Source organism: Epinephelus fuscoguttatus, linkage group LG23, assembly GCF_011397635.1.
Source record: "Epinephelus fuscoguttatus linkage group LG23, E.fuscoguttatus.final_Chr_v1".
Taxonomy (NCBI): Eukaryota; Metazoa; Chordata; class Actinopteri; order Perciformes; family Serranidae; genus Epinephelus; species Epinephelus fuscoguttatus.
Window position 1 is genome coordinate 1,119,706 of NC_064774.1, and position 70,347 is coordinate 1,190,052.

The 70,347-nt window shown below is 41.7% G+C and overlaps 6 protein-coding genes across 8 annotated transcripts in view; 2 read left to right on the forward strand and 4 right to left on the reverse strand.

Annotated features, from left to right (window-relative positions):
- The first annotated feature begins 443 nt into the window (after positions 1-443).
- LOC125883912 (acidic leucine-rich nuclear phosphoprotein 32 family member D-like) lies at positions 444-12,382 on the forward strand. Its single transcript, XM_049568546.1, has 7 exons — positions 444-597; positions 3,970-4,119; positions 5,933-6,055; positions 6,691-6,883; positions 7,840-7,937; positions 8,361-8,430; positions 9,967-12,382. Exons 1-7 carry the CDS (start codon positions 544-546, stop codon positions 10,041-10,043), a joined length of 765 nt encoding a protein of 254 aa, XP_049424503.1. The 5' UTR covers positions 444-543; the 3' UTR covers positions 10,044-12,382.
- A 1,180-nt stretch (positions 12,383-13,562) lies between these two features.
- LOC125883915 (coronin-2B-like) lies at positions 13,563-28,380 on the reverse strand. Its single transcript, XM_049568551.1, has 13 exons — positions 28,180-28,380; positions 27,699-27,815; positions 27,420-27,569; positions 26,419-26,619; positions 26,234-26,350; positions 26,026-26,130; positions 25,703-25,799; positions 23,893-24,008; positions 23,707-23,797; positions 23,461-23,621; positions 14,856-15,023; positions 14,710-14,778; positions 13,563-14,583 (listed from the first exon to the last, which is right to left on the reverse strand). Exons 1-13 carry the CDS (start codon positions 28,378-28,380, stop codon positions 14,518-14,520), a joined length of 1,659 nt encoding a protein of 552 aa, XP_049424508.1. The 3' UTR covers positions 13,563-14,517.
- Positions 18,760-21,868, forward strand: LOC125883914 (butyrophilin subfamily 1 member A1-like). 2 transcript variants are annotated; one of them, XM_049568549.1, is made up of 5 exons: positions 18,760-18,992; positions 19,866-20,234; positions 20,323-20,403; positions 20,500-20,612; positions 20,703-21,868. In XM_049568549.1, the coding sequence occupies exons 1-5, from the start codon at positions 18,887-18,889 to the stop codon at positions 20,730-20,732; spliced, it is 699 nt and encodes a 232-aa protein (XP_049424506.1). In that variant the 5' UTR covers positions 18,760-18,886; the 3' UTR covers positions 20,733-21,868. The 2 variants fall into 2 exon arrangements, with proteins under 2 accessions (XP_049424506.1, XP_049424507.1); XM_049568550.1 differs by having other exon boundaries at positions 20,326-20,403.
- Positions 28,381-42,622: 14,242 nt separating the features above from the next.
- On the reverse strand, positions 42,623-59,740 carry LOC125883907 (protein-glutamine gamma-glutamyltransferase 2-like). Its single transcript, XM_049568534.1, has 15 exons — positions 59,686-59,740; positions 58,056-58,223; positions 57,573-57,824; positions 54,810-54,928; positions 54,464-54,592; positions 54,104-54,278; positions 53,852-53,987; positions 52,912-53,021; positions 52,515-52,630; positions 51,086-51,212; positions 50,114-50,229; positions 47,144-47,318; positions 46,836-46,999; positions 44,975-45,108; positions 42,623-43,170 (listed from the first exon to the last, which is right to left on the reverse strand). Coding segments are annotated over exons 1-15 (2,073 nt in total). The 5' UTR covers positions 59,687-59,740; the 3' UTR covers positions 42,623-43,019.
- A 2,429-nt stretch (positions 59,741-62,169) lies between these two features.
- On the reverse strand, positions 62,170-66,821 carry LOC125884251 (uncharacterized). The gene is made up of 4 exons (XM_049569145.1): positions 66,619-66,821; positions 64,509-64,844; positions 62,958-63,944; positions 62,170-62,925 (listed from the first exon to the last, which is right to left on the reverse strand). The coding sequence occupies exons 1-4, from the start codon at positions 66,646-66,648 to the stop codon at positions 62,170-62,172; spliced, it is 2,109 nt and encodes a 702-aa protein (XP_049425102.1). The 5' UTR covers positions 66,649-66,821.
- Positions 66,822-66,972: 151 nt separating this feature from the next.
- The window catches only part of tec (tec protein tyrosine kinase), a 20,935-nt gene continuing 17,560 nt past the window's right edge, over positions 66,973-70,347 (reverse strand). For both annotated transcript variants that reach the window (XM_049568542.1, XM_049568541.1), the window contains exons 15-18: positions 69,060-69,124; positions 68,856-68,974; positions 68,563-68,720; positions 66,973-67,731 (exon numbers count right to left, since the gene is read on the reverse strand). In XM_049568542.1, the coding sequence (XP_049424499.1) occupies positions 67,648-67,731; positions 68,563-68,720; positions 68,856-68,974; positions 69,060-69,124 (426 nt within the window). In that variant the 3' untranslated portion in view covers positions 66,973-67,647. The remainder of the gene's footprint in view (positions 67,732-68,562; positions 68,721-68,855; positions 68,975-69,059; positions 69,125-70,347) is intronic.

Below are 70,347 nucleotides of genomic sequence, written 5' to 3' on the forward strand. Positions count from 1 at the left end.
TTTGCTGTTAGAGAAGGGATTTTCCACAAGCGTACAAATAATAATAGTCAAAATGTAAGCTTTAGAACACGTTTGTGATACTTTATTCCTCTATGCTTCTCAGAATTCTGATAACTTCGCAGGCAGTGAAGTCGCACACGGCTTGACCCACTTTTCGCGCACGCCACTGGAACGTCGGCACCATCAAGCTCTACAAAAAAAGATAGCGACACACCGGAAGTGAAAAAGTGGGCCTTTAAAATAAATGACAAACTGAGCAACTCAATATATGCGTTATAGGCCACTAGACATCTCTAACAATTATCAGTTCCCTAATATGCGTTGAATTGCAGTTAAAAATACACTTTATTTCCAAAATATGCCTCATGGGCGCGTTCCGCTGAGCTCACGACGCTTTTATTTTGAAGTCGTACCCGGAAGTCGTACTTTTTACTCTAGCTAGCTTCACGCTGGTTCCGCGTGTTGATACTGAAGAGAGAGGACCGAGGAGAAACAAGTTTTTCGCACCGCAGAGATCCAAACTCAGGCAGAAACCAGAGGAAAATGGAGATGAAGAAGAGGGTTGGGTTAGAATTGAGGAACCGGTCGCCGACAGAGGTGAGTGGCCCGGTTTGTGTTGTTGTTTATCGGTTTGCGGTGTAAACTTCACCGGCCGGAGAAGGAGGGGTGGCGAGCACATGGCAGGGAGTCTGCAGGTCCCGAAAAGTGCCTTAATGTACATTTACTGCTTAAAGCGAAGCTGGTATAGAAAGTCTGGGAAACGATTTTATCAGCTTCCGTTAAGAACTTTAATTCGCATCCGGAGCTCGGCAGTTTAATGACGGGTAAACAACCGCGGTGCGCAGCTGTTTACCGCCTTGTTTTCATTTCTATGCTCACACTTAATATTAGCGCACGTAAATGGCTCCAAACTGCAGCGCACGTCGGTGAATTCATGGTTACAAGCTGCATGTGTGAAACTAAACTTGCACGCACCCCCTGTTACAGCAATGGAAGGCACCAATGTGCCTCCAGGGCCTGACTAATGTCTGGGGCCGTATTATTTCAAAGTTATGAGGCGGGTTATGTCTGCGTTGCATAACGCGGCACACGCTCTAAACACACAACCGCCTTTATTGTATTCTGTGATCAAACTAAATTGGCCATTGTAGTTACGCAACCGTGGAACAAGCTGAGATAACGTTAGCAGGCAAAAATGTCTCGTCACGACATCCGTTGTTACGCTCAGCAGACGCGGAAAGCAGGAAATGCGCGTTGTTTCTCGCTTCCAACACTTACACACATGTGAAATAACTACATATTTAATTTTATTTTAAACTCGAGTTCAGTCTGTTTTAACAATGCCCAGTTTATACATTTAAAAACTCAAACTGGCGTTGTTGATATTGTCGCCTCTCCAGAGATTAGTCGGCGCCCTTGCGTGCTAAGGGCGCGTAGCCAGCGGCGTGCTAGCGCTAGCTTGCTAAAGTGGCTACTAGTCCAATGCGCCCTTGTGCTTGTGTCGCCGTTATTTCTCCTCTAAACCCATATAAACCGTGTTATCTTCCGCCTGGCGCACTCTGGGGGCCATTACATGAGATAATCAGTGAGAGGACGAGTTAGCAGAGCGCTAGCAGGCGAGCTAACTTTGCAGCGTCACATGTGCTGGGAGTTTATAAACAGAGTGTCGGCCGGGATCCGTTCCAATATGAAACCGCACAGGAGTCCCGTGCACTCAGACACAGGCTGTAGCTCCTCCTCCGTGGTGCACTCGCGTCTGAGTGATATCCTGACAACTTAGTTTGTATTAAAGAGGCTGCAGCAGCTTTAGTGTTTCAGCTTAAATGCATTAAATTAACTGGTTCTCAGTCGTGAGTATTTCCTGGTTTTGCAGATTCATGTCGCATCATTGAGATTTGTTCCCTTGATGGGATAAAGTAATGTATTTTGAATATGACAATTTGGGCTTTTGTTGTGCTGTACTTATAAAAAAATTAAATCATTGTCTGTTGCAGCTCTAGTTATCTCATTAGGGCCGGATTTTGTTGTTTGATACATGTAAGGCTTTAAAGCTTCAAAGCTGCATTTGTTGCCACGGTAATCAGTGTCCAAACCAGTATTTGAATGCTCCATTTTTGTATCGGCCTTCCATTACCCTCAAAATACCAATTAGCTCACAAAGTAAGAAATATTAATCCAACATAATTCATTAATTATTTTAAGGAAAGGGTATTTAAAGAGATGGTTCAGATTTTTACATCAAGCAGTTCAGTACGATTTGTTCTGTCTCCACTGTAAAAAGTCGTGGATGGTACCAGTGGAATCGTTCCTTTAGCCTCCATTTTTTATTTTGGGGGGGGGGGCGTGGCACACATTTCTGGGCCGACTGCCGGCAACTTTTAAGGTGGAGCGTTTAGTTGTAATGTTACTCACTGCATGAGCTGACGAGGTGAATCCACCAGCACACCTTAAATTTCACTGTGACAACTCTGACCATCACTTTAGTTTTTATTGTCTCTTTTGGATGAAATACAGTTTTAGTAATGAGGGAATCTTCAAGCATTCAAAAATATATATTAATTTCGACTGGATTATGTGAACTGAACATATCTGGAGGGGGAAAGCGTCGTAGAGTGTTGTTCCTGTGGGCTACAGCAACACTAAACCCCTGAGCTTGCCTGAGAAGGACTCAATGCACAAAGCTGCTATTCTTAAATATCCCATGGAGAGAGACTCTCACTGCAGCCTGTTGTATTTTGTTCTGAAAATGTCGGGGTGCAGCCTCGTTCTGTGGACGATAAACAGGGTGCAGACTTCCATCTGTGTCACCACTGATAAGAAAATGCAGCGAGTGCTTGACGGAGCAGTGAGTGACAACAAGTCTGCCCACAATAAAACAGCTTTTGTTGCAGACCCCCGTCTTTAACTTCTGTGTCGGACTCCAGCCTCAGTGTGTAGTCAATGGATGAGTACCCCACACAATAAAATTGAACTATCCCTTTAAACTTAGTGACACACAATAAAAATAAAGAACATCAACACGTATCAGGACCAAATAAAACTGTGTAAAGCAAACAAGAAGGCTGAAACTGGTGGGCACACAGGCCAAAAAAATCTAGCAAAGCTGCAAACCTTTCTTTGGTATATCTAGCACTTTTTGGGTGTGCAACAGTATTCTGTTATTGTAGCTGGCCATTATGAACAAGGTTACTGCGACTAGCATGCTAACAAAGTGGCTAATCGTCACGTTATTTCAGGTGCATCGACTGAGATGTTTTCTCATCCACCCTCTCAAAAAATCTTTGATTGTCACATATTTCTCACTAAAGCTTCACTGCCTCAGAACTGGTGTTAGATACATATGAGGATACAATTATGAGTTTTAATATCCTAACAAAAATGATGCTTTTGCACTGCCACAAATTATCTCATTTTTAATTGAATGAAAGAAGCCAACAAGTAAAAATGTGTCCAGTAGCTGCGAAGGACCTTTCTGTAAATTAAAGTCTTATCATTTTAATTTAATTCAGTGAATATCTGAGAAAAGAATATGTAATTAAGATTTTTAAAAATTCTGTATGGGCTTTTGGTTCTTGACTGTTTATGATACATCCCGTCACCTCTAAATAAATTCTAGTAAAAGGTTGTAAGTGTAGTGGAAACGGTTTTGCGCTCTTGTCTCTGTGACTCATTTTCACTTTTGATCACAAAGCAGCTCGTAGGTGTAAAAATGACTACGTGATTTAGTCATACCGACACCACAGCGGGCAGAACAAGAACATACAGTCAGTTTGAAACAGATTTCTGTGTAGCGGTGCTGCATGTGCCAGCAGTTGTTAAAGAAAGAGATTAGTTTCAGCTTTGATTTGATTATTAAGAAAGTAACTTTCACTGTCAGTTGTTTTAGTGTGAATGAATCAGCAGTGTAGATGGATCGTTTCTAAAGTCTGCCTTCGACCCACGCTGACTAACTCCTCTCCTCATCTTCAGGTCCAGGAGCTGGTTCTGGACAACTGTCGCTCTGGTGAAGGGAAGATCGAAGGAATCACAGATGAGTTCTCAAATCTGGAGCTGCTCAGCCTCATCAATGTCGGCCTGACCAGCGTAGCAGACATCCCCAAACTGGACAAACTCAAAAAGGTAAGGGAAGCAAACATACCCAGCCTGGACAGTGTCAGAAAGATTCATGTTCATGTTGTTGTATGTCATGTTATTAATATAAATGTTTTATGAGCATGTGGCTGTTTGCTCTGCGTGGTCGTCCTTATATCTAGTTCCTTCATGTGTTAAGATGTCCAAAGTAGTCGAGCTAAAAAAAAATCGAATCAACTAAAACTTAATCTGGAACTTTTTTTTGATTAAATTGCCAAGCAAATATTCCAAATATTCTCCGGCTCCAACGTTTCGAATGTGAGTTTGATTCCTGTCCATTCTTTTGTTCGTCCGATTCATGTGAACGCGATCTCTCAAGAACACCTTGAGGGAATTTCTTCAAATGTGGCACAAACGTCTACCTGGACTCAACAAGATCAGAGGAGCCGCTGAATGAAGCCTGATTTATGGTCGTCGTGAACCCTTCGAACTTCTCCGTCACTCCATTTCGTCGCGGTGCAATTCACCGCCAGAGTGGTAGGGGTCTGCGTTCCTTTCCTGAATGGTTATCGTCGTCTCTAGTTGATTCTTTGTTTAGCTTCCGGCTTTTCCGTCAGAGTGAACGAGAGAGAGAGAGAGAGAGAGAGAGAGAGAGTCTTGTTGGAGTTGATGGATGTCGAAGAAAGTATGTTAATACTGCAACATCTACATAGCAACAGAAGATGTTTAAAGATGGCGGGGATGGCGCAATCTGGAAATACGAAACCGGAAATGCGTTGCTACGAAGCAAACCAATCACAGCCCTCTCGGTCTGCGCTGGGTCTGTGTCGCCTCGACGTGTAGTTACATTTTTTGCGAGGTGCACGTCAGGCTACGCCGGGGGCGACGCCGAGCCTCCTGCGTAGCTACGTACCCTACGACGTAGGTACGTCGTTGATTTAACGCAGGACCATAAATCAGACTTGAGTTTGAGAAAGACTCCGAGAAGTCCGGAGCTGCTCATAAAACATTCAGGACGCCACAGTTTACTCCAAACTACTGAAGCTGCTCCCCTTTTTGAAGCCACCGCGGAGTTGCTAATAATTTTGCTTTCAGCCATGCTTGTTGTTGCCGTGGGTAACAGTGTGACGTCATATGTCAACAAGCCGAAATATCGCGAGTATCATGATATGAATTTTTTTTCTATCAAATTGAAAAATATAGTAATATTATCGCGATGGAGATGATATGACACAGCTCTATGAGGGGGTTTCTAAAATTTGGCACAAACGTCCACTTGCACTCAGGAAAGAACTGATTACAATTTGTGGGTTGAAGGTCAAAGGTCAGGGTGACACATTTTTGGCTATAACTTAAGAATACATACGCTAGCTATGATAAAATTTCACGCAAACGTCCAACAAGATAAAATGATAAAGTGATGACATCTTATATCCAATTTCAGTGTAACATTGGACTCTGGGATTTGATACAGCAGTATCGCGATAATTTTGGGTGATTAAAAAAACGAATCGCCACACAGTGCCAAGTATCGCGCTTTTTTTTTCTTTTTTTTTTTTAAGATCATGTTGTGGATCCTCTGGTGATTACCACCCCTATTTACCACCACTGCTTATTGACATTTTGTAGCCAAAACAATTAATTGAAAAAATAATGACAAACATTTTGATCCCCAAACAGGTGGTGGTATGTGAACTTCTCTGTGTAGCAAAGTAGTCGTGATCATTGTTGTTGACTCAAACAGCTTTAAATTAGAAATGTTGCTCCAACAAGGCAGCAGCTAATGATCGTTTTGACGACTGTTCATTCACTCATTGTTTCAGCACCAGAAAATAACCTTTGTTCTTCTCCCTCTGTGCAGTTGGAGTTGAGTGACAACAGGATATCAGGCGGTCTGGAGGTGCTGGCAGAGCGGCTGGTGAACCTAACGCACCTAAACCTCAGTGGGAACAAGTTCAAAGACATCAGCACCCTGGAGCCTCTGGTGGGTGGAGGCAGAGTCTGCAACACACCTTCACCTGAGACCTCGTGACCCTAAATATTATCAGCTGCTGAAATTTTAAAACGTGTTTGTGACCTCATATGAGGACATCACATTTTGGGTTTACTGGACCTTATACTTCATTCTGCTTAACCTCAACCTGTTGTCCTCGTTCGTGGACACTTTTGTTGTGCCACCTAGTGGTAGTAAGAGCACAGTACACTAATCCATGTAAAAACAAGATGGCAGCCATCTCTGCCAAGTCAATCTGCAGCCGATCCCGACACAAAAGTGGACATGGTCCAAAACCTGAAAACATTTTATGGCTGAAGCTTGTTTAGTTATCATTAATAATGCTTGTAGTTGGATATGGCAACAAATTTGACCAAAAATTAGCAACAGTAACAAAGTAAAATGCTGTTCAATAGGTAGTACTCGTTTGAGGACATTGGGACTTTATTGTTGTCTCGTTTGAGGACTTTCAGGAAAAAGTCAAACGAAAGATTCTTTCTTCATCTGTAGAGATGAAATATGTTCAGATGAATTTTGTATCCCAAACAGTGTGTTGGCACGAAAGTGTTAATAATCCACAGCATTACCTTCAGCTTTAATCACGTCTGTGTCTATTTGCCCTCCAGAAAAAGTTGCCCCAGCTGAAGAGTCTCGACCTGTTTAACTGCGAGGTGACCAACCTGGGCGACTACAGGGAGTCCATCTTCAAGCTCCTCCCCCAGCTCACCTACCTGGACGGCTATGACATCGACGACTGTGAGGCGTCTGACTCTGACGGAGAGGGTGACGGAGTCGATGATGAGGACGAGGAGGGCTTGGGTAAAAGCAACACATAAACATTTAACAGGGTTCCTACGCAAGTATGGAAAAGTATGGAAATAAATTTGATCAATTTCCAGGTATTAAAAAGTATGGAAAATGAAAAATAAAGTATGGAAAAATATTTATGGTTCCAGACTATTACCACTGTTCTAAAATACTGTTTTCTAAAATAGAAAATCAGGTATTTCCAAAAATAATGTAATCAATCCGGATCGTGTTTTATGCCAGGCCAAGCACAGTTTGTGTGAGAGCAAACGTCTCAGAAAACATACCGTCCCTTTTACCTGATTGACAAGTGGTATGTCCAGTCCGCTGCCCCATGACCCTCCTCCAGCCCCCCAGGTATCAAGTTTCACTCCAACACTGCACCTTCGACAAGAAGACGAGTTTCACGTGGTTATAATGGGTAGATGCAAGTTTTTGGATGGATGGCTTGACAACACCGTATATAAATCCTGGTTGGCCAAGGATTCCCAATTCACACACAGAGCTAGATGCAAGCTTTGTGTGAAATCATTTGACATCGCCAACATGGGGGAGAAGGCGATTCTGAGCCACATGAAAGGATAAAACACCGACGTCTCGTTACTGCATCGCTTGCACCCAGAGTCCCAACCTTTTTGCCTCAGCCCAAACGATGAACTTACCTGAGTTTTTATTTGCATGCCATTATGGTACTTGGCTACAATCGCCTATTAAGAATAATTAAATATGATGTGAAATATAATACACTGATATATTTACTCAGATGTTGCATATTCTCTGACACCCGCCCCCCCCCCCAAAAAAATGCAGAGAAGTCTGGAAATTAGGATATGGAAAAGTATGGAATTTTGAAATTACAAATGTGTAGGAACCCTGATTTAAGATGGTCTCATAATGGAACAAAATAAATGAGATTGATGCTTCTTGTTATTTATGATCATTGTCAATTATTCCCGTCTGTTTTCCAGAGGGGGAGTCGGAGGACTTCGAGGAGGAGGAGGAGGATGACGAGGAGGACGTAGTAGCTGAAGATGATGACGAAGATGATGACAGTGGTGACGATGAGGTCTGGGGCTGATGTGCACATTATATCCAAAGACTGTTTAAGTCTGTAAATGATGTAGTCATCATATTAACAAAAGATCTATATGTAACTGAACTGAAAGAAGCTAGGGCTGACTGACCAGTGCGGGCATGTTCATTACAGGCTAAGACGTAAGCACGTAACCTGCCAGCAAGTCTCGCCTTCAGAGTCGATTATACTAATATGTGGAGGCGCCATTTAAAGCAGTTTATGTTCCTCAACATCCACGAAATACAGAGTTTAACTGCAGACCTGTATTTGACAGTAACTCTTGAGGTGCTTGAAGGACTGTAGACATGGATTGTCTTCATATTTTAAACCTTAAAGTTTGTTGAGTTCTTGAAGTTGAATGTCGGTATTCACCCATCAGCAAAAACCCTCAACAAGCAGCTTCTCTCTCTGCAGGACGGAGAGGTGAACGGAGATGTGGACAGTGAAGATGATGATGAGGATGAGGAAGATGACGAGGACGATGGTCAGTAACAGTGTGGCTCTTTTGCCACACCTCAATCCATCTGTGTCAGCTAAAACATGTTTGTATTTCCTTTGCCGAAAAAGGAGTTGTTCTATTTAAATTATGTCCTCATGATTAAATGAACAGGAAACACTAATACGAAGATAAGAGGGGTCGGAAAAATGATGTGGAACTTTATTTTGAGGAACTAGCCCAATGTTCTGAGACTCTAATACTAAGATTATTGAAGGATATTATTTCATTATTTATAAAACTAACTCATTTTAAAAAAAATAATCAATTATTTTCATTTACGAACTCATTGTTTCAAGATACTAAATCATTACTTTGAGATACTTGCTCATCATTTTGACAAACTAACTCGATTTTTTTTTTCAGATTAACTCGATATTTTGAGATACTAACTCGTTATTTTGAGATACTTAATCATAATTTTGACAAACTAACTCGATATTTTTGAGATACTAACTTGTTATTTCGAGATACTAACTCATCTCTCTTTTTTTTTTTTAGATTAACTTGATATTTTGACAAACTAACTAGATATTTTTGAGATATTAACTCTATTTTTGAGATACTAACTCGTTATTTTGAGATACTTAATCATAATTTTGACAAACTAACTCTATTTTGAGATACTAACTCGCTATTTTGAGATACTAACTCATATATTTTTTTTTTTTAGATTAACTTGATATTTTGACAAACTAACTAGATATTTTTGAGATATTAACTATTTTTTTAGATACTAACTCGTTATTTTGAGATACTTGATTATAATTTTGACAAACTCGATATTTTGAGATATTAACTCACTGAGATACTAACTCAATATTTTTGACAAACTAATTCGACATTTTTGAGATACTAACTCGTTATTTTCAGACGCTTAATCATAATTTTGACAATCTAACTCAATATTTTGATATACTAACTCAATATTTTTGAGATACTAACTCATTTTGACAAACTAACTCCATACATTTGAGATATTAACTTGATATTTTTGAGATATCAACTCGATATTTTGAGATACTAACTCGTTATTTTGAGATATTAACTCAATATTTTGATACTTTAACTCAATATTGTGAGATATTAACTCGATATTTTGAGGAACTAACTTGATATTTTCAAATATTAATTCAGTATTTTTTAGATATTATCAATTATCTTGACTAACTGTTTTGAGATATTAAGTCGATCTTTTTTTAGATATTAACTTGATATCCTGAGATATTAATTCATTTTGAGAATTATCTTTATTTTAAAGATATTAAGTCTTTTTTAAGATACTGACTCATTAATTTGTGTCATTAAAATTACTTGAAGTATCTTTTTATGTTGTTTTCGTCAAATTAGCAGAAATGGGCTTCCATAGTTTTTGTCTTTTTAAAATCAAACTCATCCTGATTTTCGTGGGGAGAAAAAATCACACTGAATATTTTCAGGATGTGATGAGTTCAAAATATTTTAAAACATTCAAATCCTGGTCGTGTTGTTTTTGTTGTTGAACCTGTGGCTTCTCTTCTGCAGACGAGGACTCGTCTCCGGCCAAAGGAGAGAAGAGGAAGAGGGACCCTGACGATGAGGATGATGAAGATGATGATTAAGGACCCACAAAGACCCCACAAACCCCTCTGACCTCTCGCCTGGTGACCCCCTCCCCCTCTCCCTACATGACCTCTCCCCACCCCCCACCAAGCTCGCCTTCCTCCTCTGACTCCTCCCCTTCACTCAGTGACTCCTGGGCTGCATTCCATTTATCAAACCGGTCACCTCCCACTGCGCCCTCGCCTCCTCCTGCAGACCAAAACACACGTTTGCAACTTCCGTTAATACATCAAAACACCTATTGCCCCTATTTCTTTTTTCTTTCTCTCCGTTATGCAAAAGTCTGTCACTATTTGGTTATTTCAGTCTTTTCAAATTCACATTATCAGATCCCAAAATAACCCTCTGCATCCCTGATGAGCAAACATCTAATTATGCAAATATATTTCTCCTAAATGTTAATACTCTCTGGCATCTTCGTGTTTCGGCACAGTAACGTGAGAGATCTTCAGATTCACAAAACAAATCAGAACTTTTCTCACTTCATCATTTTGTCTCTGAATCGTCAGAAAATCATAAAAAATAGTCGTTATTATGTCTCGTCTGAAAGTCACGTCTCCAGATGTCTTGTTTTTCAACCCTAAATAATAATAATATCAGTAAACTGTCAGATCTGTCAGAGAACAGCAGAAATCTTCAGATTTTTAAGGCTGGAACCAGAAAAGTTTGGGCATTTTTATTCATTTATTGCGTTAACGTTCTGTAAATTCTCTGTCACTGATAAGTGAACCTACAATGGATAGAACTTGAAAAGCTGAGGCACCTCACTGCTCAGTAATTAAAAAGGAACAGCAGCATAAAGTGCCTCTGTGACATTAATAGGACTTAAATTTTCAGAGAAATTCATACCAACTGATTTGAATCAGAATCTTATTTCACAAAAAACACTTAAACTCAGTCGGTTATTGGTTTTTGCTGTTACATCTGACAGAATATGTAGGAAGAACGCGTTTTGGTGACCGCTGAATTCTGTTCTAAAATTAAATTTGAAAAGCCTTTTTTTCCCAAAACAAAACACCGAAATTTGCAAACCAGAACCTCAGACAAGGAATTACAAACTGTCATTTTTCAGCATCTGTAAATGATGTTAACATGTAAAACACGACAGTCGTATTATTACTTTAACCCCATTTTTGTGTCTCTGCACATAAATTCGTCAAGTGGCACATGATTGAAATTTTAGGACAAATGAAAGTACAAATTCCTACTCCGCTAACAACATGTAAACGCATCCGGAGGTTTAATAATGTATAGATTAAAAAAAATAACTTTTGCAAATACAGAAAATAATTTTAAACACAAAACTGTTTTGCAAATGCTCAAATTCCACAAATAAAAAAAAATCTGTGAAGAAATTAATTTACAAATAAATGAAAAATATCTTTCTAACATTTTCAACATTTGAAGAAATATTTGTGAATCCAGTTTTTTATTTGTGGGTTTCAATTCTATGCTGGCAGATTTATATTTCACACAGCTTTTTTTTGTGTGTGTGTGAAATTTGTGTTTTTGCTGATGTTTTATTTTGCAAAATATTTTTGTGAGTTTACAAATCACTTTTGTATTTGCAGAAGTTGTTTTATATTTACAGACAACACACCAATGATATTGGCACAAATCAATCTCCATACAAAAACATGAGCTTTCTTGCTTTGTTGTTGTTGTTGTTGTGAGATCAGAAACTATTTTGATCACGAGAGACGTTGACCATGTAAACTGTCAAGTAAATCTCAGTGTCAGCAAGTTTTTGACATGGCCGGGTAATTATTTTGTTTTATTTTGTTAACACGTAAACAATAAGGAGAAAATTTGGGGCTGTGGAAGGAGACAGAACGAGGGCTCGTGGGAGGTCCTTTACCATCTTCCTCTGACACCCACCCTGGGACTGAGCCAGCTGTTATGATGTCATCACCGCCCTCCCAACAGGCTCTGTGATGTCATCAGTGGACAGTCAAACATAGAGATCACATCCCGACCCCTTCCTCCCTTTATCCCCCCCCTCCCCCCTCCCCCGAGGCCGAGCGCGCTCAGGGCAAACTGTGTTCTCTCTTTTTTGCCAACAGAGCTTTTTAAAAGAAATATTTTTTCAGAGAAATTGTTTTTGTTTAATTTTGTATGGTTGTCTGGGGACACTCTCTTTCTCTCCGTCTCTCTCTCCGTCTCTCCGTTCTTTTCTCTTCCTGCTCAGTAGAGAGATCCAGTTGATCCTTCACACTTACACTGACTAGTTGATGTTGTTTTCTTTTATTTTCTTTTTTTTACTTTCTGTAAGTTAAAGGAAAAACCAACAAAAAAAGACACACAAAAAGGACTTTGTAAATAAAATCTTAACATTTTGCTCCTGGCGTCTCCTCTCTGGCCTTTTGTCTTCATGGTCGATAGAATTCTTTCTCACCACATTCAAATTGAGCAAAACGCTGAACTAATGTCGTTACTTTTGCAGGTATTTGGTGAGAAATCACGGTGTGAAATTCACCTGAGTAGAGCCTGAAAACTGATGCAGGATTTATACTTACTAGTCCATACCCACTGAGTGCACAGTTGCCCACGTACAGTTTCACATGGTGTGTGTTTGGGATACAGGTCATAGGAAATTGCAGATTAAATAGTCAACTGAACCCATTAAAGTAGCTTTGTCACCTTCTACCTATGCCAGTCCTCAATGCCTATGTGCAGTTTCACATAGATTGACCACGTCAGTGAGGAGAAAAACGTGGGACAGACAGAATGACTGACTGACAGAATGACACACTGACAGTTTCCGTGATTATGTACAGCATACCATACCATGACTTAGTCAAACCAAAAATTAGAAGAAAAAAAAAACATTGGTCCACAGCGATTGGTGGCATTTTGAAGCATTTTTCTGTTGTTATAGCGCCACCCAGTTGCCAATTAGAGTTAAATTTCTCCAGTCACCTTGAGGCGTCCTGTTCTACATATCTACCAAGTTTAGTAAAAATCCATATGGCGGTTAGGCCTAGATAAGAAATCAGCTCTCTAGCGCCCCCATTTTGTTTGATGGGGTCAATAATGGAGGGGTCCCCTCAGATTATGTGTGGTCATATGCCTACAAAGTTGCGTGGTGATGGGTGAAACCCTTGAGATGTTCTACACCTTTATGTGATGAGCCACGCCCTCCGCAATATTCATTGCCTTATAGAAGCTCAGTTTTAGGAAGTTTTCCAACTTTTGCCAAGAGGGAACTTTAGATATTGGTCCCTAGATTATGTTCACCCAGTTTCATGCAGATCGCTCAAACTTCCTAGGAAGAGATCCATTTGAAGTGTTTTTCAAAAATTTCAAAATGGCGGAAAATCTATATAGGCGGAAGTTATGGGTTCTTGAGGCAAATGTGTTCCTCATGAGGAGAGGCATCTCTGTGCAAAGTTTCATGTCTCTACGACATAGCCGGAATTATGTTTTTATGCAATGTATCCGGTCCTTAAAAAGTCATGTAAAAGTTTTGAAATTTTGTCCATGAAAATTGGGAGTGGGAATCCTGATGGTTTGCCCACCAGATGGCGCTGACGAGTTGTTTTTTTTTTGTTTGTTTTTTTTGTAAGTGATTGTATGTTGTTTGGTCCCTGTTTTTTAAGGATTCGTTCTCAAGTTGTCTCTAAAAACATGAATATTGGATTATTATCCAGATGTCTTACAGCTCATCATCTGGGGTCCATGAACGCATCGCTTTATAAATTCAGTTCGTCCAATAGTTGTTTTAAGTCTGGACCAAAAGAGTTCAAGAGAAACATCTTGATTTGCTAAAAGTGTTTTAAATCATAAAAAAGTTGTAACCAGGTCACACTGGCCAAGATACAAACTTCTCAAGATGACGAAATCCAGATAACCAGTGCTCTAAATGTGTCTATCACAGTGTAGGATACTGGCTTTGTAAAGAACAGGTCGGACGTCCAGCGTGGGGTCACTTACGTGTTTTTATTAGGAGACAGAAACAGCAGGTTGATGCTATCAGACTGTGTTTGACCGTGTTGTTGTGACTAGATAAAGTAATAAATGTACATTACAGTTGCATCTGCAGTAGCACAACCGGGGTGTCTGATACAAATAAATTCACAAGCCTGGTTTCAAGTCTTAGTCTGCCAACAAGTACACATCAACTACTGCTCGTCACAGTCTGTGCCACTAAAGAGAACGAAACAAAGATCCATTTTGGATTATCCTGATCAAAGGTATCCCAATCCCACTAAAGAGTTTTGAACAACATATACTGAAGGTTCAATCCAGATCAGAACCGAGACTGGATTACATCTAGTCTGATTTCAGAATCCTTTTCTTTTCCTCTGAACACATTTTTGAGATTTGATCCAATCCGATGGTCGATATCTGATCAGAGTACTTCTGGACACCTGGGTCCACAGCGATGTGAAGATGTCAGCGGCGTTTCCTTTACTGGTCGGAGACGTTGAGGAGTTTGTGTTATAACAGCAGCGTGAGAGTTGACGGGTTGAATCAGAAGGTCGCCCTCATGTTGTTTCTGGTGTTTTTGATGTCGCGCTCCAGCTGTGCGATCCTCACCTGCAGAACAGAAACAGTCTGAATCACTGTCATCCACCAAAATACAAGAGAGTTGAGCCTTTGATTTAGAGGACGCGTGTTGCCTGGCTGTCCTGTGTGAACGTGTGATTGTGTGTGAATACAAACGTCTTTCTCATTCAGTTGTTCTCTCAGGCCTCTGATCTCGTCTTGCTGTCTGTAAAACGCCTGCAGGAGCTGATATTAAAAGAAATGAATAAAACATTTGCAGTCACAGTATTGTCACGTACATATCCGATCCACTGGCGCCTCACCTCGCTCTCGGTCGTAGGCGGCGGCCTCTCTGCAGGTTCACAGCAGTGTGGCGTGCAGCAGTACGTCCACAGAGGGATCTGGGTCTCATCTGGCTGCCACCCCGACAGATCGCTCACCTCTCTCGGGTATTTGGCGTCCTGGTAGGACAGCTGCTCCTCAAGGAAGGCCTCGAGAGAGATGATCAGCTGGTTCATACAACAGCAACAAAACAGAGCTGGACAGAACTTTGAGCCACGTCAGGGCTATGTGATGAGTCACAGAGGAGCTTTGCATTTTGTTATCTTGTAGCTGCACTTAAAGGTCCAGTGTGAAGGATTTAGGAGGATATATCGGCAGAAATTAAATATAATAAGACTGTTTTCTTTAGTGTATAATCACCTTAAAATATGAATCGTCATTTTTTCGTTCCCTTAGAATGAGCCGTTTATCTCCATAGGGAGCGGGTCCTAGTCTATGGAGATCGCATCTACTCAAATCGCAACCCAGTTTAGATCGCCACGCTCACTTCTGCATATGCAGAGCCCTGACGGAAACCTCCGACCACCTCCGAGCTACCGCGAATAAGGGCTGGTCAGCCAGCGAGCTAACTTAGCCTGTTTTGGTTTACCCCGTTACATCAATATACAACTACTTTTAAATGTAGTACTGCTGCAAATCTATTATATGACTACTTGACTACTTATCACCGCCACAAATATACTCCAAACGCATTATTTTCACTCAGTAACGTTACTGCCATTCATGTAAGGAGAGGTGAATCCAGATGTGTCCACCTCTTTACATCTGGTCAACTTTACCGAAGGATAGCTCTAGCAGAAGAGAAGAACAATTTCATTGAACTAATGTGACAACAGCTGTTGTGAGCGGCGTTCTAGTGTTATGAATGTAGCCTAACGTTACGTGAATGGCAGTAACGTTACATAGCTGTAACTAGCCGTAGCTAGCAGCCCCTAATGCGAGCACACATTAGCAGGTGCTGGGCAAGAATCGTGTCAGAGAAACAGGAACTGCTTTATTGAGTGTTTTTACCGATTTAAATCACCCGTGGTCTCATTTGTAAACATTGCATCCGCACAAGACAAGACCTAAAAGAGGCGAACGCCACTTCTCACGCAAAAGTTGCGATCGATAAAAACAGGCTTGATGCCCACGCTTACGAACATTTTGGAGACGGGAAAATGGCAACGCAGATGATAAGGTTGACTGTGAAAACAAACTTTTTTTGGCACACACAATTTTTGGATTTTGTGCGTACATACATTTTTAATATGGACCCTACACACCGTTTTATAAACGAGACCGCTGGTGTCCCCAGACCTCTGGGGGTGATTCATCTTCCAGAAAAAACCTCCTGAACATTGAACACTGAAAGAATTCCAAGTTTCAGCTGATTGCAATCTGCAATTCTCACCGCTAGACTAGGGATGCACTGATCCAATGTCTGGATCGAATGTCAGCCTCGATATCACCAAAAGAGATGGATCACATATCGGAAAATGCAACCGATACCTGAGGCGATATTTTCCCTTTAAACTATTGCGACGCGAGCTACGTCACACGTCATGGAGCGAAGGAGAGAATCTGCTGTGTTTCAACTTGTTTCATTTTATCTTAGGAAAGAACTGTGTAGTCATCAATGCCTGATGCCTCTAGCCTTTTCTGTTCTAAGTGTAAAGGTAAATAGCTTTTTAGGTCAACCATGGTATCGGATCAGTATCGGGTATCGGCTGATACTCAAAGCCACAGCATCGGGATCTAGTTATTAAAGTAGAGCTATCCGCAAAGCAACCTGAAAGTGGTCTGTGTTTTATGAAAGGATGAAGCCTTATGAACCATTTTCTATATTTTCTGAGCCCACCAGATGGTGATCTCTGTTTAACAAATCGTTACAACCCCACTGGACGCTCTGTCCTTGAGCTTTTTTCCTTTAAAACCAAGAGCGCCATCTAGTGGGCTCAGAAAATACAGAAAACTAGGAGAAGGTAAAGAGGGGGAGTGAAGGACAGGGAGTCAGTGTTGTGCTGATTGTTGCCTCATTAGTCCCCTGATAAACAGTAACTCATCAGTTTGGTTGCTCAAATAATTTATTAACATTATGTCGGATTATTAAAAACATCCCCATTCCCACAAGAGAACATTAACCATTCAACAGGAAGTCGACTGACTGGAGGGGGGCTTTAATCATCAATATTCTGTTTTTACCACATGACCCCTGAGGGCCTCCGTACTGCAGTACTCAAAGACAGGATTTTAGAGTTTGCATGTTCTCCTCGTGTCAGCGTGGGTTTCCTCCAGGTGCTCCGGCTTCCTCCCACATGCAGGTCAATTGGTGACGAATGTGAGTGTGAATGGTTGTGTGTCTCTATGTGTCAGCCCTGTGATAGTCTGGCGACCTGTCCAGGGTGAACCCTGCCTCTCACCTAACGTCAGCTGGGATAGACTCCAGCCCCCCTGTGACCACAAACAGGATAAGCGGTTACAGAATATGAATGAATGATTGTCCACCTGCTACTGTGCCTGGTGGGATCCAAAATCTAACAGCAGCTCAGGAGATTAACAGCTCTTCTGGCTGGTGAGTGAAGCAAATCTCGCAACCACTTGCATATTTCACCAACCTCTGGCCGATGGCCGGTGCTGAGTTCCTTCCCTGAAAGATAATATCAAGGTTTACATACACACCATCATGCTGTTCCATGATGGCTGAGAGAAAATATTTGTTTCCGTTTGTGGTGAAGTCAGAACAGTTTTTTCACGTCTTTTGTTCATTGACTGAAAGTGACACAAAAGTACTAGGGACGCACAATAATATCGGTACATCATCGGCCTCTAGCACTACCGGAAGAAACCTCGGAGTAACATTTGATCAAGATTTGTCTTTTAATTCTCATTTAAAACAAACCTCACGGACTGCATTTTTTCATCTGCGTAATATTGCGAAAATTAGGCCTATCCTGACCCGAAAAGATGCAGAAAAATTGGTCCACGCTTTTGTTACCTCAAGGCTGGATTACTGTAACTCTCTATTATCAGGTAGCTCTAGTAAGTCCTTAAAAACTCTCCATCTAATTCAGAATGCAGCAGCACGTGTACTAACAGGAACTAAGAAACGAGATCATATCTCTCCTGTTTTAGCTTCTCTGCACTGGCTCCCTGTAAAATCCAGAATTTAAAATCCTACTGTTAACTTATAAAGCTCTAAATGGTCAAGCTCCGTCATATCTTAGAGAGCTCATAGTGCCTTATTATCCCACCAGAACACTGCGCTCTGAGAACGCAGGGTTCCTCGTTACATTTGCAGCAGGACGTTCTTTTTTGAGGTTTTCTTTTTTAGTAGAATTGACGTAAAATAAGTGGATACAAAGTTGTTGTTGTGTTGTGCACCTACACTGATGTCACCATCACAAAGGAAGCGCAGCCAAACAGGATCAGAAACTTGATGATCACTGAAACTAGGTGGGGAAGAGCGGTGAGAGAGATATCAGCATAGGTATTGGTTATCGGTCAAATGAGTTGTTACCGATTCTGCATATTGGATATTGGCAAAAAATACTTCGGGCAACATTTGCAGCAGCAAGTTCTTCTTTTAGGTTTTCTTTTTTAGTAGAATTGACGTAAAATAAGTGGATACAAAATTGTTGGTATGTCATCATCACAAAGGAAGCGCAGCCAAACAGGATCAGAGGTAAATAAGATTTCTGAACGATGTGTCACTTCCTCCACTGTTTGTTATGTCACGCTCTTCAGTGCCATGTGTGTTTGTTATTGTCTGCCTGGAAACAGAAGTTCTTCCCTCTCACCCAGTTTTCTGCGCTTGGTCCAACTTGATGTCATCACAACTATCACCAAGGTCGCCATACAAAACAGTTTGCATCACAGCCCCACCCTGCAAAATTTACCTGGAACGTGCTACGCCGGTTGTGCGACGTGATGATATGTGAGACAAGCCCGCCTATATAATTGCTTGGACTCTGCTCAATTGTGGTTTAACGGCAGTTGAGCTCATCTCACCCGGCAGCTTTCCGTCTGTCTCATGGATCTATTCATGTTTCACCTCGGAGACTTTGTGCTCGGCTTCAGTTTCGCACTCTGGACTTTGACTGTACTCTTGGGTATGGTGGTCCGGACGGCCGGTGAAGGTAGGGTTGGTTGTCACACTTTTTACTCGTGTGAATTGCTCAACATCAAAGCATCTTTCAATAGTCATTCCTACATTGAATGAAAGCTTGAGGTCTTGGCTTGAAATGGGCATCACTTTCATTGATACAACTTATTGTAACAAGAAGTAATTAACCATCAAAGACACTCTGACACATTGTGACAACCAATTCCATCACAAGGCTGGTTGTCCCTGTACTATAGTTATCAATGGGGTTTCATTTTAAAAAACTAAATGTGTAACCATAGTTTTTTAAAGATAAAAAGACCAAATAAGTTTTAAAATGAATACCACCTCTAGAATAGTAGCCCACTCATCACATCCCTGTGTTTAAACCATTAATTTGAATGAGGTGATTGTTCGTTTTGAATGATCCTCTGTGACGAAACAGTACAATGAAGGAAATTACAGCCATTAATATGAGCTGTCAAACGTGAGACAACCGTCCCCAACTGACCTCCTGACAAACATTTTAAGTTGGCTCCTGCATGGCTTCAGCTTGCTTGCTAAAAGCTGACTCAAATTAAAGCTATCATCTCTGACTGTTCATGCACAAATGCCAAACATTTCCTAGTTGAGGCTTCTCAGTTGTTTGATATGCTGCTTCTCTTTTCCTTATGTGATAATAAACTGAATATCTCTGGGTTTTAAACTGTTGGTCGTTCACAACAAGCAGTTTAAAGACATTAGTTTGACCTTCAGGAAACTGTTATCTGCCTTTTTTTCTAATCAGCGATGGGCGTGATTGTTCGTAATTCCAAAATTTAAGGCATATAAGCTTCTGTATTAGCACTGCTGATGTGAAATATGGTGACACGAAGTGACAGGAAAAAAATTTGCCTCTGTGTTCCAGGTTGGCCTCAAGTGATTGGTTCATTGCAGCCAATCGTGGCCACTCTGGGTGATGATGCCTTCCTGCCGTGTCACGTGGAGCCTCTACTCAATGTGGAGGAGCTGACGGTGCAGTGGTGGAGGCCTGACCTACCGCCTGACCCCACAGATCCACTGAGCAACTACAAGTACGTCCACAGTTACCACAACAGCCGCGATGAAGAGGACATGAAGATGCCATTGTACGCTGGGAGGACGGCGCTGCTCAAAGACGAGCTGAAACACGGCAACGTATCTCTTCAAATCCGGAACGTGAAACTCTTGGATGAAGGAAGATACAGGTGTCAGATCCCACAGCTGGGGAGCGCTTCAGTTATTAAGCTTGTTGTTGGTAAGATTTCGAGAGTAATGAAATCTGTTTTCTTATAGCGTTGTTTTGTATTTTGTTGTTCATCGTGACATATCTTGTGTTTTCTCAGAAGTAATCTCTGTGGAAACGACGCCGCATCATCCTGGAAATCCCCAAACTCCAGATCCAAAAAACGGGACGCGTTTTGAAAGTGAGAAAATGGTCCAACTCTGAAGTGTGCTCACATTTGTGTTTGTTGTATTCCAGTTGCTGTAGCTTTTGTCTTTGTTTGCTTCTTTCACCTCAGGTGGTCTGAGCAATCATTGTTTGTGGATCTTTATGGGGGTCGCCTGCGTCGTACCGACCCTGGGAGTTGGAGTCGTTGGATATTTATTAAAACACAGGCGTGAAAAACAAATTGTAAGTTAGATATATAGTGTTGCCTCTTGTTGTGTAAATCATACCAGACCTTTTAAGGTTTTTTTCTTCTTAAACTAATTGTCTCAACAGCATTCAGCGTTTGACGTCGCCCCAGCCTGACCACCTCCAGCCTAGGTGCCTTGCTCAAAAGCAAGTTGGTGATTGATGTTAATGGAGATGGGAGCGTCATACGGCTCCACATCTGTCTCATGAGTTCGGGGATTCAGACCAGCAGCAGTGATGGATACAGAATACCATCGGGGAGCATTTGCAAAGACTGACTCTTTAACGCCTGCTGATGACTGTATGACTCATATTTTGTATGATATGAGTTGCTGCATCGAACACTGGAGGAATCATGCAGATTTAACCAAAGGACAGCTGAACAGGTTCAATCATAGAGCTGGATTCTTCAAGGTGATCTTGAGTTTCTTCATCTCTGCACTTTTTCTTTTCTTAGAGCCATGATATTCTAAGTATGGGCAGAGCAGAGTTTGGAGTGCAGCCCACAACAGCTCATGTTGCCTTTTTATCAGGATTGGGTGGAAGCCAAAGGCTGTCATGCAGACTGCAGGTTTGGCTGTGGCACAACACACCTTTGAGCATGACACTTTGGGCCTGTGGCCACCAGACTACTGCTGCACAAACACTACCGCACTTTCTAGATTGATCTTATTGCTGCTGATGTCACTGAAGTTGTGTCTTCATCACAGGTGTAAAAATGTTGAACAAATAGAACTTGTTGAAAGGACTCGGCAGGAGGCATTATGTCTTTGAGTTGTCCATCCATCTGTTTTGTTTTGTTTTCTTCAAATTTGGCACAAACAACTTGCCAACTTGCGGACAGAGTCTGCTTGTTTCCTTTATTTACATTGTGCCTCAGTGATCTTAAGAGGGAACTAGATTTGTAAAATTAAATGAAATTTAAGCACTGAAGTGGTCATAAGCAACTGCATCATCGTAGGTTCAGGAAAATGTGTTTTCAATGTTTTTCTTTTTTTCCCACTGCAATTAATTTTTTCTTAGATGTTTGTTATAGAATAATGTGACAAACGACTCATGTCAAGATGCTATAATGCATAAACAAAAAACAAACAAACATAAAACACTTCTTGCCAATTATTTTTAATGATCTGACAAGTGTTATTTTTCTTCTGTTAACTGCATGGCAACATGACAAAAGCATAAATAAGCAGAGGACCTGCCATTATTATATTTGCAACAATGAAATGTTCTTAAATTTCAAAATAAAGTTAGGTTAAATAATAAACAACGATTTACATGTTTGTCAAAAAGCTGTTAATTTGCTTCTCATTCTCTTTGTGTGACTCCACACCGGTGATGGTAGTGGCCAGAGGCATTATGTTTTCAGATTATCTGTCCATCCCACTCTCCTGAATGCAATACCTCCACAACACCTTGAGGGAATTTCCTGGACTTTGGCACAAACGTCCACTTGGACTCAAAAATGAACTGACTAGAATTTGGTGATCATAGGGCACTCTGACCTCACAAAACATGTTTTTGGCCATAACTCAAGAATTCATTCACTAATTATGACAAAAATTCTCACACATAAACGCAATATCCCCAGAAAACCTTAAGGGAACTTCCTCACAGGCGGCACAAATGATCTCTAGGACTTAACAATGAACTGATAAGAATTTGGTGGTTGAAAGTCAAGGTCACCATGACCATGCCTCTGTCTCATTCTCATGAACACAATATCTCAAGAACACCTCGAGGGAATATCCTCAAATTTGGCACAAATGTCCACCTGGACTCAAGGATGAACTGGCTAGAATTTGGTGTCAAAGGTCACTGTGACCTCAGAAACCCACAATTAAAGGATTCATCCACTACTCAAGACAAAATTTGATGACATTTTATATCCAAAAGGTCAAAGGTCAACTTCACTGTGACATCATAATGTTTTCTGGCCATTATTAAACGTCATATCTCAGGAACAGAAGGGGAGACATTTGGTCAGATACTGAGTTGGTGACACTGATCTTGAATAGAATATGCAGCAACATCAATATTTGAAGCCTAGTCTGTCGTCATGACTACATATGAGTTTGGACTGACATTGATTTAAACTGTAACCACACTTTGGATGCATACAACCCCAATAATCCTAGTTTTCATTAAGTAACTCTGTGGCTGTTTCTTTGTGGTATTTCAGATGGTTTGGCTGCCTCATCCGAAACTTACTTCTTCCTGTTAAAATATCATGAGAGATTGCTATTGGATGGTTGGGCAATGTCTATTTTGTATGTTTCTGCAGCTTGTTTCCTCATTGTTTGACTCTCTGAACCTCACAGAGTTCATAGTTTGCTGTGTAGTTTGCTTAAAAATCACTTCTAAAAAGCCCCAGAGGATAATTAGTTAAAAGAAACAAACATGTCTCCTCTGTCTCTCTTCGCTCCAGCACATGAGGTTTGAACAGCACAGGAACAGGAAAAAGTGTGTGTGAGAAAACTTGTGCAGCTCTACCTGTTCAACCAGTTGGAGAGCTGGATGAATTTTAATGGGCTGTTAGTGCCATCTAGTGGATAAAAATGCTAACAGGAGTAGACGTGTCGAAGACGTGCTGCAAATCTGCATGCAAGTGTTGAAGAACTGGACACACACAATTATAAATACTATATAAAACATAATTATGTATCCCTCTTAATGGATTATGGAGTGATCAATAGTAATTTGTGTTATAAATCAGTGAATGTAACTACTAATAAATATTGTGTGCGTAACAAATCACTCATTGTAACTCATCTGCCAATTGTTTTAGGTTTCAGTGCTTGATTCTGAGGTTCAAGCCATGGCAACCAAACAGAGAGTGTTCTACCTCTTCAATAAAGTGCAGATGTGTCCCAGTCACTGCACCGACAGCCGGACCCATCTGGAACCTCAGGGAGCTCAGCTGCCTCACTAGCCCCTTCTCAGCAGGGGTTTCTGGGTAAGGGTTGGCTACTTGACTCTCAGGCTTCAGGGACATCAGCACTGGGCCTGATGGAGACATGTAAGAGACAGGCGGTTACGGTAGATCACTGTATCTGCCAGCCATTTTGGTTCAAAGGCACTAACTACTGACTTCTGTTCATCCCCAACAGCCACTCCTGAGCCGTCATGGCCGCCTGGTTTCCAGCTGTCATTGGGTACAGATCCTCTTGGAAAATACCTGACTGGAAGGACGGACGAAGACACTGTGACGTTAGTTTCTGTCTTGATCGGTAAATGCAACAAAACGAGAAAAGCGAGGTGAACGTATCCTGCTAACCTCTTTTCGTGGTACGATCATTGACAGCGGCTCCACCAGGTCTTTGATGGCGATCAGACGGTAAAATCTGAAAACCTCACAGGCACTGACGTCCAGGCCACGCTTTGGCATCACCCCTGAAGTGAAGTAAAAGGTCAGAGGTCATTGAGAAATAATGTTGTAATGTCTAAAAATGAGAGGTAACATTTGCTAAAATTAAATTTGATTCAGTTATTTTCTAAAATTAGTTTTGTACAGCTGGCTTAAGTGATTTTTTACTAAATAAGTGCTAACAAAGCTAGTGAGGCTAGCTAAGTTAGCATATTTCCAAAATAAGTGTTTGTACAGCGAGTGAAGTTGGACTTTTTCTAAAATAGGTCTTGCAACATTACAGTTGGCTAAATTGGTGTTAAATTAAATTTGGTTATGCTAAGTTCGTTAAATTGATCTTTTTAGAAAATAGGCATTGCTATCTTAGTTGGTCTTTTATCTAAAATAAAATAAGTACTAGGGATTGATGCTTTTTTCCGAATTAAGTTGCTCTAGCTAGTGTTTGTCTTTTTCTAAAATAAGTCTCGTACAGTTGACATAGGTGATCTTTTTCTAAATAAGTGCAAGTCGAACTAGCTACGGTGGCGTGTTTCTGAAGTAAGTGTTTGTGCAGCTAGCTAGGTTGGACTTTTTCTGAAGTTTTGTACAGTTTTGTAATTGGTGTTTTACCCCCAGCAAATTTTGGTACAGTTAGCTACGATGGTATTTTTCAAAAAATTCATAGTACTGTTCACTAGTTTGGCTAAGTTAGCTTAACTGGTCTTTTAAAAAGTAGTTGGCATTTGTTAAGTACTGCTGGGGCTAAGTTGTAAAGTTTTGGTAATGTATTGTATAAATTGCTAAAGTTAGTCTTTGTCTTACATTCGTAAGCTAGCTAGTGTTGTGTCAGTCTTTTTCTAAAGTGATGATGCCACCTAAACTGGTGTGTTTCCAAAATGTTTGTGCTGCCTTGTTTGTGTGTTTGTGATGTGAGCTTAAGTTGGTCTTTCATCCATTCATCCTTTTTAAGCCACTTAAACCGGGCCACGGGGGCAACAAGCTGAGGAGGTAGTCCAGACGTCCCTCTCCCTAACAATGTTTTCCAGCTCCTCTGAAGGGCTCCCAAGGCGTTCCAAGGCCATATGAGATATGTAATCCCTCCAGCGTGTTCTGGGTCTTTCTCGGGGCCTCCTACCAGTTGGACATGCCCGAAACACCTTCTAACAGGAAGCGCCCAGGAGGCATCCTGATCAGATGCCCAAACCACCTCAACTGGTCCCTTTCAGCGCGAAGGAGCAGTGTCGCTACTCCGATCTCCCTCCAGATGTCTGAGCTCCTCACCCTATCTCTAAGGCTGAGTCCAGACACCTGGAGGAAACTCATTTTGGCCGCTTGTATCCGCAATCTCATTCTTTCAGTCACTACCCAGAGCTCATGACCATAGGTGAGGGTTGGGACGTAGATGGACCAGTAAATTAAAAGCTTTGCCTTATGGCTCAGCTCCCTCTTCACCATGACAGTCTGGCACAACGCCCACATTACTGCTTACGATGCCCCAAATCACCTGTCTGTCTCACTCTCTATTTTACCCTTACTTGTGAAGAGGACCTGAGAAGTTACTGTAGGTACAAAAACACCTGACAAGCTGGAGTATTTGGTCTTTAAACTAAGTATTGGGACTGGACGCTAAAGTTGGTATTTTTTGGTTTGAGTTTTAGGGTGCAAATTTAAAATAAATTTAAAAGCATTAACACACTAAACTTTAAAGTAACGCTCTTCTACTGGTGTCTGTTGATCTCACCAAGTCCTTTCTGTGGCAGCGGGGACCTGTACTCCGTCAAGAAGTTGATGTAAGGCTTCTCAGTGCTCAGCTCGTAGTATCGGATGTTCCCGTCACCCTAAATCAAGGACACACCAGTTTTGTCTGTCACACTTGGTACTCGCATATTTAAACAACTTTAAATTGGTTACATTTTCCAGAGAGCTACAATTGACCGTATAAACAACCAAACTGACACATAAGAGATTTATAGGTAAGTTTTATGAGGCGCAGTCCCCACTGACTGCAGGAAATGAATCCAAAATGCAAAGATTTCGGAGTGGTATATGTGTGTTTTGTGTGACCTTTCCAGCCAAGTAGAGCATGTGTGTGTCTGGATCGTAAAACGGGAAGAGGACTCCTGCAGACCCATCCAAATCTTCTTCATACAGTGGCTCAGATAAGTCGTCCTGCAACCAAACAAGACAATATTCATGACTCTAGATTTCCAATCAATCACTCAAACTACTCAACTAATCACTTAATTTGATATGAGTGTGTGTTGTGTCTTACAGGGTCCCACAGGACAATCTGTCTGTGGTTCCAGGGTGAGCTGCCAGTGGACAGAAGCATCTTCAACCCTCCGATGTATAAAACCTTACTGGCCCTGTGGGACTTGCTGTTGGACACCTGCAGGAGCATGACTAACATCAGTACAGATACTGTTTGCAGACGAAGTTAACACTCCATTGACCCACCTGTAGGATCCTTCCTGTCCGCGGGTCCAGGACTCGAACCCGTCTGTCTTTGGACGTGACCGCCAGCCTGCTGCCATCACTGTTGAAGCTGACAGACAGCAGCAGCGCATCAGACGGGTAGCGGTGGTAGATGGGCATCAGGACCACGCGGACCGGGTACCTGAGCACTGTGCCTACCTGGGACACATCCCAGAGGAGGACCTGGGGCAAAGACAGAGACAACGTCAGGGCCGTTTTCAGGCCCAGAGGAATGCTGCTCAGCCTTGCTTCCAATTATTCCCGGTGGCCACTTCTGGTATTGCAGCGAGAAAAAAACTGACTCTTGCTATTGTACATTTTTGGTCCACAGAGGTTTTAAAGTGGTAAAATGTTCTTTGAGCTGAGAATTTTTTTTTTTTTAAATTTATAAACATTTTTTAAAAATTAAAAAATTTGCTTACAATATAAAGTCTATAAGCCAAGTGGGAACCTGGGAGCAGGGCCAGTGTAAGAAAGACAGTTCAGTGGGCTGCCACCTCCAGAAGTAAACTCCAGAGGCGAGACATTTTTTTTGGCAAATGTGCCAGGTGAGCAATTCTCATTTGACTGGACAGGCACCATCTTGGGGTCCAGTATCCAGAAGCAACACATTCTCACTCCGACCTTGTCACATATTGACGTTTGGTCATGGACTTTCCACGTCCACATACATAATGTGCCACAAATTTCGATGCACTTTTCTTTGAAAAATATGCGCAAAAGTAATAAATGACTGTCTTATAATTAAATGTGTAAACATTGCAGTACAGAACGGAAATACGCATGATGCATTAAAATATTTGTCAGATATTATCACAACGAAAGGACAATATAATAATGGTTATCTTAACTAAAACTGAATAAAGTTCTGATCATAAAAAAACATATGATTTTAAATATATTGTATATGTACTGTATATTTATTTGTGCGAAGCTTTGGACACAATGAAGTGTTAGAGTCACTGACCAATAAGGCTCCTGACCTTGTAGTCATAGGCGGAGCTAAGCAGCAGGTTCTCAGCGGTCGGATGCCACTCAATCAGCGCCACCCTCCTGGAGTGACCAATCAGAGTCTTCCTGGCCTTAGTGAGGTTCTGTTGGACGCCACAGACTGGGATGTCCCAGATTTTCACCTGCATAGATACACACACACACACACACACACACACATACACACTGGGCTGTCATTTCAGCTCAAACATGTGAACATGAACACACACACACACATACAGAAGGAAACATGAACAGGAGGCAGTGCTTACGGTGCAGTCCTCTGAGCACGAGGCGATGCAGTGATCGTCAAACGGGTTCCACTTGACGTCCAGGACCCGCCCACTGTGACCGCACACCCTCGGGTGCTGAGGGTCCACCCTGCCTGTCTGAGAGAGCAAGATAAGAAAAAAAAATTATATATACTTTTCTTTGTGTGTGTGTGTGTGTGTGTGTGTTTACATTCAGTATTTCTAGAATTCACAGGTTACCTTTAAACTGCACCAACCACTGGGGGGCAGCAAAAATACATTTACATCTACTGTTAAATGTCAGAAATTAAACAAATATTTTTCTGAATTTTTTGCTCCTCTTCTAAAAACTACATTTATTTGTCTAATTTGTGATTAATTATATTAATACTGTGTTCTCTTTACAAAGTATCAACAATAGATGTAACTTCCTTTTCCCTCATTTTATATATTTTTTGTCCTGTTCAGCAGCAGGAGACGATGACCGAGAAGCACTACGCACATGATGGATGGGCAGGACTAAAAAGGACCCGCCCCCGGCGCACTCGGTCACCACGGCGATGAAGCAGGGATTTGCTGAGCAGTAGTGGTTGTCATGGACGCTGCGTGTGATTGGCACCCCGTCGTAGCTGTGCTCCTTGGTGGACGGCTTCCCGAAAACGTGACGAAACTTTGAGCAGCGGAAAGACGAACGCCACGACATCTGGAACAGGAAGTTTAAAGGTTCTTAAAAAAAATTCAGCTGTGTAACTTCAACAAAATATTAGTAACACTAAGTCTGTAATGGGTTCATCTTTAAGACAGGGGTGGAAAGGTGTGTGTGTGTGTGTGTGTGTGTGTGTCAATCCTGTGTAATCTCATAATAGTGTTGTGGAACTTCAGCAGCTGCATTATCTGGACTAATCAATAATGCAATCAGCTGTCATTATTGGCTTTCATAATCTTATCAATAATAAATCAATTTCTTCAATAACTGAACTTCTTAATCATTCATACACACACACACACACACACACACACACACACACACACAGATAAATCCCTCGTCCAGAACAGTTTGCTCGTGTTATTAAAGATTCATCAGTTACAAACCCACTTCCTGTTGTTACAAATTCCTCCTGACCTTTGACCTTTACTGTGTCTTAAGAGATCAGCTTACTGTAGAGAGGGGAGAGAAGAGAGGGGGAGGACAAGCATTTTCACTTCAACTTATCTTTGTTTACCAACTAACAGGGCTGTATGCCAGCAGTTTTTTGCACACAGCACTGGATCTATGGAGGTTAAAAACTTTGTAGCACCGGCCTGAAAACTGTCAGTATGGTACCTTTGGAACCAACAGTAACAATTCAGACATGGTACCTAGACCTTAGCGTTTACTCTGCAAACAGTACCCTTAAATGTGGGCGGGGTTGTTGCCACTCACTGCTCCGTCCAGCACTCACTGTATTTCCTCATCAGTGGTGACACAGATGGAAGTGTGCACCTGGTTGATCGTTCACAGAACAGGCTGCAGTGAGAGTCTCTCTCCATGGGATATTTAAAAACAGCAGCTTTGTGCATTTAGTCCTTCTCAGGCAAGCTCAGGGGTTTAGTGTTGCTGTAGCCCACAGGAACAACACTCTGCAACGCTTTTTTTTTCTCTCAGAGTGAGGATTATGGTCAAAATTAAAATTAGTGTATATAAACGCTTGAAGATCCACTCATTACTAATACTACTAATTACAACTCAGCCCTGAGCAGAGTGACCGTCCCCTATTGACCAATCAGACTGCGGTGTTCTCAGCTCCACCTTTTAGTAGCACATCTGTGTGCTAGGTACCCCAACAGAGGGGGGACCAAACATGAGGACGCTAAGGAACAGTTCTATTGGTACCATCCACAACTTTTCACAGTGGGAACAGAAAAAACAGTACCAAACTGAACACAAGACAAGGAATTGCGCGTCCTCCTTGTCCTCGCAAACAAAGAGCCCATTAACTGTCAGATGACGGGGACGGTGAAGGACGGGTCGACTTACAAGAGAATCGCCGAAGGACTGACTAGCTGCGGCTTCCCTCCCACGTCACTGTTTACGTCACACGCTGAGCTACATGTTTTGTTACGTGCTCACGCCCCCCATTGCCCCGAAAAAGGCGCATTCTGTATAAACAAAAGTAGGTAGGCGGCATTTTGCTGCACTCCCCGATTTTGTTTTTATACTGCCAATGCTGAAAAAAGACTGATTGGGCTTTCCTGCAAATTTGCACAATTCCTATTTAAAAGGGCTACAGTTGTGTTATATATCACGCCTGTCACGCCTGTTGTGATTCCATGATGCCTGAATGCTGTCTAACATCACACACTGGAGTGGCAGGATTCTAGCCACTGTGTAAAATCTACAAAGGTGGTGTAAAGAAGGGACTTCGTAGCGGTCCTGCAGCGTGATCTGTCAGAAGTGTCAGCCCCATGATAGTCTGGCGATCTGTCCAGGGTGTACCCAGCCTTTCGCCTAATATCAGCTGAGATAGGCTCCAGCTCCCCTCGACCCTTACGAGACATACGTAGTTAAAGAAAGACTTTCCTTGAGGCGAGACAAATGAGTTAAAAATCTGTGAAGTCGTCACGATGTAAGGTCTATGAGCTGAGTGGGAACTCACAGTGGAGCCAGCAGGAGAAACACTCCTGTGCATATTCACTGGGCTGCATATCACAGAGATAAACCCAGAAGCTAGAAACTTTTTTGGCACACGGACGAGGCAAGCAGTTCTCATTGGACATTAGAGTCCAGTCCACACCTAATATTACATCCATGTTCAAGCATGAGTGGTGCAACTTTAAAAATGAAATAGCCTGGTCACAAGTAGCTGTTGGAAAACAACGTGTTCACTCTGGTATTGCCAAGACAAGACGGCAGGTGTCGCCTGTTGCTCAGGATCCAAGGAAGCGCAGTGTCGAGTGTGAAGATGATTGGATGAGCTGTTGTAAAGAAAGCCGCAGGCAACAATACTGAAGACCATGCGATCACCTTTTGAAGGAGTGCCACACTAGTTTAACAAATAAGAGGCACGATTGCATGTAATGACTCATCTCTCTCTTCGTGTTCATGATCTCTCGACTGTTCTCTAATAAAGTCATCGAATTCTCCCCGAAGCTTAGTGAAAGTAAAAGGACGTTGTCTTACCTCTGACAGAGTCATGTAGGAATCAGTGAGTTCTCTTCCTGCAAACGTTACTGTTACTACACAACCACTATGACTCCACCTTTTACTGCCAAGGTACTACAGACAGCACTGGTTAATCTGCCGGCGAACAGTAGAGGTACAACTGCTGCGTCGCCTGTTCTGCTGACTTCTGACTGCAGAGTGTGTGTCTGTGTGTGTTTTCACTCCTGATCCATGACGTCTCGCCTCCCCTCTACATTAGCGGAGCTGTTTATGCACGGCTGCCCGCGCACAAACACCCCTCTACATCCGATACTACTGCACACGCACACACACTGTTACACACAGAACCAATGCCCTGCCCAACTGAGACGACGCTATTTCAATCAGGTGAGACTCGTCCTGAGAAAAAGAACATTTTTGTTTGCACATGCACAAAAGTATGACCTCATCGTGATGTCATATATTCCAGGGTGGTGGTAAAGACACAGTAGATTAGGGAACCCCACCAATGGAGTCTAGATGCTGGTGGTGGTGAGATGAGATGAAGCGGGAGCTGAGGATCTGGATGTGAAGAGGAGTGGACTTTTGATGAGCTCGTTCTGGGCTCTTGATAAGATGAATGGAGAACCCGGTCTCACTCTGAAGTATTGAATCTGGCACTTGGGCAGTGACTTGCATCGTCAGAAACCAACAAAAAAAGGTGTTCTTTAACGCTGACATGATGCACAGCCGGTTGCCATTGTAGTTTAGTGGCACCTGGTGGTATCAGGGGAAATGCGATCGTTAAGGTGGCAAAAAACATCAATTTGCGGTGTTGTAGTGCTTTTATTTTGAAAGAGACTGTATGTAAATGTTCAATTTCCTTTGAAAACAGAAGTGTATTTTGAAAGAAGACAATACATGTAACAGGCAGAACTTGACACGGTGTCCCAGCACATCAATAACCAACGCACCCAGGGTACCTTGGACGTCATATGTAGACGTGGAAAAGTCCATGACCAAACGTTGGTAAGTGACGAGGTCAGAGTGAGGATGTGTTGGACTGGAAGTGAATGGGGTGGAGGAAGTGGGTGCAATGATTACGCCTAAAATGACAGCTGAAAAGGGCAGAGAGAGGAGAACACACCCATCTGTGATGCCTTGCAAAAAAAAACTTGAGTGTCATGTCTCTGATTTGAGTTCCACCAAGGGGATGTTTCCTCTCTGGCGATGTGTTTCCTGTTATATGCAGATCTAAAGAATGCCATAACTGGCTGATCAACACATTATCAGACAGTTCTCATCCTGTCAACATCAGACCTACTGAACACAGGTAAGACTGGCACTTTGATATCCTCTAACTCCAGCTGCTGGATAAATGTAATGGAGTAAAAGGAACAATATTTGTTTCCATAATGTAGTGCAGTTAGAGTATAAAGTTGCAAACTATTGAAATACTCAAAGTAAGTGAAAGGAGCTCAAATTAAAGTACATAAGGTATTTTTACTTTTCACCACTGTTACTGACACTGAGAAGTTTCTAGACTTTGACAATATGCTTTATCAGGTAGTGAAATTATGTTTTGATTACAAAAAGTCATCAAATTAGCACAGCATAATAAGAGAAAAAATGTAAAGGGCAGTGCAACACCTGCCATAGAAACACACATTCTAAGGAGGATGTGGTTTCTCTATCAATCTCTGATGACAGAATGCTGTATGCGTGGGTTAACCACAAGGGTAAACTAAACCTGCAGACCTGCCCCATCACATTGTCAATGATAGGACCAGTGATTTTCCAACACTGTAGTCTTGCTACTTTTACTTAAGAAATATTTAAGTACACCTTCCAAAAAACACTTGACCTGAGGCTGTCATCACACAAAGACCTTCATACTCTGTGACTTGTGCTAAGGAGGAGGCTCGAGAATAAATGTGTGTGGAAAGAGATAGACAGACCTTACACTACAAAATGACCTCCAGCAGGCTACTGGTGCATGTTTCTGACCACACTGTCAGAAACAGACTCCATGAGGGTGGCATAGGGCCCCACTATGACTCCAGTGGGACCTGTGCTCTCAGCCCAGTGGCAGGTCCGCCCTGGTCACCATGTTCTCTCCACAGATGAGAGCCGGTTCACACTGAGCACATGTGACAGGCGTGAGAGAGTCTGGAGATGCCATGGTGAACGTTGTGCTGCCTGTGACATCACCCAGCATAACTGGTTTGGTGGTGGGTCAGTGATGGTCTGGGGAGGCAGATCCTTGGAGGGTCACATAGACCTTCATGTCATAGCCAACGGTACCCTACCCAGTACCCCGACTGTTGATTGGTACCAGGATGAAATCCTCAGAGCGACTGTCAGACCTTATGCTGGTGCAGAGGGCCCTGGGTTCCTCCTGGTGCAGAGGGCCCCGGGTTCTATCATAATTAAAACAACTGGAGACTGAGAACAAACTGACATATGAGTCCGACAATATTTTAATGATTGTAATGTATGACAGTAAGTACCTAATTTATTGACGTATAGTCCTTATTTACAAACATTTCTGTTTTTGAACACATATAGCCTGTTATATAGAGATGCATTAATACATTTTTGTTCAGTCACAAAAAGGCTAAACATGTGATATATATCTCGTTATCTAACTTATATGACATATGCTTCATGCATGTGTCAAACATCACTAACTGCAGAACTGCAGTCTACAAGGGTGTGAAGATTTGACAACAACCTGTTATCACCACATCACCCTGCTGTTTGAGTTTGTGGTCTGGTTTCCCTTAATGGGCGCCCACACTGAAGCTACGCCAATACCACATGCACACACATGACTGACTCACTCTTTCTTTGACAACAATGAAAAAAAAAATGCCTTCAGCTGTGTGGGTCACAAACAAACAAGTAGATGTTACATATACCTGCCCTGACTCCAAAAGTGGTCTCAGTCTGAAGCCCTGCTGCTGTATTTACAGAAGTCTAAATTTCTTACATGACTTTGATTGTTGCTGCCATTAACCACCACTGTCACTTCACCTCCTACTATTTCTATTCTTATTTTAGTTTTATTAACCTCTCATTATTTTATATATTTTTTTTAATGTTTTGTATGTAACTGATTTCTGTGAGCACATTATTTTCCTCTCTGGAGATCAGTAAAGGATTATCTTATTTTATCTTCCAATACAGATTAAGCTTTTACATTAAAAACACATGATGATCTTATAACATACAAGACATTATTAGGACTAACACACCCATTTGTGATGCCTTGCAAAAAAAACCATGAGTGTCATGCGTGTGATCTGAATTCCACCAAGGGGATGTTTCCTCTCTGGTGAAGCATTTCCTGTTATATGCAGATCTAAAGAATGCCATAACTGGCTGATCAACACACTATCAGACAGTTCTCATCTCATCAACATCAGACCTACTGAACACAGATAAGACTGGCACTTTGATATCCTCTAACTCCACCTGCTGGATAAATGTAATGGAGTAAAAGGGACAATATTTGTTTCCATAATGTAGTGCAGTTAAAGTATATAGTTGCAAAAAATTGAAATATTCAAAGTAAGTAAAAGGAGAATTGAAAGTTGAAATAAAGCAGGTATTTGGTCTTTAAATTAGTAGTTTCTAGTCTTTGACTAATCTGGTTTATCAGGGGGAATCGCCACAGCAGTAAGTACAGTTTACAGTTTTTAAAGGTACTGATGAAACATGTTGAGTTATGACAAATTATGTGCAAACATTCTTCTTTCTTTTATTTTTGATTGCAAAATGTGATTAAATGAGCACAAAATAAAAAGAGAAAGAGAAACACTAATAGAAAAGCTAGCAGGGTTGTGGTTTTTCTAACCATTTCCTTTTGTGTTAACCACAAAATGAAATGGGTTTATTTTTCCTTCAGTGAACTTGAAATGATCAGATTGGTCACATCGAATTGTCAAAGATAACACCACCAGTGGTTTTCCAACACTGTAGTCTTGCTACTTTTACTTAAGAAATATTTAAGTACACCTTCCAAAAAACACTTGACCTGAGGCTGTCATCACACAAAGACCTTCATACTCTGTGACTTGTGCTAAGGAGGAGGCTGTCAGAAACAGACTCCATGAGGGTGGCATAGGGCCCCACGTCCTCCAGTGGGACCTGTGCTCACAGCCCAGCACTTTGCAGCTTGCTTGGCATTCACCAGAGACCACCAGAATTGGCAGGTCTCCCACTGGTGCCCTGTTCTCTTCACAGATGAGAGCAGGTTCACACTGAGAATAAAAAATATATAATAATAATAATAATAATAATAATAAATTAATAAAAAATAATAATAAATTCGAATATTATTCAAACTCTACTAAATTAAGTCGAAAATATTCAAACTCAATTTCATGGTGCTTTTGACAGCCCTAGTGGACAGTTCCTGGATGATGAAGGCATTGATGCCATTGAATGGCCATCTCGTTGCCCTGACCTAAATCCATCTGAGCATTTGGATACTCTTACTTTGATATTCAGATGTGACTTTGAACCCAGCCCCCAGTGAGTTGATGATGATTTTGCATTGACTGTTGTGTCATTTTGAGAGAGATGGGCTCATAGTGATGACTAAGAGAGATTACTTCTGTATGAGTCTATACACTGTTTTCAGGGAGATCCTGCACAGTGTATGTTTCAGGTTCACACTTAGAGGTTGTTGATTCTTTCCTACAGGTGCTATATCTGCATATCTGTATATCTGCATCTCGATGGCTTCACAGCAAACCGGCTGCAGTAAAGCTGATGAGGCTCCCATGAAATTTGGAGTCCGCCTGGAGCACACTCTGAAGTGCGTCATTTCAGCGGTGAGAAGATTCATGTATTCACAGATCATATTCATTCACAGCTGTAGGAGACCTGAGTATTTATTTTTTAAGAGGCAGTATCTGGTGAACATTAGAGGAACTGTGAACTGACGACTGTGTTGTCCCTGTGCTTGTTGTCTGCAGGATGCCAACCCACACTTAGCTGCCTCTTTCGGACGAAGCCCCCGTCCTTTGGGTACCACACAGTGGTAAGAAAACTCCTCAAATAATGTCTAAAATCTCTGCTAGGGATGCACCCATCTGATTTTTTCAGTCCAGATACCAATACCCGGTCTTAAGGTGTCAATGTGTTACAGGGTTTAATAAAATCATCCAGTTTCAGAACCCATCAACTATCACTGACCTCAGTGAGCCTCTGGGCACAATGCTAAATATTTTAGGAGATCTGGTGTAGCCAGCAGATATCTGCGCCAAGACTTCCGCTCATCACTATCCACCTTCTTCCTAGTGCCCGTGATGCTTTGCATGAATTATGGGTGGTGCTGAACCAGAACCAGGGTTTTCCAGTGATAACGCTTAGCTAACGGTACGCTATCCTCTTTCTTAAAGCGACATCATCATCATTGTTACCATCACTCTCTCCAGGTGCTCTATCATCCATCCTGGGAGCTGTCCAAAACACTGCAGGATTGTCTGTGAGGCGCTGAGGATGAACCTCCCTCAACACCTGGTCCTTGGGCTCGTCCAGCGCCGGCTCCAAACCCACGGCGCTGACTACACTGACATGAAGGAGCTGGTCGCAGACCTGTTTGCAGCAAACGGCAGGTCTGGCTCCGGGGAGGACCAGGAGGTTCCCATGGAAACAAACCAGCTGGAGGAGGCGCTGATGACAAACACCCTGGGGGTGTAGATGGCTCTGCAGATGGGAGTGCCTCCCAATCTCATCAAGCCAAAGATCCGTTTCAAGATCTTGTCCAACACAGTTGGCTACGCTGATGTCAGTGAGCTTCTCACTGACATGATCATTAAGTGAAGAAAAACAACGAATGTATTGATCAAGTTTTCCTGCTCACACAAAAAAAGCTTCCTTCAACAAAGTGCCTGTTAAGATTTGCTGGTTAATTTAGAAAGAATGAAAATATATGTGTAATGTCTTCACATAAAATATCTACATGTACAGTATTTCAGGGTCTGGTGCATCCCTGTGAGTAATCACTTTGAATCTAAAAGTAAAGTGTTAAAATATGACTTTCCAAAAACTAGAATTATGGCCTTGTGGTTGTACGCTTCTGCAAACTGGTTTCTCTTCCAGTTTATATCCATGTCTGTGAAAACATGGAAGCTTCACACACAGAAGATCTATACAATCAGCACAGTTTCAAGATCAGTGTCACCAACTCAGTCTCTGACCAAATGTCTCCCCTTCTGTTCCTGAGATATGACGTTTAATAATGACCAGAGAAGTGTTTTATGCAGAACATGATGATGTCACAGTAAAGTTGACCTTTGACCTTTTGGATATAAAATGTCATCATTTCATCCTGTTAGACATTAGTGCGACGTTTTGTCATAATTAGTGAATGAATTCTTAAGTTATGACCAAAAACGTAAGTTTTGTGAGGCCAAAGAACCGTCATCAGTTCATCTTTGAGTCCAAGTGGATGTTTGTGTACAGTATAGGCAAATGCTAAGGGTGATGTCGTCCATAGGAGGCGCCACAAATATGATTATTATAGCACATACGCAACATGTTCCTGAGAGCAAATCAAAAGCTAGGTTGTTTATTTGCATTTTGGTAATAAAACTTTGACTGTTGAGCTGCAGCAAACCAAATTGTTTTTATTGTGCCACGGGCACCAAATGTGCTGGGGCCACCACTGCTGGTGTAAGATTAAAAAGAAATATCCCTCAAGGTTTTAAACAATGCATTAGACAAGGTCACTGTGACCTTTGACTAACCTAATCAGTTCACCGATAAGTCCAAGTGGACATTTGTGCCAAATCTGATGAAATTCCCTCATGGCCTTAGTGAAAAAACATAAAAAGGGACTCAACTTGGCTCAACTTGCCGCAAATCAAGGGTGAGATGAGTTAAAGGATAAGTTGAGCCACGTGTTCTTTTTACGTATCCTAGATGATTCATACCCATGTATCATTTTAAAGTCATCCTGTCGATCTAGCCACCTGAGGCCCGTACGATTAAGCAGGATTTGGAGTTCGCGAGGTAACTTCAGGGAAAGCTCTGGGTTTTTCAGTACTACAAAGCTTGTCCTCTTTTTACTGGGATAAATCACCGTGGTAACTGATGCTGAACAGCTAACCTGCTCCAGATCACAGCCTGTCAACACCCTAACCTCTGACCAAGTTGAGCTGGCTTCCCAGTACAGGCCTCTGCTGAAGCCCCGTCCGTCTTCCACTTATAGAAGAGTAGCTTGAAATGTCCCATCAAATGAAATGTAGAATTACATTAAAATACACTTTAATAATAACATTCATAAAAGGCCTCTGGCTAAACTTCTTTCACACCCTTTGTCTAACAACACCGTCCCCCACCACAGTTACAAACTTGTACCACTGAGCAGGAGATACATCCTGTTCGGCAGCCTCACACTGTTGCTAAACCACTTGTGGTTTTTTCAGATTCATCTGGAGCTACTTGTTTAGTCATAAGTGTCTTGATTCCTCAAACGTGGGAGTGATGTGGCAGTAGGCAACCACACACCGCCATCTGAAATAACAAGACACGTCATCATTCCAGACACCAATGCTTGAACAGCCAACTGTTGTGTTATCTACTGTGTGAGAGAGAGCAGAGTGACAGAGTGGTACATCCTGTCAGCCGAGGGGTTTCCTATCTGTGCAGCCGAGCACCACAGCACCTCCACGAACTATTACATCCAGACGGTCCCGGTGTTTCCTCCTCAGGCTCCACTTCACTCAGCTGCCCGATAAACCTGCTGCTTCTTCCCACTTTAACCTGAATAACAAACCAGGGCTCGGTGCTCCGGTTGGATCCAAACGGAGAGCCGGGGCTAGCTCAGAGACTAGCGGAGGCTAACTGGCTGAGCAAGTTGTTTTTTCTGTAAATTTAACTCATATCTCTAATACATCTTCTAAATAGGCCCACACAGTTCCGTCTCTGGTGCCCGTTTAAATAAACATCTGCCATATTAAAGAACTGTCTCAGCCCTTTGAAAGGTGAAAAAGAAAACATTTTCATGGGATTTGAACTCACTCCATCGTGGGAACATAAATGAAAGACAGATGACTATCTCAATGTACCACTATACCGACTATTACTTTTTACACGTACCCTAAAAATCTGACATCACACAGCCAGCTATGTCTTAAAAATGGGAGGCAGCCAGGTCGACAAGTGACCACACTGTCCATGCACTTACTATCTGACCAGTTTCCAATACAAAAAGCAGCTATTTAAATTCAGTTAATTCATAAACCTAACGTTTATTATACGGGCTAATATTTATGTAATCACGTGGAACTTGGTTAACATGGTCGTGAGTGAATCCGAGACACTGTGAGACTTGGGCCCCTCTCACTGAACTCCAGAGCTACGGCCCTGTCAGGAGGACACGCGGGCGGTCACACAGGTGCGACTGACGCCACGGTCTCATCAGATCGTCTCAGCTGCATTCACGGAGAACAGGGAGAGTAAAAGATGTGAGGAACACAGACTAATGAGACTCTGGAGGGACTGAACGTGGATTTAACGTCAGGCTGCTTCTTGTTCTCAAACCGAGGAAATGGTGAATAAGTTTATCCGTCAATCACTGGTAGTTTGCTGCTTTTTGGTTGTTTCTCGGTGTTCGGCTGAGGTTGTGGATGTGACGGTTGACTCATCGTTCAGATCTGTAACTTTACAGCTGTTTGTTTTAGCTGTTATGTCGAGAAATAGCATGAGTGATAGGCTAATTTCGCACTGTTTGCACTTGTCGCGTGATCTCCGAACTCGCGAGTCGCGTTCCTTCCGCCAAACTTTAAAAAATCAGATGTATAAATTCAGCATTTCTGCAGCGTGTTCATAAATAAAGACCTTTTACCCTAGGGTGAAGTCAGGTAATGTGGGACATGAGGTAAAATAACCCAAATAGGGTGTTAGGGGAGACCGGGCATGGTTGTAACGGTTTTTGTCTCAGCACCTATCCACCTTATTCCTGAGCGCACGACTGTAGAAATGATTATGTGCACAACTTCCAGTGAGATAGCAGAAGTAGTAGGCTAGTTATGGTGCGTTCGTTTTGTACTCGGAGGTCGGAAATTCCCAGTTCCCAGTCGGAAGTTTAAACTTGAACGCACCCTGAGATCGGATTTCCAACTCGGAGCAACCGAATTCAAGATGGCTGCCGGTCACATACATAGTGAGTAAACACTCTGCTAAAGTACTGTTTATAGCAATTTCATCTTATTTGTTTTTCATTAGGTCAGACTCATCTGTGGAGTTCATCAGTTGGAGTGCATGATGGTTTTGAAGCTGTTTATACTCCGAAAGTGCGAGGGCAACACAGGCTTTCTTGCGTTTTTTTTTTCGGACTTGTCCACCGTCGTCAGCTAGAATGCAAAAACTGTTGTCAACTTGGAGGTGACGTCATTCCCACTTCTGACTTCCGACCTCCGAGTACAAAACGAACGCACCATGAGTCCCATAGATTGTCTGTGGTTACTGCTGGTGGCTAAACGCCAGCGCTGATTCGAAAGTAATTAGCAAATACAGATTTATTTTTTTAACAAATATTTAACTAGCTCTGGTACCTGCTGTACGTTCTGCGCTGAATTGATGCTGTAGCTCCGGTGTAGACTACAGCGTCGACGCATAGCCTACAAACCTCCCCAGAAATGTACATACACGTCATGGCGTCACAGAACTGTCTGTTTCTGTAAGCTGAAACCATTTCCCTCAGTGGAAACAAAGCTTTTATTTATGTTCATTTCACAGATAAGAAACAATAAATTGTGAAGACAATAAAGCCTCCACAAAAATAACATTTTAAGTCTTGTGTGTGATTTATCCTGGCTTCATATGAGCAGAGGAAATCTCTGCTAACCGCTAGGCTAATTTATACAATGTAAAATGCCATAGGCTTGAGCTAATAATGTTAGCATTTTGCATTTGTTTGGAAAACATGTTTAGTAAGACAGTAGTTTTGTCAGTGAATCTTGTGAGCTGTAATGGAGCCAAATTATGTACTGTTACCTTTGTTACGTGGTGCTGTTGTCCCTAGATTTATGAGAAGAGAAGATTGCTAGCTGCTAGGCTAATTTATACAATGTAAAATGTCATAGGCTTGTGCTAATGACGTTAGCATGTTGTATTTGTGGGGAAAATAAAGACAAGTGTTATGAAGCTATGAAGCCATGTTTAATGTGTGTTTAATGTGTGTTTTGAATTAACTTTACAGCACAAAACAGAAACTCAAGTATAAATGCTCACAACAGCGAAGGTGACGCACGTATAAATCCTGCTTCACCAGTCTAAGCTAAATTTTTGTCTTCAGCAACTGTGTGTTGAACATGTGACCAGAACAAAAAGGGATTGTTCCTGTCGCCAAAGGTTGATATGGTATTGATATGAGAAATAAAACTGCAAGTGTTTCATGAGACATAGCCAGAAAGTGTTAAATCAGAATTTGGGGCTGAGAATGTGTTACTGATTTACCGTACTTCCTTTATATCATATAAAAAAGGCAATGCCAGAAGTTATTTCTAAACCATTAAAATATTGTTGTAATAATAATTATTAAAATAATTTAGCTTCAGATTTTGCTCTGACCTGTCTTACTTTGTATTCAAATAATACCTCATTATATCGATGAAATGTACTGCAAATAATGCAGATATAACACAAAAGGCAGTTTGCTGTTTTAATTTAATTTTGCACTCTGCTCCTACGGGTCAGGCCAGTGTGTGGTAGCATGGTGCCATCGCTGTGTGAGCATGTGAACGAATGAATGAGAGGCAAATAGTAAAGGCTTTACTCTGGCTAACAGCGCCCTCTGCAGGTTCTACACTAACAAGCAACCTGTCAGATTTACTTTGATACTAAATTTAGTGACATTCTCTATGTGTTTTTTAATGTTTAGACTCAACCCAACAGTGAGTGTATCTACTAACAGGTATTGTGTCAGATTAATGCCTGATGTATCTTCTTCCTCTGTGCCATTGAGCTCCATTGTTCTTAAAACACATCACTGAACACACACACTCAGTTTTCACTCAGTCCCTAACAAATATAACATTTCCTCCTCTTAGTTTGATAAAAACCACAGCAACCAGCAATTTTAGGAAAATGACTGAGACTTTTTTTTCACATGAAAACTTTATATTTTGTTTTAAGATTTACATTTTCAATAGGAACCAATCCGTGAGACAATACTGTGAGTGGCCACTGGGAAAAATTGGCTTCAAGGCTGACCAGCGCTCCCAGGTTCCTGGGAGACATGTTGTTAGTTTGGATCTTTTCATGGGTTTTATTCACAATAAGAAAAAAGTATCATAAAACTATTTTATTTACCTTCTGTTGCTACAGTTTGAGTCTCTGTAAGTGGTGTTTTTCTTTTCTTTTGATGCAGCTGTGGTGTTGCACATGTTGCGCTAAACGCAGCCTTGTATAAAAAAAAAGCCAAAATATTTTGATACGGTTTTTTACTTTTCAGATTTGTCAGTACATCTCCAGAACTTGCTCCAGAACTTCAACATATTGCTGTGACATTTTTCTTCCATTTCACATTGAAACATTACCTTTTTGTTAGATTTTTATTCAAATTAAAGATATGAAGGCAAATTACTGTCAGTTTTATTAAATTTATTCAAAATCCACCACCCTGTAACTCTGCATTTGTCCCCAGATTAAATATTTCTGCAATGACAATCATGATTCTACAAGTGTTTCAAATTTTTAGGGCACTATTGAGCTCTTGAAGACATTTCTTATCAGCTTCGCATGGCTTCATTTTGATTTTGTAAGCTGATGTAAGAATTAATGTGAGCTGCAACTGCAAAACATACAGATAGAAACACTTTACGTGAAAATACAGTTAAAAGTCATCAAAATCATTACATTCAAAATGAAAAGTAAAGTCAAGCCCAAAAATAAGGGAAATAAAAGGGTTAAATTCCAGTTTGATCAAAAAATATTCAATGCACGTTGTTACAGAACAATAGAAACTAGTGAAAAATGTTGCTCAAAATATTCCCAGAAGCCCATCAACACATTTGTTAGGTTACATGGATACACGTGTTTAAGTGACAAACGCCACAAAGGAGAGGACACTTTATATGAGGGGGAAAAACCCTACACCACAGCATAATTAATAAGTCATTAAACATTCTTCTTACTTTAGCCTGAATCAAAGGGTGCAAACACACAAACAAAACAAACAGGAAGTTGGTGGAAGCAGAGCTTTAGTTTTTGACGCTGACGGTGCAGCTGCCCATCACGTCTTTGAAGGCGCTGCAGTCGAAGTCAGCAAACACAGCCCTCTGTCCGGCCTTGTAGGGAATCGTTGTGATGTCCATCTTTAGTGTGGCATTTGGCCCCAGCTCCCAAATGTTACTAATGACACACACATACATGGCATTCAGGTAAATGATCAGATATTAATGACTGCCTTTTTTTTGTACACGTTCAGCCAACCTTTGCATTTTTGAAGTGTTTTCTCAGAGTTCATTTTTCACACTGACGTTCCAAAACATTAAAATGGTGCGTTACCACCAACACTACTTTGAAGTACAGTGTACACAAGGACATGCAGTTTTCAAAATGGCCCTTATTCTACCTGCTCTCAGCAGCATAGTTATTTTGTATTGCATAGTGCACCATTTTGGGAAATACGCTCATTTGCTCTTTAGCAGAATTAGATGAGAAGATTGATACCACTTTTATGAATGTGCTGGGAGGTGAGTAGCTTAGCATCACATCAAGACTGGAAGCAGGGAAAAACCAGAAGCGTGGCTGTGCTAAAAGTTAAAAAAAAATATGCCTGCTAACAACTCCACAGCAGGCTGTTTCTCATGTGTTTAATCCGTACACAAACAGGAATGTGAAAACAAAAATTTGTGACCTTGCAGGGGAGGTGTGTGCTGAAACAGTCTTCTGTCGAATAGCCGCTGCACTGAGCAGATGGATAAAATGTTCCAGTCAATTAACTTTAACTAAAATCACAAACTGTGGTTTTTACCTTTTTTTTTTTTTTTTTTTTTTAAAAAAAACAAAAAACTAAATGAAATACAAAGTTCTAATAATTAGTGATCTCTTGAGCGAGCCAGGCTTGCTGCTAACCCTTGTTTCCAGTCTTTATGCTAAGCTAGGCTAATAAATTCCTAGCTCTAGCACCATACTTATGGCACAGACATGAAAGTGGAATTGTTTTTTATGCCTCTGTACTGGCAATGGCCGCGGCCAGGGGCAGAATGCTTTCGGATTGCCCGTCCGATGTTTCTTCAAATTTGGCATTAATATCCACTTGGACTTAACATTGAACTAATTAGATTTTGGTGGTCATAGGTGAAAGGTCAAGGTCACTGTGACCTCATCTGTGTCATTCTTGTGAATGTGATATCTCAGGAATGCCTGATTTAGATTTTGACGGTCAAAGGTCAAGGTCATGGGGACATTGGACCCTTCTCATTCTTGTGAACACTATATCTTGGGAACACCTTGAGGGACTTTATTCAGATTTGACACTAATGTCCTCTTTGAGTCAAGGATGAACTGATTAGAATTTGGTGGACAAAGGTCAAAGTCGCTGTGACCTCAAAACATGTTTTTAGCCCTAACTCAGGAATTCAAATGCCAGGTATGACAAAATTTCACACAAATGTCTAGTAGGATAAAATAATGAAGTGTTGGCATTTTATATCCAAAAGGTCAAAGGTCAACTTCACTGTGACATCATAGAGTTCAGCAAAAACACTTTTCTGGCATTAACGTCATATCTCAGAAACAGAGGGGGAGACATTTTGTCAGATACTGAATTGGTGACACTAATCTAGGGGTGTCCATTTTGAAACTGAGCTGATTGTATCGATCTTCTGTGCTGCCATGTTTTTGCAGACATGGATGTCAACTGTAACTGCAACCACAAGGCATTATTTTAGTTTTAATATAAGTTTCAGAAAGAAATGGAATAAGCACATTTCCCAAAATGCTTTCCAAAATGAGGTGGGATGATGCAGATGTGGCTTCAGAAAGAGAGTGGCTTTACTGAAAGTGTTTGTTTTTTACCATCAAGTCTTTAAAGAAAAATAACTTTTAAAGAAAAGGAGCCATCAAAATCAAGAAAAACCTTAGTTGCAAGTAACTGTATGATACCTGTATTATACCATCCCATGAACTGTAGGTTTAAGCACATACTAACCCTTCAACATGGTCAGATTCAAAAAGGCCACTTCCGGTGACAGTCAGAGAGCAGTTTCTCAGCGTCTCATTGAGTGGGTTTTTAAATTCCACCTTCATATTCATTATTCGGCCCACACGAGCCTCTCCCAAAACCTAAAACACACAGCATGTTATGAATGAACTTTACAAAGCATACACAAGGGCGTAGACGCATGTTTACACAGCACTTTAGATTCAATACAAGTCATTTACATTCGTGTTGTAAGATTTTTATGCCTCCGCAGCAGCTACAGACCTTTTTATGTTTTTGGGTTCTCTGTCCATCTGTCCATTCACCTGTGTGTATGCACACTGAACACAACAGATCCAAAAAGCATTGAGGATTTAAAAAAAAAAAAAAAAAAAAATTTTGGCACAAACGTCCATTTGGACTAGTGCTGCACGATTTGATAAAAATATGCGATTGCGATTTTGGTGCACAATATCGCGTAAATGACAAATTCCAGCATGTGAATAGTCCATTGCACAACACAGCAGCATGTCAAGTGGGCCGAGCCCGAGCAAAATTGTGCTCAATTTTTCATTTGTTATCAATGAATCAATGTTTGTCACAGGGTCCGTGATTTCCCCGTGTCTCTTTGAGGTCTTGTCGTAGACGTGACACTTACAAATGTTCTTGCGGCTTTCAGATGTGTCTTTGTCTTTAACGTTACTTGGCTGACTTTCTCTCGCATGCATTCCTCATACTTTTCTCTGTGCTGTCTCAAGTTGCCGCGGGATGTAGTGACTTTAACTTTTAAAGTTTTACACAGCACAGTTCAGTGTCGCCGTACCTGAATCCAAAGTATCGCCATTTAATAGGCGTTGGGTTTTTTCGCCTCCAGCTCAGCCTGTTCTTGGCCGTGCTCATGTTCTTCTTCAGCGTCCATGTTGGTCACTGCTGCACGCCGGGTGGTCACCTGACCATACATGCTGTCAACAAACTCCACACACTATAGGAGAGGCACCGGTTAACCACTAGCCGAGAATATTTTTGACCGGGTGTGCATGTTGGTTTTTTCTACTCCTCAGTTTAGTAGTATTAGCACTATGCTGTAACACAACAAGGTAGTCGTGCTACCCTGGATAGCAAATCACCACTCTGCATTGTGCACCACCCGAGCTGGGTAGGAAATAACTAGTATTGCTGCTAATTCGGCGATTTCACGCTGCTAACGTCATCCCGACACATGGTGCCATTGCTGTGGAAACTTTGTGCACAGCCTCCAGTGAATCAGTGGCCATTATCATCTCAGTTTGTCCATTAATTTTGTTTATGATCAAATATCGGCAAAACTAATGACATCAGCCTGAGCCGTACTTTGTGTTTAGTGTTAATTACCAAATGTGAGCGCTAAGGTGGTGATCAGGATGAACAGTATACCTGCTAAACATCAACATGGTAGCATTGTCCTTGTGAGCATGTTAGCATGCTGCTGTTAGCGTTTAGCTCAAAGCACAACCTCACAGATTTGACAGCATGACTGTGAACTGTGTTTGGCTAGAACTCATCACGTCAACGCCTTGAGGTCAGAGGCGTTTAGGGTCAGGGCAGAGAGGTCATGGATAGGGCTAGTACGAGACAGCACCAAAGGGTGAGATTTACCAATAAAAGCAGCAGGTCCATAAAGATGCATCCTCTGCACTCTGTTTGTGGCAGCGTAATAAAATGGACTGACGGAGCCTTTTGTTAGGTCTGTTACTGTTGGTACAAAGATGTCATTTGTTGATTATCAAGCAACCAGTCATTATCTTTGCAGATGACACTGTCTTGTTATAAATTGGGTCTCCAGTCACTTCCTTGCAGTTATACACATTAAACATCTGAGCATTCTGCCAACCTGTATAGATATGGGAGAGTCCTCCAGGACAATGTCAGTCTCTGTCTCGTAGATGTCATCTTGCTGCTGTTGGTCAATGGCCACGGCTGAAACCTTCATGCTGTCACAGCCCACCATGTGTTTACTGTAGGCTGAGAATAGGATCACATAAGGTATGGTCACATCTGTGGGACATAAAGAGATAGGAAAGTTAAATACATGTCACCGTGCATTCTGGGAGTTTGCAGGTGTGTCAAAGAAATGGGCTAATAATAATTTGGATTCTACAGCAGATAATTGAGCCACAGTAGCAAAGAATAACCGTAGACCTTGTCCTGGCGACAGCGTCCTGTTCTGGACTGCACTCTGCATGTTGCCTGCTGGCTTGCCGGTGTACCTCATGGCCTGGGCATTGACGCGGATGGACATTGTCTTGTTGGTGCGATCTTTGTTTCTCAGCTTGAGCTGTAGTTTAATGTCCTGACCCCTCTGCACATTGGCGTCCTGGTGTAGAGAAAACGGGTCAGTGATGTTTGCTCCTGAGATCAAAATGTAGCCCCTTGAGACTTTTCATTGTTTTGTTTGTTTTCATGATTAATATGTTGTAAATAAACCTTTCAGTTGTAAAAATTGCAAATGACTGTGTATATGTCCTGTTGTATTTCTTTGGGCCCTATCTTACACCCGACGTAAGGCAGGGCTCGGCGCAGCTGAGTTTCAGATCAATTCAGCTGCATTTACATGGTTAGCACCCACGTTGTAGGCCTGTTCCTCAATAGCTGACCAAACGTTAGACGACCAGAAAGGTCCTTAGTCGGCAAGATTTCATTGGTTGCTTAGTTTCAGAAAAAAAACAAACAAACTTGAGACTGTATTAGGAGCTGCACCTTGTCAAAATAAACCAAAACCTATATGACTGGACCATGTGGGTATTTAATTTGAAAGGACAGACACAGGAAGTGGCCACACTCAGCAGTCAGACAGGAGACACGTTACACATCAATCACACTGACAGATATCTTTCCCTTCTTCTGTAAATATTCAGTCTGATAAACACGGAAAAGTTGATCATGTTAGTGCAGGGCTACCCAGAGCTTTCCATCTGTCCCACAGACGATAGTCCAACACTCTTAAACAGCTCTTGGAAGAAGATCAGCTCTGCACTCAGGATTTCAGGTAAATAGGCTATACAATGCTTGTTAAGATTGCTTAGCAACTGTTGGGAATAGAATGATTTTATGCATTTTACTATCAGTTGTGTTTCACTATATAAGTTTTAGATGTGTGAACAATGAGAATACTAAGATGATTTCAGCTGATCTGAATGTGTTTGCTTTGCAGAAGCGGAGAAGTACAGGAGAGGAAGAGACATGAAATCTGAGGAGCACATACCGCAATGCTTAGATAATTAGTTTCATATATGGTAAAAATAATAGAAAGTGATGTACAGATAGTAAGGTACAGCACGTGTAGGGAGTTGTGTTGTTCTCTTGTCTTTCAAAACAGGAACCACGCCCCCACTGTCAGCGGGAAGGAGTCAGATTAACACGAGGCAGGGGCGTGGTGTGGTGAAGGAGGAAGTGGAACTGCCAATGAGAAGAGGACAACGCCTTGCGTGCACAATGACACTCTGTTACGCTCAAATATACTGGGTCAGGGAAAGGACAGGAGGTCAGACTTCGTGAACTGACACACCTTTGTTGTTCGTCAGGGACTTGAAGTTGAGACCCAGAGCTCTGTAATTTTATTCCTTTACTGCTTAATAAACTACATTAACTGAGACCGAATATCTTCTCCTATTGCTTCATTAAAGAACACGCAGGACTGAGCTCACACATAGCACACTGGAGAGTAGGATGAGCCCCCAGTCCATCACAACCTAAGACGCAACCTGCTGCCGTGCTCTTGAGGGCTGGCACAAAAGAGGCACAAGAGTAACACCCAGCGCCCAACCTCATGTTTTCCATGCAGTTAAAGATGTGCATTTCTACAGACCCTAATCTCCAGGGGCCTCATTTATAAAGGAGTGGTTAGGATTCATACTAAAAGTTGACGTGCACCCAAAAGCTGAAAATGGCGTGTGCCAAAAAATAATCTGATTTATAAAACCGTGCGCACGCACACTTGGACGCAATGCTCTCTTTATAAATCACAGACCTCCTGGAGTTGTGCGCACCCAGATCCGCCTTATATTCCGCCCTCTACACGCCCTAGTTCAGCCATAAATGGTCATGCAAATCACCTCATGAATGCGATCTGCATATAAATAAGCTGCATGCGAGTGTTCTCTCGTTGTGAGTCACGACGACAGGTGTGAGAAACGAACCAAAAAACGTAATGTCTCCGAGACTGAGCTCGAGACCCTTTAACGGGAGGTGGAGGACTGAAGAAAGATTTTACTTGGTGGCCACAGCAGCGGGATCACTAATACAAGAAAGCGAAAATAAGGGGCAACACATCAACGCTGCTGATGCTGTCAGCTGTGTCTGTGGGACTGCACGGACAGTGACAGAGAAAAAAGTAAGTGGTCTGATCTAAAGGTAGACCAAATATTTCTACTCCTTTACCAACATGTAGTTAATGTGTTGCTTTTAAATTTGAGGATGTTTGACATTGATGTGCGACATAAAGAATCACATTTATTAAAGGTGGAGGCAAAAAGGAGGATGTGCCAGTGCCATCTTGCGCAATTACGCATGAGGGTCGCCGCAGTTTTTATGTTTATGGCAATAAGTCTGGTCAGACACCCGGCCTGAATTACAGCGTGAACCAGTGGTATCCCTGTCCCAAAATACAACGTGTAATTCGCGCCATCCCCCACTCTCCCCCCCTTCGCTCACAGAGTGGACAATGAGACGTTAGAGGCAGTGCGGATTAAATACGTATTCAGAAAGAATTTCAATTCAGAATTTGAGTTGGATTTTACAGCGTTTTTATGAAACAATTATCACTCACTCCAAGCTCAAAATAAGGCTGCTGGATTTAATTTCAATGATAACGTGGATCTAAGGTGGCTATAGTGTTACATTAAATTTGTGTGAGACATCAATAAAAATCTAACTCCACTTCTCCACCTTGCCGTCTGCATCGCCACTTCCCAGTGTCTCCAAAATGTGCGCACGCATGACTCAGAATTTGCTTACCGGTGCGCACATTCTCCCGTATACATACAAGCATACATATATCAAAAGGAATTCCCTCAAGCCTCAGACATTCGTCACTATATCATACAGAACTGGTGCATATTCCCACCTTGCATTATAAAGTTGCACATTACCTATGGCATCTTGAGTTTTTACCTCTTCGATTTTCATCTCCACCTTCAGTGGCTTGTCCCCGTTATCGTCCTCCTGATCATCTCCTGAGTTCACTCTGGTGACTGCACGCTTGAAGACAGCCCTCTCCTTTTTACTGCCTGTTGGGAAAATACCCATCATTCAGTTAAATCTGGTCTGAGAGTCATAGGGTAGCTGGTATCTAGTGACAAGATGTTTGCTTTGTTAAGGCATGATTGGCGGGTTGTCAAATGGTTGCTTGGATGTTGCCTTTAAAGAGGGTTGACAGGGAGTTCGAAATCTGGGTGATTCAAGGTGGTTGTTGGAATGTTGCTTGGTGGGATCTGTAGTGTCTGTTATTGGCTTCTTTCAAGGTTTGTGACCTAGAAATTAAGGTTTTTATTGCTGTGGTAAATGGCTCCCTTTGGTGAGAACATCAGCTATATGGTACTGTTAGGGTTAGGGCTCAATCAAGAGGTGTCCGCATCCCATATGGGCATACTTCCCAAGATAATCTGTCTGAGTGGCTGCAGACATATGGGTGAACTGGCGTCAATGCAGCGTTATGCACCATTTAGGTTCTGTAGCCTTAAAAAGCCAAGTCTATTGAGAAAACACCCAGATACAATTGAATGATTTGTGCTTATAGCTTTAAGAATCTAGAACGTTATATAAGTTAATGTGTTCTTAAACTCTTTGATCAGTACAAACTGCCATCTGAAGGCTGCCAGTCAAAAATAGCTTACTGGTTCATGAACTAGTCCTTCTTTGCCTGAGATAAATTGTAGATTATTGTCTGTTCAACATTTGGGTCACAGCCATCATACAAATGCAAATCTAAGATGACGTTAGCTGCTGTCCTCTGGGAAGGAGCTAGCAAAAACTCTTCAGAGCCACATTTCAAGGGAGCTTACTCTTTGAGATTCAAAAGATAGATACTCATTGAAAATCCATGAAGGACTTTTGCTCGAATTCACATTAACACGCAGTCTTTACCTTCTCTGTGTTTGTAGCAGTTTGTTATATCGTCTCTTATGTTCACGCCAACAGCCTTGGTGGAGATGTGCTGACCTACTGTGGTAGTGTCAGAGTGCATTTTCCTCTTTGTACCACCAGCACTGCCCTGAGAACAGGAGCAAGATCAGAAAAGAAAATTCAGCATTTTCTTGTGCAAAAGTGAGAAAAATAAAGAGAAGAACGTACTTTCTTAACAATGATACAAAGTGCTTAACAAGAAGAGATAAAAACCAAATAAGGTAAAAACAGACATGGCAAGTGACTAAAAGACTGACAAACAAGAAGCAGAAAACAATTTATCCATGTTTTACATACGCACTAATTATTTCTTACTACAATTAGAATAAGGGAATGACTGTTGGACTTGTCACTAAGGGTGTTTTCAGACCTAGAGTGGTCTCCTTTGGTCTGAATCAGGGACTCATGTTGTCACAAAGTTGTATAATTGACTAGAGTTGGTTCGTGTTCTCACGGCAGCATTTACAAGAGGACCAGATCAAATGCCTTGTGTGAGAAAGCTGCTCTTGATTGGTCAGAATTTCCATGTGGGAAAAATCCAGGAAGTAAAGCAAACGTTGAAGAAGAGTACACTTGCAAGATAAATGTGACACTTTCTAATGTCACAATGGAGGGACAACTACGCAGGTTGTGCATATTAAGGCAGTACAGGAGGAGGTGCACATTAATAATCCTCCAGGACTGTAACATGCTCATGTTTAACCCAAACAATGTGTCATGTGACTGCAGTTGGTTCACATCCAGGTCGGAACACCTTCTCACCACAAATGAACCGCACCAGAGTTTGTTTGTAACCAGACCGAGACCACCTCTTCAAGAAGGTCTTGGTCCGGTTGTTTTGGTACACACCTGAGTGCGATTGTTGTGTTCCCCACCACTTAGGGGGCAAATGAGCTTGGGTTTGATTGAACCGAACCAAACAGGGCAGAAGTGAAAGCACTGTCAGTATTGGTTCATTTAATGGTACTGTACATGTGTGCATTTAAGACGTTGAATGAGTTGTGTTTGATGAAGGTAGCCAAGATTTGCTCTCCAGCTCACTGAGTCCAGGGGGGGGTAAAATGGAAGTGGAAGAAAACTGTGACATGAACCAGGAATTTGGGGTCTCTAAAAGTCTTCCATAGGGTTGGGCAATATGTTAAAATTTTCCAACCGGGTACCACTGTCTCCTCTGACTTGTACTTGGGAGGCAGACCATTAAATGAGCAAAACAAAATGACAAAAATCCCCCAAAAAAGCAATTGGCAATGAACTCCGTCGATAGTATAGTTTCAAGACATGTAACCTGTGTGAGAGGCTACATTTGAGCAGCACAGAGCGGGTGAAAACTGAGGTATTATGCAAAGCTCGTAAAACTATTACAGTGTGTACATTATGCACTGGCACTCACCAGCCACTTGACAATGTCAGCGTTGACCTCAGAAAAGACAAATGGCACGTCATACTTTACGTCAGTATCTCCCTGGAAGATGGCGGCGACTGGGGCTGGACCACAGCAGTACCTCCCTGGAACAAGAAAAACAGCGTTTGAATTTTTTTGTATCTTTTGGTGAAGTGTTGTGGTAACCGTACTAGGCAGGACACCAGAAATTTAGTATTCGATACCAATACGAGTGAAATTCCATGATTCTCAATACTCAGTTTGATACCATGGTTAAAAAGAAAAACAAAACAATAAAATCCATGCACTTAAAGAAACACTTCATTGCTAAAAGAAAAGCATCAAGTAAATTTTATTATTAATCTCTGATAATTAATAATAAGATTTATTTGATGCTTGTGTTTACCTTCACTCCTTTCCTGTGGTGTCGGATCCAAGACTTGCCAACCGTCATACCTGCTGCCTTTCTTCAGGTCTGGTCGTTTCATCCATCCCTCCACCCACACGTGGAAGTTCCTGCATTACAAAGGCAGGTTTTCGAGTTTCACAGTCCTCTTGTGGGGACCAAATAGTGCCTTCTGGTTGCTAGGGTTGCCTGACTGATTGCTAGGGTGTAACTATCATTTCTATTATATTCCTGTTGATTGTCTGGGTGCTGGTGTTTAGTTGCTGAGTGGTTGTCAGGGTGTTGGGCCATTCCTAGGTTGTTTGAGATGGTTGTTTGTGGCTCTTCCGTCTCTTGTCTTCACCCTGCATTGTCTCTCGGATGCGCTCTCAGGCACCGACATTTGACACTGATGGGTTTAACTTGAATCGGTACTTGGTTGTACACATGTAATTCGGCTGGTACCCTTAAAAGTACCAAGTTTGGTACCCAACCCTTGTGCTTAGAATCTCTGTTGTAATCAAAGGTATGTTTAAAAATGGCAGGTTTGCGCATTCAGTCCTTGTTGAGTAGAGTGACAATTCTATCTTGATTGTTCAACAGACTGCAGTGTTTCTAGCGCCACCTTTCAGTATCACATCAGTGTGCCAGGTCTCTCAACAGAGAAGCAACCAAATAACGGGATGGAATGAAGTGGTTTTGTTGTTACCATCCACAACTTTTGTCAAAGGAAACGCAAAAATAACTTTTAATGTGTAACAAACAAACTGTTTGGCAGAGACAAGGCTGCTCATAGTGGTTTTGGCAAACGCCATATGACCTTGCTTTCTCAGATATTCTATCTCATGTGCTGCAGAAACAAGGAGTGGGAGGATAGATTTCATGCACCATTTCAATCAAAAAGGAACAAAACAGAACAATAAATCTGTTTGCTTGGATATTATCCATCTGCCTGTCTTACCAGATGCTGTCCCCACTCTCTGAGGGTCGTAGTCCATAGTCGTCATAATACTCATCGATAGTGAGGCTGGTGTTTGTGTCGTGAGCTGACTGGAAGTTTGTGACAACACGACACGGGATACCCAGGAACCGCATCACTAGAATCATAAACACATTTAAACCCACACAGACACAAACGGTAATGATAGAGTCAAACAGTACCTGAGTCCTGCTCATATTTGATGGCACCACTGTGACACACGTCAGACAGTACCTGAACACATCACACCAGCATACACCCAGCACTGTCCATACTTGACTGGCCGGGTGTTTGGATACCAGCGCTGAAGGATGCTAAAGCTGCCGTTCCAGTGGGTGGGCCTTACTCCATCAGCATAGTCTTCATGCCAGCGTCCCTCTAACACACCTCGATCATCGTTACAGTTGATCTGGAGATCAGATCAAATTGTAAATGAATATCATCCCAACAAAACCCTAACTGTCATATTGGTTAGCACCAATTCCCCACATTTCAGGAAGTACCCAAATTAGAAGTAATTCCATATGTGATTTAGGAAAATGTCCATTGTTTATTGTCAAAAGGCATTCTGGGAAATGAAAACTGTGGTCTTACCATGGCGCTGATCACACGGCTCACATAGATGGGGTTACAGCGAGCAGAGACATCGTCGGCCGGGTCTTTGGCGTGTTTAGGATTGACGTCCAGTATCTTGAGACAAATGTCCACCATTTTCTTCTCAAACTGGACAGAAAGACACAAGTCAGAACTACCAATTCACAAACACACCAACTCACCCATGGCTGCACCTTGAGTGGGTCTTTTTGGTTTGTTATAAACATTTCTGGTGAAAAGAGCAACAAAAAAAACAGAGCAAATTACTGGCAACATGTTGCAAAACGAAGACCGCTAGCAGTTGTACGATCCAAAAAAACAAGTCCATCACCACTCTGACGCTCACCTGTCCAAAGTCCCAGAACATAGGCCTTAGGTATCTCGACGTTCCTGTGTAGATAATGCCCTGTTCGTTCAGCACGTATTCATATCTTTCCCTCTCATCGGGAAGATACACCCAGTCATCTACAAACACACACAAAGCATGTTGTCAATTGGATATTTGTCCTGGTTCTGATATTAAAGCATATTGTGCACCATTAGTGGAGGCCAGACTGTGACAAGCGTTTAAAACAAAGCACAGAAGTCATGTTTTAAAGTTACAGCAGTCGAGGTCTTAACTGGCCTATAATGTTGGACCCAGTCCAGAATGGATCTACCCAAGCCTGAGGTGCATAGTTTAATTTCTTAAAAAAATAGTGACGACTCAATCCAGATTGTCCAGAGGGTAATTAAACCCAGACGAAGATCCTGTCAACCCGAACAGATCAAGTAACCTCAGCTCAGGAGTCAGACGTCAGAATAGATAAGGATAACAATATAAAAAGATACAAATTAAATAAAAGTAAAATGATATAAAATCTATATTATACACATCTATGACAATACAGATACTGCATGTATACTGTTGATAGTTGCAAAGAATAACTAATACACAGCTATATTTATTCAAGTTTCTCCCCAAAAATAAAGTTTTACTAGGTTACATTTGAACACATCATGATAGCATTACACTTTATCTTTGCTCAATACTCATTTTTACTAAATAGAGCTTGAATACATCGTAATATAACCCAGTGCAACCTCCCTCAGCAGTTAGTTCCAGCCACTGGCTGCTAACAGCTAACATTAACCACCTCTCGTCCCGCAGAGTTAAATGGATTCATTGCTCACAATGTGACATTATCAGAGAAACAGTATGTGCCTCCTCTGTGTATTTACTGCGTCAGTTTGTGGCGAAGGCGTCTAGGGGAAGATCTCTGTTCGACCCTAACATGTTTTGTCCCTGGGACGACCTGTCTAACTGGAGTAGGATGTTCTGGTTTTGGGGTGGGAGGGCAGACATCATGTTTCCTGTTCTGTCATGTGGGCTGCCTTGTTGAGTGCAGTGGCACTGAGAACATTAAAGTAAACACAGTTTGACTGTATATTTTATTTTATTGATGTTAAAGTTTGGTTCAACATACTGACAGCTTTGTAATGCGTACCGAACTGTACAACATGTCAGACAGTGTTCTGACAGAGAACGCCTTTTGCTGGTACCAGCGTTGCCAGGTGGGAAATGTAGGATTATCGTACCAGACACTCAAAATTATCGTATTTTGAGGGAAATTATCGTACATCTGTCATAACCAAAATAACAATCCTACTGATGGGCTATAGGCAAATATAGTCACTCTAGTGTTTACTTTTTTTTCCATTTTCCTTGCTTCTGTTTTTCCTCTTACTCTTCTGTTTTGAATCTCATTCTCGCGCTACTTCCTGACGGGTCCTAGCGCCTCGTGGGGCGGGTACAGTTGGCCATTCAGCCGATTGTGCTCATTGTTCAGAGACAAACGTCACCCGCATCTCACGCTAAGGAAAGTCTGATTGGCTGGAAACATGTCACATGGGAACAGATGCCTTCAGGGCTCACAGAAAAAACTCTGGCATACTGATTACAACCACACATTCATGAAATGGTCAAATTATCGTACATTTGGCCTTTTTTGGGATTATTGATCCTACATCGTACAGAGGGCCAAATAATCGTACAAATTCGATAATTATCGTACACCTGGCAACGCTGGCTGGTACACTTGCTTAGTTTTGTTGTATTTGATTAAAGCTTGGTTTAGATAGAAATTGTCACAGTATGGTGTAAAGACTGTGTCCTCAGGAATTTAAACTCCCTATGACGCATCATGTTGCCCATGATGGAGTTATCCAGTCCCCACAGGCGGGGGCGCTAGTGACTAACAGATGTTAAATAGAGGGGGCAAAAATACAATTTAGGGGGCTAAGCCATCTTAAGCCTCCTTATCACGCCTGGCCCACCTGGATATTAGACATATTGACACACAGACTCAAGACCCTCCTTGGCCTCATTAGAAAAGAATAGAATTTGGACTCAGTCGAAGCTGTGTCTCACCGGTACAATATGAAAATGTGTGGGGATACAGAAAGTTCTCAAGCCGATTTTCTGCGTATGGGTCCGATGCGAGATAAAGACATGTTCCATTTTCACAAAAAAAAAAAAGTTTGCTCCAAAAATAGTACCGTATCCACTCCACACAACAAAAACCTCTGCAGACAGGGAATGTGTAAGGGGCTAATGTTAACTACACAATACAACAACTAATCGGACCCCAAATTCGAGGCTAAGACTAGTTGTTGTGGCTCGTCCCATTCTGTGATCAACACACAACGTTAGCAGGTGCATATCGGCCACATCACCATCGTATCCCAGTTAAAGAACCAACTATTGATAAGACGTTCTTTCATTTTGGCAGCAAGCTAGCTATGACCTAGAGGTGTGACATCAGTTGGAAGGAAGGACTTCTTTGGTCACACATATATTTCCGCTTTAAACTAGGTACAACCAAATATTTTTTCCCCCCGCTTGAATGTTCCAGAGGGGTGTGCAAGCATTCACAAGAACCCACATCTGTTTTATACATTTCCCTGAAACGAAAATTAGTGCTTCGTGTGAAATGGTTTTAACTCTGATCCTGGATCAGGTCTCAATGGACCCATGAAGACCTCTACATCACAATTCTTGACATCAGTTATGGAAAGTCACAGATGCTTTATGTCTTTTCTTTGTCAGGGATCCAGTAACACTACCTACCTGAGCACCAGGGGTTGAAGAGCACCACCAGTTCCCCCAGATTCGTTCTGTCTTTCTCAGTGCTTGCAGACACAGAGTACTTCCCCACAGGGGCATCGGCTGGCGGGGTCACGGACAGGGTCACGATGCCCATCTGTAAGTTGGCGCTCTTGTCGATGCTGTACTTCCATATGGCTTTGGTGTCACTGGTATACATGGGAGATGGGTTACCAAACACGGACCTGGTCCCACGCCTTTCTGACGGAGCAGCACCTGGCAAGAGAAGGGCGGGATGTGTGGGGTTGAACGAGGTGTCGTTCTTTGTATTCTCACACATTGTCATTACCCAAATGTTTGTTACATTCCAGCTCATTTCTGGCTGCAGTGTAATCACAATTGAACTTCCAACATTAGACACAGAATAAAAATTTGATGTCTGATTTCATCTAATGCTAATTTTTTACTGCCAAACCACTGTAACAGCATTAATGTTTGGTGACCTACCCGTCTCCACGGTGAGGCTGAGTGTGTCATAGTGACTGAAAGGATGCCTCATTTCCAGAGTCAGGAGGAAGGACTGGCCCCGCCTCACAATCAGCTGATCATCTGTAATTTCGATCGTACGATGAGCAATGTTGTTGGGCTTGCAGTGGTAGTTCCAGTTCTTAATCACTAGAACAGACACACAATATAATCACAGAATTATAATGAATGAATTAGTTTTATTATTGGGTCATGCATTTAACCAGTTCCAGCCAGCATGGGACTACATGGCGTGATATAATGAGTGTGTACTCTTCTTCAACGTTTGCTTTACTTCCTGGATTTTTCCCACATGGATAACGGTGAATTAAATGAATTGTTAAAAAGCAACGACTCTCGTGTGGGAACCAGAGAATATTTGCTCAAATATCAAAATAGTTGCAGGTTGTTTGTCTGTCGAGTTATTTATCGTTTCATCTCTGGTTGAGTTTCTTGTTCCGGCAGTTTGGTGTCAGGTATTTATTTTCACTTATCCAATTTCCTGTTAGTCTACATACTGTTGCTATCAGTTATCTCTGATAAGATGGATTAGTAAAGATTTTCAGTCTTAGACTGCACGTGCACTTTCAAACACCTCATGTCTTCAGTATAGAATGCTCCCAGCAAGCATTTTTTGGTTTAAAAAACATTTAATAGCCGTCTACATGAAGACCTGACGTCTAGGCTAAATCACGGCTGAATTTGGGCTGTCAGTGAAAATTTGGTAGACGTCTAACCATAGCCAAAGTGTAGACGTCATCAATTATACGGCTATGTAGAGACCATGTCCAAAAAATGGAGATAAACATATTTTAATTACTGTTGACTCTCCATATGTGATTGAATTTCATACCGCACGCCATCTACAATGGCGAAAATTACATTTAATCAATTTCAAAATCAAATCGGCTAGATTTGGGTGACATGTAGCTAGACTAAATTGGAGCTAAATATAGCCAATACGTTTAAATCACGACTATTGCTTGCTGGGCTGCTTTGTGTTCTCAGGTGTTAAAATTTTGTACTTATTGTAGACGATAATAATGATATTCTTCTTCTAACTTTATGCTCTCAGTAGAGTAAAATTATGTCTTGTGCATGCTGGACTGGAAATCAGTCATTCATAATTTTTAGTGTCAAAATCTGACTTTATTTCCGTAAAATAAAATTGCACATTTTTTAATTAAATGTGGATGAAACACAGAAAATGTATACGTAAGAAAGAAAATGAATTGTGAGAAGAATTTTAATAGGAAGACATTTAAAAGTAAAATATGTTACATTTTTAAAAGTTAATTGTAAATTGAAAGACAGAATAATGAAATGCTTTCCGTGCTTTGGGTATTTTTTTAAAATTATTGAAAGGTAAATTTTTTCTGTTAAGGTTTTTGAATGCATTAGGTTTATCATTATTATCACATTATTTTATTGGCACACTTTAGCTTCCATACTTTTGTTTCCAAAAGGTATGACCACTTGAATATAGTTGTATATAATATAAAAAAGTAATATTATAGCCATATTCATGTTTAAACTCTGATCAGCCTGATAAAATGCACTCATTATAACACATCACATTACATACACTGCACATATAATAATTAATACTCACTCTTTGCCGTGCTGTCGGTGCAGTCAGTCGATTCCTCTGCAGCAGGTTTGAGAAGTTCCGGTCTGAACTGATCAGCACTGAAATGGCCTGCTGCCCTTTAAACACTCAGAGATATGCCATCTCTACTTCCTTTATATGATAAAATTCCCAGCGAAGATTCCATGGTAGGATAACTGATTAGCTGTTATGCACACGACACGTGAGGAGGTCAGGTTTTTTTTCTTTGAGAAAGCGACAGTTTTGAAAGAGGTTAGATGTCACTGTGTCATCTGAGGCCAGCGCTGGGAGTTAGTCGGGGTCATGTGGTGCATAAAAATTTTATCACATTCTTTTTGCTGCAGGCGCCATAAGACTCACGGATCATTGACAAGCATGAGCAATATTCACTGATAAGAAAGTTAAACTGAGGTTGTTTTTTGTATGTTAAAGGATAATCACACTCACCGGCCACTTTATTAGGTACACCTGTTCAACTGCTCCCTAACACAATCAGCCAATCAGGTGTCAGCAGCTCAGTGCATTTAGTCATGTAGACATGGTGAAGACGAGCTGCTGAAGTTCAAATCGAGCATCAGAATGATGAAGAAAGGTGATTGAAGTGGCTTTGAACGTGGCATGGTTGTTGGTGCCAGACGGGCTGCTCTGAGTATGTACTGGGATTTTCAGCACAACCATCTCTAGGGTTTACAGAGGATGGTCCCAAAAAGAGAAAATATCCAGTGAGCCAAAATGCCTTGTTGATGCCAGAGGTCAGAGGAGAATGGCCAGACTGGTTCAAGATGATAGAAAGGCAACAGGAAGTCACATAACCACTGGTTCCAACCAAGGTGTGCAGAAGAGCATCTCTGAAGCAACAACACCTTGTCCAACCTTGAAGCAGATGGGCTACAGCAGCAGAAGACCACACCAGGTGCCACTCCTGTCAGCTAACAACAGGAAACTGAGGCTACAGTTCACACGGGTTTTCTCACCAAAACTGGACAATAGAAGATTGGAAAAACCACATTCTCATCGTGGATGTGCAACTGTGTGATGTCATCATGTCAACAGTTTCACATTCGGTCGGTTAAATTTTAAAACGCATCTTTTTCAATCAGTTTTAAAACGCAGTCCAGAATAAAGCTGTGTTTTCTCACCCCAAAAGCTAAGCCCCACTAAAATATTGTTTCCAAAGTGGAAAGATTTTAAAAAACCTGCTTTGTGTTTCCGTGTGTATCAAATGCAATCCAGTCTAAATATATTTATAAGGCACATTAAAAAACAGAAAGTTAATGTTCATTGTGAGTTTAAAGGCAGAGAATGAAAATGTGTTTTAAGATGGGTTTTAAAAACAAGCAGCATAGGGGCCAGCCTCACATGAAGAGGCAACTCAGTCCAGAGTTTTGGGGCTACAATTGAAAAAGCACGATCTCCCCTGAGCTTCACAGACTTTTACTTTGAAATAGACTGAGGTCTTCTCTAAAGGGCTGGCGCTGTGCCCGTGTTGCTTGCTGATAAAGAACAGGTCCTCTCAGTCGCTCTTGATAAGTGGAGGTAAGATAAATCCAGGTTTTGGGTGGTTTTGTTTTTCCACAAAGAGGTTATTTATCTCTAATCACACCGGGAGTTTCCAGACTGAAACAAACACCTTTTGGACTTTTAACCCACCTACACCCTGGTGGTCCGACTATATGACAACATATTTTATGACAGAATTGTTAAAACAGGACTGTGGCTGCCACATTTGATTCATTTCAGCACTCAAGATAAGACATTACAGACACAATTGTCCAGTCACAGTATTGAACAACAGCTTTGTTATTAGTACTGTGTAATAAAAAAGTGAAATATACAATAAGGACAGTAGGTGGTGCTCTGGGGTCGCAGTAAATGAGTCCATCATAGACTTCAGTGGATTCAAAAAAAAATAAACAAAGGACAGATGGATTCTAACCAGTTGGACATTACACTGATTTACACTGAACAGGTTAGCATATGGTTACAGTGACACAATTTAACTAGATGTTGATATAGGGGGGCTAGATATAATGTTGGGTTGAAAAAGCCAGATGTGGCAGTAAGAGGGACAGAAGTGGATGTGGGATGGCCAGGTGTAGATGCAGGTGTGCTAGATGTCAACGTCGGCCGGATGTTGAAGTGGAGGTGCCAGATGTAGGTGTGACTGGGCCAGATGAGGACGTTAGACGGCCATATATTGATTTTCGGAGGGCTAGATGTTCTTGTGGGAGATGTTTAAGTGATTGGGCCAGATGTTAAAGTGGATATCCCAGATGTAGATTGAATTGGGCCAGGTGTTGAAGAAGGTGTGCTAGATGTCAATGTCGGCCAGATGTTAAAGTGGGAGTGCCAGCTGTAGGTGTGACTGGGCCAGATGTTGATGTAGGAGGGGCAGATGTTGATGTAGGAGATACAGATGTAGATGTAGGAGGGACAGATGTTGATGTAGGAGATACAGATGTAGATGTAGGAGGGACAGATGTTGATCTAGGAGATACAGATGTAGATGTAGGAGGGACAGATGTTGATGTAGGAGATACAGATGTTGATGTAGGAGGGACAGATGTAGATGTAGGAGGGACAGATATAGATGAAAGAGAGACATATGTTGATGTAGGAGGGGCAGATGTTGATGTAGGAGGGACAGATGTAGATGTAGGAGGGGCAGATGTTGATGTAGGAGGGACAGATGTAGATGAAAGAGAGACATATGTTGATGTAGGAGGGGCAGATGTTGATGTAGGAGGGACAGATGTAGATGAAAGAGAGACATATGTTGATGTAGGAGGGGCAGATGTTGATGTAGGAGGGGCAGATGTTGATGTAGGAGGGACAGATGTTGATGTAGGAGGGGCAGATGTTGATGTAGGAGGGACAGATGTTGATGTAGGAGGGGCAGATGTTGATGTAGGAGGGGCAGATGTTGATGTAGGAGGGGCAGATGTTGATGTAGGAGGGACAGATGTAGATGAAAGAGAGACATATGTTGATGTAGGAGGGGCAGATGTTGATGTAGGAGGGACAGATGTAGATGAAAGAGAGACATATGTTGATGTAGGAGGGGCAGATGTTGATGTAGGAGGGGCAGATGTTGATGTAGGAGGGGCAGATGTTGATGTAGGAGGGACAGATGTAGATGAAAGAGAGACATATGTTGATGTAGGAGGGGCAGATGTTGATGTAGGAGGGGCAGATGTTGATGTAGGAGGGACAGATGTAGATGTAGGAGATACAGATGTAGATGTAAGAGGGACAGATGTTGATGTAGGAGGGACAGATGTTGATGTAGGAGATACAGATGTAGATGTAAGAGGGACAGATGTTGATGTAGGAGGGACAGATGTTGATGTAAGAGGGACAGATGTTGATGTAGGAGGGACAGATGTTGATGTAGGAGGGGCAGATGTTGATGTAGGAGATACAGATGTAGATGTAAGAGGGACAGATGTTGATGTAGGAGGGACAGATGTTGATGTAAGAGGGACAGATGTTGATGTAGGAGGGACAGATGTAGATGAAAGAGAGACATATGTAGATGTAGGAGGGACAGATGTTGATGTAGGAGATACAGATGTTGATGTAGGAGGGGCAGATATTGAAGTGAGATTGCCAGATGATGTGAGAATGCCAGATGTTGAGCTGGGAGATGCAGTGGTGGGTGAAGTGGAGTGTGGGCATTGGCAGTCCTTGATTCCTGGGTAAAACTCAGTGACAGTTGTGTGGAGAGGACACTGTGTCCCAGGAAACACTTTAAATTCAGAGTCCGCTGTCCTCAGTTCTTGATGGAGTTCTTCCAGAGTTTTGGTCTCCAGATATTTGTTTTTAGGTGTAACATTGTCGCCCCAGTGTGCGCTTGCTAACCACGTGCACATGTTGGAGCTGTAGCAGCAGAATGCTGACCAGAGCATGGAGGGGATATTAATCCTGTTTTTGAGGATGTTGTTGTTGCTGGGTTGCGCTCCAGTTACTACAAAGCCTTCAGTAATATTATTGCTGTTTCTGCAGTATTTGTCCATCACACATTTGATGCACATCTCCATTTTGTTCCAGCTTCCCTGGTTGAATCTGGCAGCTTGTGGAACGATGTTTGTCAGGGTGAAGGTAGACTTTTTGTCAGATCTGTTGAACGCATGGGAGCTTGGAAATAAATGGCCCCTGTCAAACACACCATTGCGTCTGTAATCAATGTTCCCAGCCTGGTGGATGTAGGTCTTATTTTTGTCCACAAGCATCATGTTCTCGTCTTCGTCTTCCTCCTCAAGCTGTAAGAGTTTGAGTCTATGTTACTGATGCAGGGAGAGCAGCAAATAAATACAACACACAGTAATCAGTAATTTAGTTAGCACATAGATAAAGCTCCGCAGAAAGGCTCTGCTTTGTCTTATTTCGTAACAAGGTCAGGAAGAACTAGTTGAATAATACCTTGATCAGTCACAGTTTCTCATTAAAGATTTACATCTTCTGTAGGAACCAGTGGGTTTGGGGCAGAGTGCCACAGACAAAATAGATAGTTTCCATAGTTTCATAGTTTAATCAATCTGTGTGTGTTGGATGTCTAATATAAATGGGTCCAATGTGAGTTTAACAAGCGCTCAGTAGACCAGCGTCCTACATGTGTCCCGTCTATGAAAGGGTTGTGAAAGTTCTTGTTAAATCCCAATAATACTACTGTTGATGTGGATGTCTGTAGAATGAAGCTTGATTTGTAGTGGCCAATAGCAGTAGAACTCTGGATATGGATGTACTAGCAGCAATTTCTTGCACCCAAAATAAAAAAGTAACACATATTTATGAATTTAGTCTTTTATTAGTCAGTAAGAACACACCTGAGGCTCTATCTTCCAGTCGTTCAAGGGTCTGTTTCCCACTCCCCCTCTGTACTTGTAAGCAGAAAACACTGGGATCTTGTTCTTGATGTCGTAGAGCGTCACAAACCTTCTCTCGTTCTCAAAAGTCTGGCAAATGGGTTTGTATCGGTTCTGGTTCAGGATTCTTCCGCCCTCCAAGATGCCTGGGACCTGTGGTGGAGTTTCCTCAAGGAAAAACTGGTCGCAGTCCGACACGGACTTTACCACTTCAGCCACTGTGAGAACGATGGACAGGAAGAGGAGGGCAGCGCGGGGCAGGAGACACCGTGTCTTCGGTGGCGTCATCGTCCAGGACTGTGTCAGTTTGTCAGAAGAGAGAACAAAAACAATCATCAAACATGACAGTTCTCTCGCTATCCCAGAGCTTGATCGATATGAGCAGGTCGCACCAACTGGTCTTAACTAAGTCTGGTCCTGATTGCTAAGTTGACAACCGAACTTAAGCCTAGTCTTAACTAAGCCCGGTCTTAGAGATGCACGTTGGTGTGAATGCCAGGCATCTATGGGTATTGCCTAGCAGCGCAATGTTGCTAGTCTACACTGCTAACATTCTCCCGCTTATCATTTACGGCAACGTTATTATGAAAGATCAAAGAAAACGGAAATTTAATGGACATTGAGATATGAAGTTTGATAGATCCATATGGGACATACAGTGTGTTGTTAGCAGTGGTGCTAAAGAATAAGAACCACACCAGCATCTGAACGAACCAAAGTGATATTTACAGGTAAGTGTATATGCTGCCTGATGGTATGCCTCAGGAATAAATCCTAAAACCAGGAAATGATTTTGCATTTTTGCCCTCCTGGTTCCCTCGTCCCAAAGTCACTGTTCTTTTGTGAGTAGATGCCTGAAATGAGGTCTGTGATTAACACAAGTCTTTCACGTCTCGACGACATAAAATACATCAGTAAATACCTCACTTGTGAATTCTGAAGCTTTTATGTATCTTAAAAACTTGGTTGCTAACATGTAGCTTAATGAGACGACAGAACGTCATCCTCAAGTACCCCTCTACCTGTCGTCTACTTGCATGGAAAAAACCCTAACCACTCCTACCTGCCTCCCTCTCCCGACTGGGCGAAGCTCAGAGAGAGATGTAGCCACAGCTCACAGGGGGAAAGTCCTTTTCCCCAGGAGAACAAAGCAGCATGTGGCCCACCCTCATCCTCCCTTCAAATTGTTTGAACCGAGTACACGATGTGTGAGTTTCTTTAAATGTATTTAGAGTATCATTAGAAGATCGTTAGTTGTTGGGTTGATTAAGTTTCAATGAAGTTATTTACTGATTCTTGGGTATATAGCTGTTGTGTTTGAAGTTAAATTACCTGTGATGGATTATTAATTATTTCAAATCAGGAATCATGATGCCCAGTTTAATATTATTTATTCTTTTCTAATGTTGTCAGCTCAAACTGCCTCCAAATAAAAGACTGAAATGGAGCTTGGATGTGTTCATCTGTCCTAACAGACACACCGCTGAACAAGTCCTTGAACCAAAGTTCCCTAAATTCCTAAAACTGACAGACAGTTGTCACCAGCTAAAAATGTATCGCTGTCTAATTATTATTAATAATAATCTATTGCTGTATCTTGGCAGTAGTGTATCTATTTTTTTTTTTTTTGTTTTAGACAGTCTACAGTAATAAGGGAAATATTTGGCTAGCCACTTCCATATTTTGTTTTTATATTTCAGTTTACTTCAAGTATTTTCAAATTAATAGGAGTCACGAGAGGCCAACAACTGGACTAAAATACACTTTTTGTCTTTCTTGAAAACATTATTACTGAAGACATTTTCAAGTACACTTAAAAATCAAGCCGCAAGGACCCACAGACCACGGCTGTATCTGTTTTTTAACAAGAAAACATATGGCAAGAATTGTTAAGTGTGACATCATAGCTTCGTCAATATTCAGAATTTCAAGAAACACATATTAAATTGCAAAAAAAGAAAAAGGTTTAGTTAATTTAAATACAAAATAAGTGCTTCCAATTTAAATGTCAAATGTAGGAACGAAACTCCTAAAATGAATAAAAGTGAAGTAAACAGGGGAATAAACTTACCATCTTATGCTCAGGATCCCCAGAAATCATCTAAACGGTGTGTTGATTTTTCGACAGAAGTGGAAACCAGACGGACTTCCTCATATATCAAACAGACTTGTGGAGGAAGTGTGAATTCTGCTGCACCCTCAGCAGTTTATGATGGTGGAGGAGAGGATCTGCGAACACTTACTTTGACTCTTAGTTAACCTATATGTATACATTCAGATCCTCAGAGCTGCTCGCGTGGCTGTAGACTCTTGATTTGTGCCTCAGAGGTAACGTTCAATCAAACTGACTGTTTTTTGACACTGATGATGATGACACCCAAATCATTTGCTTTCTCTTTACACTTTTTTTTTTTTACACTTACTTTTAATATTGATGTGCAGGATGTGACGGTAAATACATGAAAACAGATTTGCACTGCAGCTTAAATTTGTCAGAAAATTATGGAATAAAACAAAACAAAGACGTCATTTCATAAATGTTGAAGGAACAAAACACACAGCTGAGTCCTTACTGGAAGGAAGATGAAGCTTGTCTTGTGGGTTTGTGCACTTTTTTGAACTGACAGATCTCTGACTGAAGGACTTGATGTCCGACTGGGAGGAAACACTGAGGCCGACCCACAGACAGGTAGGACAAAAGAGAAACATTCACTCGAAATTTACTGAGCTGATGCGTCCATCATGAGAACCTGTTTTCTACGTAGCTGTCTGTTCATGTTGGTGTCAGACACTCGTCCTAAAAACAGACATAGCTTCAGTTTTAGGTCAGGGTTGTGAGCTGTACCGGCGTCTTGACTGGGTAAACAAACGCCTGGTGTGATTGGTCCATCCTCTCCATCTGATTGGTGAGTTCCAGACACTGTGAGTACCATTACATGTTCTCCATATTGATGCCCTTTCTCCTCTGCTGTTCATTAGACAGTTACTGCCGTTACACCCTGAGGAACAGCAGGGTGGTTACCATGGAGCAGGGATTAGGGGCCAACATGGCCGCCACAGATGTCGTGGGGATGGTGGAAGCAGCTGATTGGTTAGTTGATCAGACTGGGGGAGGGGTGTCACTCTCCAGAGTGTCGGAGATCATCAGGCAGAGCTGAGAGAACGACGGGCGCTCCTCCGGCCTCTGAAACACAAAGAGAGAACACAGGCTGCAAATTCAGCTCCTCCTGAATGTGACTTTTAGATGTGCAGCAGCGGGTTGTTTTTGAGTTCCCGTCAGATGTGGAGACCGACATCTGCTGCTTGTGATCACCTCCATTTTGGCAAATCAGTTTTAAAATATGGCGTACACTAGAGATGCACCTGTCCATCGGCCGCCGATCAAATTTACAAGCGTCAAAGGACCTCTGTGAAATGGCCATGCTGAACTTTGGAGCGTTATTTAGCCACCTTCCTGAGAAACTTGATTTAAAACTCAGCCATCTATAGCTGCTGAAAGACGGGCGGCGGCAAAAACGGCACGTGATTTTAAAAGACAGTGCGTGATGTTAAGAACTTTAGCACGTTGTGATCAATGTGTAAATGTGATAAATTTAAGTGGCGGCAAAACATTTAAATGCTAGTGAAAATAAAACGGTAAAGTTGCTTTAGCTGAAAGGGCGCTGTCGAACTGATCACACCCCCACCGTTACTGAACAGTCATGAATTTATTCCATTCAGATTCTCGTGGATGCTAAATGAGCACAAGCCGTGGATTACAATAATGTGCAACATAGTTTCGCTCTGAGGAAGAAGAAAGAGCTGTTTCAAAGCAGCTATAATCAATATTGCCAGTGGATCAAGTAACTGCCATACCAATCAATAATTGTTCAGCCTAAATCAGGTCAACAAATAGGTCAAAACTGGAAAACAAAATAAAGATTATATTGTTACGACCAGCAAACAGTTTGAGTACCACAATAAATGGTACTTCATACAGTATGCTGTGAAACAGATTGTTTCTCATGGTTCTCACCTCGTGCCAACAGAGCTGCATGATGTCATAGATGGTGGGCGTGGCCATCTTGGGCCTGTAGAGGCGGTGACCCTTGGTTACCAAGGTAACCACCTCGTGGTTCTGATTCTGTTCAAAGGGCATGCGACCCTCAGTGAAAACCTCCCACATCAACACACCTGGATACACACCAACAACAGAGGTTTAATAAGATCCGGGAATGTTATGTGGAAATGTTAATGTGTAGTTAGTTAATAGTTAAAATATATAAAAAGAGAGATGTGATACTATGTGTGATGCTACAGTGTGCGTACCAAAGGACCAGATGTCCGATTTGCTGCTGTATTTGCAGAAGTTAAAGACTTCAGGAGGCGACCACTTCACTGGAAATTTAGCTCCTGATGAGCTGGTGTATTGGTCGTCTAGCACGTATCTGCAAAATACACATCAATATTTCAGTGCAACTTTTCCACCTGCTGACTTCTTTAAACATGAAAGAGCTGGGATTAAATTTGTACCTGGCCATGCCGAAGTCAGACACCTTCACCACCAGAGAGTCGTTGACCAAACAGTTTCTGGCAGCCTGCGGAGGAGACGAGAGGAGATGAAGAAACAGAAAAATAATGATAACGATATCGTGGGTCAAAGACACAAAGTCTACCTGTAGTGGGCGGTACTAAATTTGCTTTGTTTTTTAAGCCAAATATATTTACTTAACTATATTTAACTATTTTATTGATTCATCTGAAATTTGGTAAACTCATTAATGATCATGTATGAATGATAATAGTTTTAATAATAAAGTTCTGTCTAATCTAATCTAATTGCTATCATCAGGTTAACATTTAAATTTGTCCAATACTTTGATTAATGACCAAATACCTCCAGAACTAATCACATTCCCATCAGCCTCAGCTGTACTATGTATTTAGTGCTAGTTAGCATTAGCAGATGTTAGCATGTTAACTCACTAAACTAAGATGGCGGACATGGTAAACGTTATACCTGCTTAACATCAGCATGTTAGCTACTGAGTCCAGAACTATGTAGTCTCGCTCACCAGACCTTTCTCAAGAAAAGAAAGGTCTGGCTGCGCTGACTCTCACTTTAAGATTGGAGAAAAAAACGCCCCGGCTGCTTATATTTCTTTCAACCAATCACAATCGTTCTGGGCGGTGCCACAGCAACGGTGCGGTGTTTTGGTGTAACACGCCCACAAAAATATCGCCTACAGGACACAAACCATGGCAGAAAAATGGCTACATCCCCGCAAGATCAAACACCGCAAAAGTTAGTAAAGGACGTGTTGAAAACTGCAACCGTAGGTGGTAGGGCGGGACTTCAGCGGGTGGCTCGTTCCGCCCAGTGAGAGGCTGATCTATGCAGCGAACTTCCGCCCACTCAGACTAAGTACTGTGTGACTAAGTTCACCCTCAAAGAGCTGCTAGCATGGCCATATACTCTCTTGTTTCAAAGTGAAAATTTCAAACATACGCAAGAAAAGTGGCTAAAGTTGCTAACTGTATTAATGTACACATTTGTCAACCCAATAGCCAAAGTTAATGTTGCCATTTTATGTTTATGCAAACCACGAATACGTAACATTTGTATGTTATTATGTAGCAGATATGTTTAAACTTAATGTTTCTTTATGTTTCAACAACACTGTGGTCAACACGTAGGTAGGTTAAGGCACAAAAAACATGTTTTAGGTTAAAACACCTGGTGTCACCATCATGGCTGGAAATTCTGCAGTGTCTTGCTAAAAAGCACTCAGCTTCAGTGCCTGTTTCTGCTGGAAATGCA

What these genes read in the sequence shown, in the direction of transcription:
- LOC125883912 (XM_049568546.1), top strand. Translation starts at nt 544, where the DNA reads ATGGAGATGAAGAAGAGGGTTGGGTTAGAATTGAGGAACCGGTCGCCG. An exon ending in GGAACCGGTCGCCGACAGAG is followed by an intron (nt 598 to 3,969) that starts GTGAGTGGCCCG and finishes CCTCATCTTCAG; the next exon opens with GTCCAGGAGCTGGTTCTGGA. An exon ending in ATGACAGTGGTGACGATGAG is followed by an intron (nt 7,938 to 8,360) that starts GTCTGGGGCTGA and finishes CTCTCTCTGCAG; the next exon opens with GACGGAGAGGTGAACGGAGA.
- LOC125883914 (XM_049568549.1), top strand. Translation starts at nt 18,887, where the DNA reads ATGGATCTATTCATGTTTCACCTCGGAGACTTTGTGCTCGGCTTCAGT. An exon ending in AGTTATTAAGCTTGTTGTTG is followed by an intron (nt 20,235 to 20,322) that starts GTAAGATTTCGA and finishes GTGTTTTCTCAG; the next exon opens with AAGTAATCTCTGTGGAAACG. An exon ending in AAACGGGACGCGTTTTGAAA is followed by an intron (nt 20,404 to 20,499) that starts GTGAGAAAATGG and finishes CTTTCACCTCAG; the next exon opens with GTGGTCTGAGCAATCATTGT.
- LOC125883915 (XM_049568551.1), bottom strand. Translation starts at nt 28,380, where the DNA reads ATGTCGTGGCGTTCGTCTTTCCGCTGCTCAAAGTTTCGTCACGTTTTC. An exon ending in GGACAGGAAGGATCCTACAG is followed by an intron (nt 26,351 to 26,418) that starts GTGGGTCAATGG and finishes ATGCTCCTGCAG; the next exon opens with GTGTCCAACAGCAAGTCCCA. An exon ending in GCTGCCACAGAAAGGACTTG is followed by an intron (nt 24,009 to 25,702) that starts GTGAGATCAACA and finishes ACTTCACTTCAG; the next exon opens with GGGTGATGCCAAAGCGTGGC.
- LOC125883907 (XM_049568534.1), bottom strand. An exon ending in GAGAGTGGGGACAGCATCTG is followed by an intron (nt 53,022 to 53,851) that starts GTAAGACAGGCA and finishes TTTGTAATGCAG; the next exon opens with GAACTTCCACGTGTGGGTGG. An exon ending in CTGCTACAAACACAGAGAAG is followed by an intron (nt 50,230 to 51,085) that starts GTAAAGACTGCG and finishes TTTTCCCAACAG; the next exon opens with GCAGTAAAAAGGAGAGGGCT.
- LOC125884251 (XM_049569145.1), bottom strand. Translation starts at nt 66,648, where the DNA reads ATGATTTCTGGGGATCCTGAGCATAAGATG. An exon ending in ACTGGAAGATAGAGCCTCAG is followed by an intron (nt 63,945 to 64,508) that starts GTGTGTTCTTAC and finishes AAACTCTTACAG; the next exon opens with CTTGAGGAGGAAGACGAAGA. An exon ending in TATCTCCTACATCAACATCT is followed by an intron (nt 62,926 to 62,957) that starts GTCCCTCCTACA and finishes TGTCCCTCTTAC; the next exon opens with ATCTACATCTGTATCTCCTA.